Consider the following 72089-nt stretch of genomic DNA (forward strand, 5'->3'; position numbering starts at 1 on the left):
GCGAACTAGGTCTTCATGAAGGTGAAAGTCCTCCTCCCTTGAAGACAGGGTAACAGCATGTTCATATGTTAACTACGAGAATGGCATCCAAAGGCATAAAGCTGGGCAATCAAGAGATTCGGAACCTGGCGAAAGTAGGGAGTTTTTAATCTCAAGCAAGGGTGCGCTTAGTAATCATTAAACTTATTTCCGTTTTATGAACTCAGGTATTCCCATGCACGATGAATACTCAATTTCCATATTACAACCCCGAAGGCTAAACCAAGCTAAAACAGATAACAGGGAACCACAGCCCTAGCATATGAAGCGTCGAGACAAGAAAACAGGACAATATTTTGGCTCCTGCGTTCATAACATGGAACAGAGGCCAAGGAAAAGGGATTGTTTGTTTCTTTTCGTTTTTCGAACGCACCTCCGACGTAGAGCAGAAGCCTTACGGCCCGATGCAAAAGATATGGAGTTCTGGAATTGGGGAACCCTGTACACTCTTGGGATTGCGCCCAAAAAAGCTAATCATAGGGTGGACAGGAAAAGGAAGGGACAATACGCGAAAGCCCTAAAGTCATAATTAGGATATGCCAAAATGTTCCTGCATCCGATTGCGAAAGAAGCCCTAGCACATAAAAATAAGGTGCGCAGATAAGGAGAGACAAAGAACTGCTAATACCTTGCCTCTAGATCACAGAGAGCACCTGCTTTGTTACAAATAAAATATATGATCTAATTTGCCGACAAGTGCAAATGGAATAAAAGATGTGGCTTTGCTAGAAGCCCATATGATTTTCAAACAAAACGAGAGCAAAATCAAAACTTAATCATGCCAAGTCGATCTTGCTATGGCGCTATTAGGGCAACTTAATGATCAAAAGGGCAAAGTAAGTAACCAATGGCCATGCCAATAGACTGACAAACGCTTTATAATGGACTAAAGATTAAAAAGTAGATGATTTTGTGGCTGGAAACAACAAGGATTTTGGCCTATTTAAAAATCGCTTTTCGTTTAAACCATCTCCCATCCCTCGGCTAACATTAAACTTTATAGGCGAGTCATATCGATGGATAGACGAAATCTCTGGAATAGGGACAAGGGCCAAAGCCCTTTTTTTTAGGTCAAACTCCAAGCACAAAGTATACGATGTGCTTAGTGTTTCTTTGTTTTACGGCCAATGGACACTATGAGTGGAAATAGATTAACTTAACTTATGCCGTTGACAAGTCAAAACCAATCAAATAACCTACAGGCGGCAATTGCTATATAGACATCGCCATTTTTGAAAGGAAAAAGAAGAGCCTGCATTTGGTCATTTTTTCCCGGATGCATGGAGCCATACGACGGGAAACCGTCATGAGCGGTTCCGGATTGGCGGTCAGACAGGAAACTGATTGGTCTACCATAACCGAAATAAGACTCTCAAAAAGTTATATAAGTTGCCAAGAAACAGTTCATTTACATGAGTAAAAAACCGACGTATTTTCACTGGTCGCTTTCGCTCCATATACCGGTTATTTCGCATGTTTCGCATAGTTTTCCGTGAATTAGCTTCAAAAGGTTCTTTAATAGGCATAAACAAATCAAGTTGGTAACCACTCAGCTTCCCTAGTCCTCATAGGTCTTACCCAATCATTCGTTACGATTCCAGTTTTTGCGCTATGGTAGCAAGAAACAAGCTTTATATCATTTTGTTTGACAGGTGACCCTTGTTAGGTCACCTTCCTTCATTGGAATTCGCAATATTTTTCATGGAGATTTGACGATTAGAAACATCTATGTTTCTTTTGTTTATAAAGGGCTTCCTTCAGGTTTAGTAAAGATATGTTCTAGAGTCTAGTATTTTTTCCGAATAAACTTTCAATGCGCTAGTGCATATGGCCAGAGAACCTTTAATTCAAAACAAATGGGATCAAAATGGGAACTGGCGTGTTAACATGCATTAACAAACATGCTTTCATCTTTCAAATCAGTCGTTACGGGGTCGATGAGCTCATAGCCACGGAAGAGGTTCCCTAGGAACGAAGTTCTAGAGCACAAAATAAAGCTGCGGGATCCTTGCTAGTTGTACCTTGAACCCTTATGACAAGGGGACAGGTTAGTTTTCGATCCCGGAAGATACTGAAATCGAATCCCTCATGCCAGCCAAAAGCGCTTCTCTTTCCACTGAAAGGGCAGAAAATAAGACTAAAACAAATCCCACGTCCCTCCATCTATTCCATTAGCTGGGGTACTCGATTGTAAAAGAAAAAAAGCCCCGTAGACTTCCCACGGTATGGCCATTCCTCTTTAAAAAAGCTCACTGGTTCCACCGTTATGAGCCAGTTATTAAAGAAGCGTTCGCACGCTTATGAGGCAAAAGGCTTAAAAGGCATACATATGCCTAGTCATAGGCCCTCAACAGAGTTACAGCTCTTTAGTTCACCCCTAGCCACAAATCATCCCCGTATTTTGCCACATACGTGGGTTCGGTCCTCCAAGGCCTCTGTGGAGAGCTCAATTCGACCTGCTCATGGCTAGATCGATCGGTTTCGGGTCCAATAAAAACAACACAGGAACTTTGTCTCCTTGTGCTTGCACCTAATGGCTTAAGCCGCTGTTTCCATTGACTCGCTGACCCATTATGCAAAAGGTACGCCGTTAAAGTCATAATTATGCTAAGCAAAAGCCGACAACGCTAAGCTCTGCTCAAGAGTTCTATCGAATCCTAGTAACTTCACTAAAAAAAGCTATCATACCTTCCTAGCCTCGCGTATGCGTTCTATTGAACACTAGTGGCTTCATTAGAGAAAGCTATCATGCTCTCTCAGCCTCGCTCCTTCGACTGATGGTTTGCATCGAATTTTAAGTTTTCTATTGCACTCCCGGTATATGACGGGGTCTTTTCACCTTTCCCTCACGGTACTTATAGTACGCTATCGGTCATTGAGGAATACTTAGGCCACGGGGGTGGTCCCCCTTTATTGCGTATAAAGCAATCGTCATTTAAATACAGTATCCGCGTTTTATCATAGTAATTAGACTTGCTAATAGAAATCTACGGGGCTATCACCCTCTTTGGCTAGATCTTCAAATCCTTTCGAAATCCTAGCAGGCAGGCGCTTACGCTTCCTTTTCCGCAAGTCTTCCCCTTTTCTTTTAGGGGTTCGAGAAAACAGTTTTTTCCCTTTTCTTTGCCTAATCCATGTTCGCTCGCCGCTACTAACGGAGTCTCGGTTGATTTCCTTTCCTTTAGCTGTAATGATGTTTCAGTTCGCTAAGTTATTTCAATTCAAAACGAAGCCACAGCATACGGCAGGCCCAGTGGGCTCAAATACGGTTTCCCGAACGGAGATCCATGGATTCTAAACAATATCTCCCCATGGCCTTTCGCTGCTGAAAGCGTCCTTCCTTCTCAATGCCCAGGCATCCATTCAATGCATTTTTTTTGATACAGTAGGAATTGAACCTATTGAACACCTTATATTATAGGCTTATCATCTTCGCTTATGTCACACTTAGACTATGATTGCATTTGCATGAGTAAAACAAATACGTATAAAGCCCAAAGGCTTCGGTCGGCGAAGCTTAAAGTCTATTCTTGCCTAAAAGGCAATGCCCTGGTGGCTCTGAAGACTTATCGAAGCGCCACTGTGTGGATTCTACTTAATGTCTTTAAGGCCTTTCACCTGAAGAAAATGAATTATTATACGAGAATGTTTGCAAAAGCTAAGCTCGTCGCAGGAGATTCGATCGATCGCGCACTCGCCGGGATTTGACTATCGATCAGTTAAGCCAAGGCATTTACGACACGACCCGAGTCACTTACTGGTATTTGAGCATAGAAGGGGCATAATTGGCATAGTCTTTAGGATCTAGCCGATGCTGCTCCGTGAAGCAAGAGTTGATGCGAAGACTCAGACAGAAGGCCGGGGACCAATCAAATCAGGTGTTCTCGAATGTCAATACATCGCTTGGTCGAGTACCCGGACTCCGACCCTCGGCCTGCGGAGACGTGCTCTCGGGGGCCATACGTGGAGCGTCGCTCTACTGCAATAGATTTCGCGGAAAACCAGCTATATCCGATCTTGGTTGGCCTTTCCAAGCCGCTCTATCTTTCGATCGAGATTAGACTATACGTTTTCCCATTCCCAATGTAATTTTTAAGTTAGATCACGAATGCCATAAAGATATCCCCATTACGGTTATATTAGAAGCAAAATGTAGTAATAAACTTATTTTTAAAGACGTAATCCATCTGTTAGCCAAAATTAGGTCTGTCTGCTGCAGCCACGTCAATCCTAGCTAGTCATTGTTTGGAATGACTGCAGCCACGTCATTCTAAACATTGTCTAGCTTTTGCTACCGCATTACGGTTATATTAGAAGCAAAATGTAGTAATAAACTTATCGTTCTAAACATTGTCTAGCTTTTGCTGCCGCATGTATTAGAAGCAAAATGTAATAGGTAAGTTAGGCAAGGCGAATCATCTTACATTCCGGATACTGAGTTAACCGGTCAGAAGATAAGGACCGGGACCCCAACAGGCCAAAGCCACTGCTTTTGAAAAGACTTCTTATTGTAGTTATAGTCTTACCGTGATATGTTCTTTTTGGCAGCGCTTGAAGTGCTGGCCAACAATGGAGTTTTTCAGCTTAACGTGAAAATATTTTTGTCATTTTAATTGATGACTCCGCTTGCCGATTGCATGGAATGCAAATTGAAAGGGGATATCAAAGTCAAAAACCTCATCACTTTCATTAAGAGAATTCAGCCTCATAGCGGTGATTTACGGTCATCAATGTGATGTGATCGCAGCGTTATGCGAAAACAATCCGGACTGTCCAACCACGTCTCCCGGTAATTTCCAGTACATATGGCAGAAAAAGGCGCTTTTCACACATCGAGGTCAAAATGGCATCGGGTGTTTCACGTCTTATTAGAGTGCCGGAGATTTCTTAACTTACTTAAAAAACAAAAAAAGGCAACTATACTAAAGCAAAGAGGTACTGGGGCCATGGTGAGTTCAATTGATGGGTTTAGAGCGAATTTTTTTTTTACAACAAAGATTGCTATGGCGCAACCCGTTTGGATTGGCCGAATAGGTTCTTATTAATCGATTGTTATTATACAAGAATTCTTGTATCGCTCATGCAGATCTTCCATCTACCGGAAACCAAAGGATTCATTGCTTTTCCTTTTTTGTCGAACTTGTATAAACACAACCCTATTTGCACCTATCAGTTACGAACTTGCTATTGTTATGAAAGACAACCCCTAGGCTCAGTCACAGCAACGAGTACCGAACCGTCGTTCCCACGGCTACAGTACCAGGAGTTGCTGCTGAGCCAGCCCGTTCAAAACAGTACTTCTGTCTAGCAGAAACTATTAGCGACATCCCTAGAACAGTATTCGTATCGTGAACCAATGGCCACTTTTCCGGTCGAAGGAAATGCCTAATAAATAGTCAAATACTGCACTCTTTAGCTACTGTACTCCGGAAACAAAGTAAGGGAAAGCCCCGTACGTCAAGAGCTGCACTGCTATGAATCAAAGACTGTCTGCTCGCCGTTTCCGGCCAGTATTGCGGGTTCAATGGCTTTATACGAATTAGCTGTTTTTGACCCATCCGATCCCCAGAAATGGAAATTGTTAATACTGGCACTGTACCTTAAGTGGGAGATGGAATAGCCCGCATTCATGGTTCGAACAAAGTAATGGCTGGAGAATTGGTAGAATCTGAAGATGGTACAGTAGGCATCGCTTTGAATTTAGAATCTGATAATGTTGGCTAAGTACTGATGGGCGATGGTTCGACCATACAGGAAGGGGGTTCCGTAAAAGCAACGGGAAAAATTGCGCAAATACCAGTTAGTAATTCTTTCTTAGGCCTTTAAGCCAGTAAATGCTTTGGCCCAACCGATCGATGGAAAGGGTCAAATCCCAGCTTCTGAGTCTAGATCAATTGAGTCTCCCGCACCATATGGGAATTATTTCAAGACGTTCCGGTGGCGGAAAACGACCCGAATCTGCAGGAATTCGGGAAGGTTGAAGCAATGGCCAAACCTCCTTGAGGCTACAGCAATAACGTCATAAGCAATGACACTTAACTAAAGCACTTTATCCTCGCTTTCCACCTTTTATCTAGGGTTAGGAGGATCACGCGCCATAATGCCGGATCTCCATCTTTCTTTGTTGGTTGCTCTCCAGTCGCAGAATTATGAATAGTTTCACTAAAAATAAGTTTATTGGCTTGAAAAAAAAAATGAACCAATCCTTTAGCCTGGCAACCTGTACTATTTTTGCTGCCTCCAGCAACCTGTTGCAACTAACTTCATATTCAGGATGAAACAAGACAATTATGCCAGATAGTAAGGAATTACAAGTTTTCTGCACTAGAAAAAGCTAATAAATGGACTCGACCCATTATATATTTTTCCAGTAGTCATTTTAGGGACGTTTGCATGTACTGTGGGTCTTGCGGTTCCGGAACCATCAATGATTGGTGAACCAGCAAATCCTTTTGCGACTCCATTGGAAATATTACCCGAATGGTACTTTTTCCCTGTCTTTCAAATACTTCGTACAGTTCCCAATAAATTATTGGGGGTCCTCTTAATGGCGTCCGTACCGGCGGGCTCGTTGACCGTTCCTTTCATAGAAAATGTAAATAGGTTCCAAAATCCGTTTCGACGCCCATTGGTGTGGGTGGAAGGATCTCCTTGGCAATGTTTAAAGCGCTAGAACAGAAGGTGCGCCTGAAATTGAGACTTTTGATTCAAAAGGAGATGAACAGAAGGTTCAACACCCTTTTGATTGCACTATTGATGAACAGGTTCAACATAATCCTCCTTTTGCTAAATCAAAAGATGTTGAGGCAGAAGCTGAATCAAAAGCAGGGCCGTTAGGATGCTTAAAAGCAACCTCTCTTTAATGAACGAACGGTTATAAACATCAGAAACAGACCGCAGAGCCTAAGTAAGTCTTTGCTATGCCGTTGTATTTTAAAGAACGATTTGGATTTTAGCAACGACTGCCAAGACATACATTACGGTAAAGTCTTTCGAAAGACTATCAATAGGGCATCTGCATAACACATGCCGGATTGGATTTTTTGGTAAATGGGTCTTATACACAGTGTTATGATTACTGCATATTGATAAGAAATCTAGAGAATAATTTGAGATGAGGATACATAAAGAATTGCCAGTCATCGAAACGGAAGCACATAAATCGCATGAGAAGTTACTTTGGTTGAAACTTCACCATCCACTTGGAATTTAATCGGAAATATCTTTTTCTTATCGAACTGCTCTAGGGCTCTTTGCTATACCCTAGTATAATCAGAAATGAGATATTTATTTGCAAAGGTACAAGATGAAATTTTGTCTGCACAGACAAATCCAAACGCAGCAAAATCAAACATACAGAAAAAACGGTACGTACAAAAAAAGAAAAACGCATTAACAACGCTTAAAACCCAGTCAACGGGAGACAGTCAATTAAAAAGAATCTAGGCCTGTTTACTTTCAAAAAGACAAAATCGCATTGCCTTTTAATTGGCGGCTGTTCGGGATCCGTTTGAGATTGACATAAGTGAGTTCAATAAATCACGTGCCAGCTCCACACAGGCTTGGCCTCAGATTGTATACGGTCATAGCCACATATACAATTATGATTATGCATATATATGAAATCATGGCAGTTGATTGGGCAGATAAGTTGGGAATTGACTAAGAACGTAAGCCCAATTTCACTGCACTAGCCCGGTTATAGATAACATCAACTATATTTTACATTTCATGCTGACAACGTAAAGTGATTGATCTTTGTATCTCTGATTAATGAGGTCAGCTTTAAAGCGTACTCATGGCACTATCTATATTGCGACATTATGGATGCCTTGAGTAAAGGAAAAAGATTAGAGAACTTATGAAAGGTTACTGGAAGGGTAAGGCAGTAAAAAAATTGACCAATAGTGACAAGAGGTCCGCTGGAAGGAATGCGTCAGGGCGTATCACGGTTTTTTACTGGGGAGGTGGATTGAGGTGATTGTAGTGAAGAATTGATTGGAAACGGAGCACTTCATCTTTGGGCATTGCAGAAAGGATCGAATATGACTTAAATTGTTCTTCTTGGATTGCTTCAGTATGGTGGATCGAAGGAATGCTATGTGCCAGTGAGTGCAACTTGCTATCCTAGACCAAGTTGCTGTGCAGGTGGGGGATGCGCAGCTTCCTATGGGTGCAAAGAATTCGGCGCAAAATGCTAAGAAGGGATGAAAAAGAAACTATCAAATCTACGCATAGTCTTAAAAAACAGCCAAAGATAAAAAAAAAGTCAGTTACTGAGGCGTGCAGAGCAGATCGTACATCTTCCGTGTGACCCGTTGGTCTTAAGCAATGTCTTTCGTACAGCGATCTACGTTGTTCGCATAGGCAACGATAACTTCGAACAGATGTGGATATCCAATTCCGCCAAAAGCAAAAATGCGCAATAGATAGATTTTTGGGCCTTGAAAAGGAAATGGCTGCTTTTACAATTATAGAAACAAAAGATCCAAATCATAACGCAATGAATTCATGTGAATGAGCGTAAGCTCCGTAGCCTAAACACGGTCGGTGCTGACCACATTAAAGGCCAGTTATCTTATTGCGATGGCAAAAGAGGCCAAAATGGTGACGACTGAAAGCTTATCACTAAGCAGCCTTCCCAATCGTATGAGAAGAGAGGTCAATTGGCAAAGCCATACGCTCGTAGATTGTCTTGCGGGGTATAGCTCACATTCAAAATCTGATCGAGAAACGGGGCAACGCCCATGAAGCTCCGTAAACGGAAGGCCTGCCGGGCTGCATGCTCGTGAGTGCAATAGGATTCTTTGAGAAGAATAGGCCAACTTAAAGCCCTAAAATCTTAACCACGAAGGCTTATAAATAAAATGAACATACTTTAGGCATATCGATATTGGCGCAATCAACCATTAAAAATGGGTCTTTGGCAAAAGCCAGTGGTTATTTTAGTTCTTAGGAAGAGCCGTATGAGGCCATCAGTTTCATGTACGGTTCGGAAGCCAAGCTTTATCAGTAATAATGCAGCTTAGGCTAACACTCATATATTGGCTAGTTAGTGATTAGAACCGGGCAGGATGATAATAAATTGTAGTGAATCTAATCTTTTTACCTTGCCCGACACAGCTCGTGAAGGCCCAAAATGGTTGCTCCGCCATCTAAATGGTTCTCGGCTGCGCCTTGAAGTAGACTGGGTAAATTCTTATAGTGACAATAAATACGTACTTGACTCATATTTATGAATAATGGGAAATTGCACACTATTAGCTCATATGGCTAAAGGTTCATGGGTACATAGTATTGAACAGAATCCAGGTTAAGGTGCAAAATCGACTTGAGCCGCGGGAATCAAAGCCAAAATAATTGAGAAGGAGAGCACATAATGTATTGTGCGGCCATTTTTAGGTGTTCACAAAGCTACAGATTCTTGGTGTCGAGCCACTCTTGGTATAGTATCCAATTCTAATCACAGTATATGTAAGCTTGCTAAAGCGGGGTAACGCCGGTGGTTAGGCAGACGTCTTATCGTTCGAGGTGTTGCTATGAATCTGGTTGATTATCTATATGGAGGAGGCGAGGGACGTATGAAAGGAGGTAGACCTTCGGTGTCGCCTTGGGGAAAGCCCACTAAATGTAGTTTTAAAACAGTAGTGAGAAAGCGTAGAAATTAGTTTATGGCATGATTTGTATGAAAAAGCCTTTTTATTGATGCCTGCTTATTTGGTCACAAACAAAAAAATAATGTTGAATTTAGGAATTGATCCTTCTTTTAAGAGAGAACCTATATTTGAGGAAAATGGTTTATGGATAGATATCTTACCAAAAAAGATTGTAGACTCAAAAGTCAATGAAACTGATAAGCCAATCAATGGAACCGACAATTCAATTCTTGAATTGCCATTGTCTAATCTATTAGAGCCTTTATTACAATCTGACAAACATTTGTCATTAATTAGTGCCTTAGAGCGGAACCTACATGAGCTTAAAGAAGAACTACGAATAGAACGTTCCAAACGTAAGAAACTTAAAGAAAAACTTAAGGCTTTAGAGCAAAAGAACGAAGAAGACTTAGAACAAAGGGTACAAGAACGCGTAGCACAAACCTTGAAAGATAAAAAATGGCATGAAAAAGAGTTTGCTTCTATATGAAAAACCTCAAAAATAATCAAAATCAAAACGCTAATAATAAAATATGGCACAAAAGGCAAATCCGATTTCGGTCAGACTTAATCCGAACTATCATTCAGATTCAAGTCGGTTTAGTGAGGGCGACTGTAAAGCTATTAAATGACTTGCCTTAGCATGTCAATCAAAACATTACAGATGTCCGCAACGAAACAAACACAATTTCTTTAAAGGCCACCGCAAGCAACGGAAAGCACCCAAAAAGGCCAAAAAAAGGAACCAGAGCATATCATAAAAGACACTGAAGCTAATTGATTCTTAAGAGTGCTTCAACCGACCGTGTCTCCAAAGCGCAATGAAATATAGATATCATGAACGCAAAGTGCTACAGGGCAACCGGACTTAATTTTTCACCAACATTACAGCCTTTTGGTACATGCGTAGATCGTTGGCGGATGTATTTAGACATAAAAGGTCAGAGCCCTTCGTTTGCCCTGCGGCTTTGCGCGTTTGAAAGCTTCGATAAAGAATGAGAGCATTTAATGAAACCAGTGAACCACGCATCTAACCTGCGGGCTAAGACATGAGACCGACGGGTTGTAGTACCCGTTTACCGATTTTAATCTTAGTTACAAGATTAGCGGTGAGAGGAAAGGAACCTAAATTAATGTACCTATTCGACAGGGACATTGTACACTTAAGCAGTATAGAAAGATCGGATCGATCTTTGGATGGAGTTCGAGACATGCTAATTAATTTTGTTTTTTTAGTCCGGTGATTTGTTGAGAGACTTTGATCTGTAAATCAGTCAAGCTGTCCGATCGTGATGCCTTTTTTAAACAGTTAACAGCTCTAATTGTTCTATAGGAAGTTGCCTGTCTTCATTTCGCTTTCATCTAAGTCTCCTTTGCCATTTGGAATCCGTTTGACTAATATAGAAATGTTATAATTATCAGCTAAACCTCAGCTGATTTGTTTGGGAAACGGCAGCGTTTAGTATCTTATTGTGATAGCTGCGGTGTTGGATAATTTTGTTTCATTTAGCAGGCCTGTCTAAGAGACTTTTCTGTTTACCAAATAGCAGGACACATTGCATGCCTTTTGCGAAGCTTACGGTAAATGAGGGGTATGTTCAGAACCAAGAGCCACGGCTCAATTCCTTATCCATCTGCCGCAGCATTGTTATTTGACTTACGATGAAGTATTGAGTGGGTTTTCAAATACGTTTTGCATGCAAATAGCGTGAAATAAGAGTTTACGAGGTGAAGCACTTGATTCGCAGGCCTAATTTCTATGGCTAGGAAGACTTTTAGTAAAGCTATAATCAAAAAGCACGCAATAACGAGTTCAAATGATAACCTAAAACTAAAAGTAATACAAAGGGCAATTAAATGAGATGGAAACGAAATGGGCAAAACATCTCTAAAGGATAAAGAAAAGGCTCTTTCCCACATTGATAAAAATGAAAATTATTAAAATCAAGCCACATTGTCGTTCGATCACTAAAGAGAAGCAGGTGCAAGGAAAGCAAGTGTTTGTGTTTCCTTTCCTTCGACCCATCATGATATAGGCAACTTGAGTGAAAGAGCCGTATGATAGGCGACCATCTCATACGGTTTGGAGAGCACTTCATTCGGCTTACGCCAGTAGATAAAAGTTAAGTTATTTTATGACTTATATTGTAGTGCCGGAAAGTGATGGTCGACTCTATTTATTATTATAGAGAATTGTTATATTAAAATGTTGATCTTAAAAGGTTTTTTTGTGTCATTCTTTCCAGGATTTTCTCTAGGAAAACAACGAATAGAACTAAAGTAGGGTAAGAGAAGACTAGGTTAAAAGGGAATGGGACTAAAGAGAGGAATCGTGGGATTGAATCTCGTCTTGGTAGGTGTATTATTTATTATTTTCCTGAAAGGACATTCATTCATGTATTCTTTTTTCTGGTTTAATGATGTCCATCATTACTTTTTGGTTGATGATACTGTCGATGATGCCAATTGAAAGGGCGACCGGTTTGGTTTTTATATAAACGTATTGTATAAGCTATTGTATAGAGGCTTTGCACTTACCTTTGCTCGGTAACGGAGGCAAGGACCAAGGCATGTGTAATAATAAAAAATGACTTTAAAGGACTTTAGGCGTTGGCAGGACAAAAAAAGACCATTTTCTGGACCAAAGAGTCTACAGGCTTTGAAGGATAAGCCCAAAGCCTGAAGCGAGCCTGCTTTTGACACGGAGATAAGAGCAAGGGCTCACAAATCAAAGTCTTTCTTAGAACCAGCGACGACAGCTAATCATTAGTACGAAGTTCTGGGGCACGAACGCATGCTGCCTTACCCTATGCCTACCTGAGGTTTCGAATGGTTAGGCTAAATGACTTTACCTTAATTTACTCATAGCACAGAAATGGAAGGGAAAAATAGGAGGAACTACCTATATTATTGGGAACAAAAGACTAAATGACATCCCAACGCAGGGCATTTGATTAAGCAATAGACAAGCCATATAGGAAACAACGGTGAGATCTTTGAAAGGGAAAGCCCTGGAGAGAAATCAGAGGGCCCATATCATTTGCTGACCCCCTAAGGACTTAGAAGTAAGAAAGCACTTAGTGAATGTTAAGTAAAAAAAAAGGGGCCTATGTACTTGTTATGCTTTGAAAGCTAAGGGCAGTTGAAAATTGAAAGAAAATAATTTGATGGGGCAGAAATGCCAAAATGCGCCTTATTGCTTACATAATGAACAAGCGCTCTCGCTGAAATGAAGAGATAGCCTTAAGATAAAGCAGTAAAGTGACTTAGTGGTTTTGATTCGCTTTTAAAGGCAAAAAAATGGGGCAAGCCGAAAGCAAGCAAAAGGCCTTTTATTATACAGAATAAAAGCGATTTAGGACTGTCCCCATTCCATTTAACACTAACTAACTATTTTCTCTTCTGATTAAGTGGTTGGGAATTAAGTATGCTTTTGGAGCCTACTAACTTCGTTCGTAACCTCTTTTTTTTCAGGCGGATTTGATTGGAATTTGAGAAGTTTCTCTTATTCAAAATTTCTTGTGTTAAGGGAGGCTTAAATCAGATTATCCTAGCTGAGCCCCTTAAGCCCTCTTCTTACGAAAATAGGTCAATTCTAAAAAGGAACAATGAAAAGAACCTATTTCACGACTCGGAAAAGAAAGGACAATGTAATGTTCGAAAAAGATCTGTCAAGCGCAAGTAAAAAAGCCGTATGATGGGTGACTCGCATGTTCGGCTTGGAGAGCACTTATTTAGCCTGCATCATTCATTTACATAGGTCGGATAGCGTTTAAGAGACATAGATTTGTTTCTCTGAGATCTACATTTTATCATCATTCAGCTAATCATATAAAAATCTTAAGCCCTCTATCGTTAAGCGCAGGTAAACGATTGACTCTATCCTATTGGCCGGGGAACTGTACAGAGAATAAAAAAATTAGCTAGCGGATACGTCGATAAGGCCTCCGGAAACCCTTTGACAACCGCACCTTTCATGCCTTTGGTTGCGCAATATTATCTCCATGCGAAGAACTAAATTCATTTTGATCCTACTATGGTTAACATAATCGACGACAATCTTTTACTTTTCTCTCCTCTCTTCTTCCGTGGCAAAGATGTTACCCGATTTTCCGGTACAGTGGACAAGAAACAGAACTAATCCGAAGGAAGGAAACGATGCCTGTATATAGCTAATGTCTTATGTGAGAAAGCTAAAAATCTCTGCTGTCGATACTATTGTAATAAAGATACCTAATGTGAACGTACGAAACCTGTAGAAAAGGATTTATGCAGTAGTTACTCTTTTTTAAAAGGAGATGTCCGTTGACGCTTGTATGTAGCGAATGCTTGATTTAAGGGGACTAAGAAGATATGCAGTCATCGTTGCCGGAAAAGGATTAGATCTCGGTGGTCCGAAGTGTAATCCTTTTCACTTGATGAAACAAACATCAATACTTCGATTAAGCCGGTAAGAGTTGATTTTCCTTATTAAAGCGCTTTCTTAATTGCTTAGGAAATAGCTTGGGGACTGGAAAGAAGAAAATTATCTGTGTAAATTCGTGCATCCATATTCCAACAGATTGGAAATTGCGGGTATGTAAGAGGAATCCGCATTTGTTGTTCGGGTTGATTAAATGGTGCAGAAATTGCTTAAACTGAATACACCAGATATGGTTCGACCTCCCTACATGTATTTTCCGATTATATCGATTATGTGAGGGCAGAGGCATTTATTTGTTATGGGATCTCAGGCGTAAAGGTGTGGCTTCCACATTCGGTTTCGATATTCCAAAGGCAGTAATTTTATTTGGACGCTATATTCTTTACGTACAAAGTTTCGGAAATGTTGAAAGGGCAGACGTAAAGGTTGCAGAACGAACGGTACATGACTTAGTTATGGAAAATGTGGTATTAAAAGTTGTTTGCTAGGTCGTATTTTATATTAAACCATTGAAGCAGCACGTCGCGTTATAAGCAGACATTTTTAAAGAAATGGTTAAATACGGGTAAGGATTTTTGCAGATATTTTGATTATTCGTAAACTTACAGAAGTGAGAATGGGCAAAGGAAAAGGGAATCCCATAAGTTGGATGGCTCGTGTGGCGACGGGATAGATTTCATTTGAGATAGATGGTGTGCCTTTGTCAAATGCTTGAGAAGCGGCGAGATTAGCGGCGCATAGGCTATGTGTGTCAACTAAGTTTGTTTACTGGTCGTAATTGCAACGGCATTGCCCACTTCGTAAAGTGGGCGCCCCAAAAAAAAATGGTGTTTAATAACAAACAGTTTTTATTAGGTCCGAAAATTACGAATGTGTGCTTACTATTTAGCTATGGCATAAAATATTGTATTTAGTATAGTTTTCGTTTGAAGGTAGGTTTAGGCAAATCAACTGGCTGGTGCACCAATTTTATTATAGTATCGCAGCTTTAGCCGATATCAAATAGTTAATGACGTTAGAAGGTGCAAAATTAATTGGAGCAGGAGCAGCTACCACGGCCTTGGCGGGAGCAGCAGTTGGTATTGGAAACGCATTTGGTTTCTTGATAACTTCTGTGGTGTGAAATCTTTCATTAGCTAAATAACTATTCGGTTATGTGATTCCAGGTTTTGTCTTGACAGAAGCGATTGCCTTGTTTGCTTTGATGATGGCCTTTTTGACATTATTTGTATTTTAAATAAATTCACCGAATAACGAATGGGTTGTACCTGGAGCAGGGATGGGGGCTTGACTAATTCCTTCCTTCTTTTTGGTTTGGCCCTTTTGACCGAAAAGGTTAAGCATGGTAATTGATCATTTTATTTGAAATCAATAGAAACTAAGGTGTCTTTGGATTTTGGGCAATGACAGATTCGAACCACGTAAACGAGGCACTTTATTGACTGGGCTAATTGCCTTCATTATTTGAGCTAATTGAATAGAGGTTTTTATTTTGTTCAACGGTAGTTAGGATGTAAGGATAGATTCATTTCCTCCTCAAAAGACTGCACCATGATACAGGCTATTGTTTCGTCTTTTGGGACTCAACTAATTATCAATGCCCGTGGCATTCATTGGGATCGTTGGAGCTCAACTAACTAAACTATCGATGCCTATGGCTAACAAATTCATTTTATGCCCAAACAAACACGCAGACATGAGGATTTTTATTTATTTCGATCAAATGGATAAGGAATGTTAGCATTATTAATTAAAATAATCTATTGTATTAACCTTGGCTGCTTTCTGTCTGAGAGCCAGAGCAACTATGCAATTATTTGCGTTATCATAGAAATTTCGTATTTGCTTTATTTTCGAGACGCTATCTGTTTTTTTTTGTTTGATTTTTTTTTGGCATAAGGTAGATAATGAATTTATTTAGGAATTCGTATGCAGGAATCGAAAATGTAATCTGGCTGGTTTCCGATGGACAGAGCAATTTTCATGAATGTTGAGCACATACTTTGTGCCGGCAAAGCCGACGCAAGTTCCTTTTTTAAGTGCTAAAGCGTTTTAGCCTTTTGAACCAAAGCCAATAGGATGTAAATCGATCGACCTTTATCACCCCATATTATTATTTATAAGCCATAGCTTACTTCGATCTTATTTATCCTTCATAGAATCTTTGGAACTTTTTTGGCTGCTGCATTGTTAATTGGTATTTTTTTTTTGAAAGTTGGTCATTTTAGCCTTATTTTTGAAAGTTATTATTAATGTGCCTTCTTCGTTGGAAAGCATTTCCATTGGTTTATCTTAGGCCTAGTAAATTTCATTTTTTTAGCTTTGTCTTATTATATGAGTAATGGGGTTTGTCATTTATGGTAAGATTTCGGATTTATTTTAGATCTGTCTTAAGTTTATATTTTTGGAATCGTGATGTTATTAGTTGCGGTTTTTTTGACTTTTTCGAAATTTATTCAATTTTCCATTTTGTAAGCACGGGGAGTAAGCTAACCTCCCCAGGCAAAGATTCTATTTCGACAAACTAAACCTCTTCATCGAAAAATCAAAAAAAATTGAAATTGATCCTGGCTATGATGGTCTATATGTTGATGGACTGTTTCTATATCTTACCAATAAATAAGTTAATGGACTGTTTCATAATGTTCAACGTGTTGATGGACTGTTTCTCTATCTCATAATACTTACTAATAAGCTGTTGATGGATATGTATAACAATGTGAAAAAGGGATAAGAAAGAACCAAAGGACATTTGTTTTTAAAGAAAAAGAAGAAGATCCAATGCATTGGTTATGGTTTCGGTAAATGCATTGTACCATATTTCTTTCTTAATAAAAAAAGATGTTTCTAATTAAACTGTTTATAAGAGTTAAATGGGACAAATACATTGGTTATGGTTTCGGTAAATGCATTGGCTATGTTTTTGATAAATGCATGGGTTCTGGTTTCAGTAAATATATTATCTATGGTAAATGCATAGGTTCTGGCAATGATAAAATCATATCAAATATGTCTTTCATATAGTCAATCTTATTTGAAAGTAAATACATCGTTTTTTAAATGCATTGGTTCCGAGGAAAGCACTAGTTCAGGAGACTATATCAAAAACCAATAAGGAGAAAAGCCACTAAAAAACCAATAAAAACAGTTGTAATGACTATCGTACTTACCTAAAGCGTTAGCTTCTCGTCAATTCCTTCTATTTTCAGCCATACTTTACTCTCCTGCAATGAATCCTTTGGTTTCCGGTAGATGGAAGATCTGCATGAGCGATACAAGAATTCTTGTATAATAACAATCTTTGGTATCCGGAATGTAAGATGATTCGCCTTGCCAGTGGCCGTTCCGCTTACGGTTGTTAGTAAAAGCTAATAACTTACTAAGAAATCATCATCAACCTTTACGAATAGCCAATTTAAAGCTCTGGCTATTGTCAGAATGCACTGCTGTATAGATTCAATAGCTAGCCGAGAATACATAATGGGTGCCGGTTTTTATTCTTCTCATTGAATTTCATGCATATGGAAGATAGGAAAGAAAACTGAAAACCGAGCAAACTTAGGAATCGTTAAAAGGATTATTTAAGCATGATTTCCTTGTCTCTTTCCTGGAAATTTATCTCGTTAACGCAACTATTATTTTGCTTGTGTATGGAACTTTATTCAGTACTTCTAAGCGATATGACTATCCATTGTTAGTACGCAATGTGACTTGGTTAGGTCTACTTAGTGTTATGCGCCTAGGACGGCACGTTTTAAGAGGCAAAGATTGGAAACTGTTGTCTAAATGGACTCTTTGACCCACAGGAATTGAAAACTGTTGTTGGGAACTATAGCATAGGAGCTATTTACTCGCTGCAGGACTAATTGCGCACAGTAAAAGCAAGGTAACTTTTTTTGATGTTTCGGAAGGCACTTGGGTTTGAACGCTACTGTTTATGTGCGGTCATTTCTTTATAGGTTGTTACGATGAGCGGCTTTCGCGTGCGTGGCGCTAAACGGCGAATTAAGTTTCGGATGTGCAATCCAGGGATCACCTAAATAAATCTCTTATATACCATAACAATTAACTTTGATAGTAATAAGGAATAGCTGTCCAATTTTTGACAACTGGAGCTTTGTAAATCAGTAAGGTGAAAGATCCTGCCATAATGTATTCCAGAAATTATATCAGGCAATTGAAATTGGGCATGCAATAATGTCTTTTGGCATGGATAGTTTTGGGGAAAGGGTAGTGGAAAATAACTTAATGTTTTATAAACGGACGTGCTAGAGCATTTTTAGGATGTTGCACTTATTCGATTAGGGAAAAAGAAATCATATAAAATGAGCAAGCCAGTGAAATATCGATAAGAGCTGACAAATCGATAAGTTCATCTAATCAATTTCGGCTGATGAATCAAATCCATTTCTCCGGAGGTTGGCTAAGAGAGTCGCAATGAGACCTTAACAATCGGATATAAATCAAATAAATTGCAATATATATGGGTTTTCAAACATCGAACTTCCTGGCCTATACAGTGATAATAATTAGGTTATTTTAGCAATTGAACTAACAAAGAGAGCAGCCCAGAGACGAGACTTTTTTAGCTTTGTTTTAAGTATAGGCTCTGGATATAAAATAATAAAGATTTTTTATATCCTTTAAGTGAATGGCTACGTTTAAATCGTTAGACAATATGCTTAGCTAGTAAATTTTATTGCGACACACCCATTTATTAGCCTCATTATATATTTGAAATTGGCGGCTTTAGTGTTCATAGGGATGAAACAACATGATATGAAATTTCATTTATGTCAATGAAACCCCCTTAGTTTATTGTATAACTAAACATTTTCTAATACAAAATAAACCTTTTTGTGGAATATGATTGAAGCCCTTGGGAAACGGGTGCAACAACATTTAATAACGTTAAGTGCATTGCCTGAACACGGCAAATGGACGGACAATGAACGAAGGCATAATATAGGCTATATGCATTGAATATAAAAATAGATGTCCAAAAGGTTAGCTTATGCAAAAAGCACATTCCATTATATACAGGTTTGGTCTTTTTTTGTTTCGTCAATTCTTAGAAGTTATCATAAATGAGCCATATGCAAGGAAACTTGCATGTATGGTTCTGACCGGAAGATTAAAATCTATTTCACCGGTTTCTAATAACCTTTATACTGGTCGCTGCCGGCGCACCTATAATGTTTGCTAATTTACTTTATAATACTTGTATAAAAGATGATTTAACCTATTTTTTTGAAATCTTTTTATTGTTAAGTACAGTTAGTATTCCTGCTATGTGCCTTGATTATTTCGGACGGGAAGGATTAAATGCCCCTGAATCTATCGTGCTGATTCCACTTTCCATCCGCAGCATGCCTTTTATGATTTCAGCTTGTGATTCAATTGCCATGTATCTAGCCATCGAGCCCTAAAGCTTATGTTTTTATGTGATCGCAGCCTCGAGAAGAAATTTTGAATTTTCTACAGAAGCTGGCTTAAAATACTTTATTCTAGGTGCATTCTCTTTTGGAATATTATTGTTTGGGTACGACTGGCCAATTACCGATACACATATTTATATGTATTTTTGTCTATATACGTATAGAGGTTCACATACAAACTATTCTATGTATATATAATTTTATTTGTTAGATAAACATCCTTAAGCAATGTCGACAGGCTGATTGACTATGCAGGGAGATTCGATTTCGATCCATATAAACATGGCCTCTATTTCATTTCACGATGGATAAAGTCCTCAGCGCAGAGTTGGAATTAGAAAGAATAGAGCGGAATAGATATCTTTAAGAGTGGAAGTTCCGGAGGTGTGACCGGCGGTAGGGAGGCACACAGAAATTAAATACTTCGACTAAAGGAGCGACCTTGGCTAGTCTACTAAACCCTAAGCTAATGTTATGTGTTTTCTTGGGTCCTTCCAAGGATCCCTTAAGTGCCCTTATCTTTACTTTCTTTTGGAATGAGCGTGACCGGAGACAAGCTGGGAATGGTCGAAGCGAATGGATATCTATTTCATCGGCTGGAGAGGCCCTCTTTAAGACATTCACTGAGATGTCCACTGGGGCTAGGAACACTTAATTACATAAACTTTTGTATATCTATTATGGATTGCTTTGGAGCATACAATAACCTAAACTAAATTGATCGGACAAATTGAGTCTTCGGCCTTGATCATATAAGCCATTGGTCCGATTTAATGTAAAAAGATGAACTATTTATCGGTTAGGATAAGAGCTGGTGATTACATCTAATAAACCTTATTTCTGTTATTTAAGATTAGACATTGCAGCATTGAGTGGTTAGGTTTTTTGAATATATACGTAAAGAAAATTCCACTGATTTGCTTATAAGCAAAATATCCCCAAATAAAATAGAGAGTACGCTATAAACCCTAACCAACACTCCGCTATGATATAAGGTTATATTAAAAGCTATGAAAGTACGCTTAAGAGCCGTCTAAAGACCCATCTTTTGTCATCGGGCAAGCGGAGTCTGGACAAAAATGTTGTACAATAACTTATAACTATGCTTTAATTAAAAAAAATTACTATATGAGCTGGCTGTTGTGAGGGCAAGGGTCCATTTAATTTGCATCGCGATGCATCGCGAATAAAATCAGCTATCTTTCTTTTACGGTTTGGAAAGCCCATGGTGCAGATTGCTTGGAATCTTAGGACCTAAAAATAGCTTTTTTTGGCTGAATGTAATAAACTTTTTTTCGTCTGCTTGCCATACTTGACCGAATGGATAGGGTGAAAAAATGAAAAGGCAATGCAATTCAAACTTGTAACCAAAGAAAATAAACTGTCGTCTATTTCTATGGAAAGCAAAATTTCATTAGACAACATTTCCAAACCACCCGTATACGCATACACGAATAAATAAATGTCTAATCATAAATATATCTATAGACATAAAAAGAAATCTATTCGCATATACAAATATTCTTGTGCGGTTGTTCTTTGAGACCTTTTTGAGGTTGACTTGGTGTCTCTCTATTGAGTTATCTCCATGATACGCGCAATATTATTATGGCTTATATGCGTTGCGAAGAGGAACTGAAAATGGATTAACCTAAGAGATTTAAATAAAGCAGGTTTTCTCTCTTTTGCCTCGGAAACGCTGGCAGACAGAAAGGCAAGCAAGATTAGGATCCATTTTTGCAATAATATCAATATATGTTAGGATAAGAACAGCAAGGAGTGCTTCATGTCAGTTATGATAGATAAGTTGGGAAGGAAGAAAGACAAATCGGCCAATTATATCCTGTATGAAAAAGAGATAGCTTATTTGATGACTAAAGCCGGCAAAATTTCTGTGCATCTGATCTGGCTCCGTATTTTTGGAATGATGTTTTGTGTGCTGATGAAACCTTATTATGTTTGCAAGGTTTCAAATGTGAAGGTGCAAAACCATTTGGCTATGAGATATCTATGGGTTATAAATTATGGGCTCTTGTTTTTACGCAAGTATCATTAGAAACAAATAGTCTTTAGCTTAGCACGCAGTGAGCTTGAAAAAACGGAAATAAGATTAGACACTAGAAAACCACTTTATATTGCCGGAGCAAGTGAGCCAGAGGCTCCAAGGTGCTATCGGCAACTTATTGATTTTGTTGGGTGTCCTGAAAGAAACTCTTTTATTTGTTGCCGCTAAGGGGGGAAGCCCTTAGTAAGCGCTATATGTCAATTTTATGATAAGCCATAAAATGCATAACGTTTTAAAACGCAAGTTCCCGGCCGGAGGTTCCCTCCAGATTTTCTGGTGTTCGTGCAAGCCGTATGCGACAAAAGTCGCACGTACGGTTAAGAGGTGGTTTACTTTTATATCGGCTGGAGGTATGGTTAAAAGTTTACGTTGTCCTATTTGTTCTATGATTTATGGGTTTACCGGAACTACCAATTTTGAAGAATCGGCGAAAATCTTTATTGGATATGAAATCACTTCGTTTGATGTTTAGTCCAGTGGTATTTTTATGGGGATTTTATTTATTGCGATAGGGTTTTTATTTAAAATTACTGCAGTTCCTTTTTGGGCGGCCGTAAGATGGTTTATGGGCAAATATTGTAATCAATTTTGGTACTATTAGGGCACTTCGTTTGTGTCAGGGCATGGAACTTATCATTGCCTCGCAAGAGTATGAAACTATAGCATGTCACAGAAGCGCGGTTGGGGGCTCAGAGTACTTATTGCGCGAGCTTTATTGTGTTATATGAGATAAGCCTGTCTATATGGCAAATCAAAGTTATCTCCTTTATCTTTTAGTTGACTGGCTATCCAATGAACTCATGTTCTAAGCACAATAAAAACATGCGAACAAATGCCGGTGCACTTTTTGCTTGTCGAGGTAAAATGGCGATAAGGTATAAATTAGACAAATTATAAGCAGCTCTATAAAAGCCAACTCCTTGCTTGCTTAAAGACAATTAACGAAACGGGATCTCAAGACACCAGGACCATAAGCTATATCGGCGAAATCCAAGGGTAAACTAAATCCCCAATTGGCGATCATAGGACCTTTAGTACCCAATCAAAGCTTCGTCTCATTTTGGTCTTTGTTTCACAAGCTAACCGAATTGGATAGGTGGCTTGGAAACTATCTGATTTGAATGGCTGGTTAGGAAACTGCAGAGCGCATAAGAAACTATTTTGTTTCATAGCACTCAAAAAAAGGAAGTAACGAATTCTTTTAGTTTATTTTGTGACTGTGAAAAACTGACCTTTTCTCTTCACCCTTTGTTTATGTTTGTTTTTGGTCAGAGTTATATTGAAATAACGAAGCTACCTTATTACAAGTAATGCCGTCGTATGTCAGCGGACTTGTTTTTTTAGTTTTGCTTCGCCGTCGTTTGGCTTTTTTTTTTGGGTGATCAGATATGGGAAGCTTCCTTTAGACAAAAAGGCCCAAAAGAATCGCAAGGGAAGCGTCGCTTTAGCGTTATTGATTCTTTTTTTCGAAATGCTTTGGATGTTGACAAAAAAAAGTAGACTCCTTTGCCTGATTGCCTATTTCTTAATTTTGAAAAGTGGTGTAAGGGTTTGAAAAATAAAAAAATTTACTGTTGCTGATAACTCCAAATAGTCCTGTAAAACAATTCCTTTGCGGTTTACCGAGACCAAATAATTACCTGTTCATAGGATACCTTATCTATTTATTTCACATCATATCAATTTCAAACGCTTAGTAGGTGCTGGCAAGGCACTTAGGATAAATCTTTCCGAAGGCTAGAAAGCATAAAAAAGCTTCTGTAACACTCTCCCATGAGTTGAAGGCTCTGAACCGAACAGAGGCTCTAGCCCTGACCCGGTTCATTGACTGGTTGGGAAGCAGTGTTTTTTTAAGGAAACCAATGATACATTATCGTCATTGGCAGATTTGTGATCTATAAACCAGGTTTCATTTTGGACCTAGAGAAACACTGGAGATAATGGAAGGGAAGAGGTTTATTTATATTAAATGATTTCTATTTATTTGAGTTTAATAAAGTCGTTCTCAGTGACCCGATTGGTTATATTTGACAACGTGTAGAATGGCTAAAAACAGTGAACTTTTGATTTTATCTGATCTAAATGTCGTAGGATTAAAAAGCCGTACGATAGGCAACGATTATGTACGGTTTGAGGAACACTATAGTAAATCATTGCGGAATTTCCCAAGTGTTTAGCTAGGCAAATTAGGACTAGATGGCTACGGCATGGTCTAATTAATGATTTACTTTTGACTCTATATGTATGGGCACCTGATGTATACGAGGGTTCACCTGCTTCAGTCACGGCATTTTTTTCTATTATACCTAAAATATCTATTCTTGCTAATATGTTACGTGTTTTTCTTTATAGTTTTTATGACCCAACATGGTAATAACTCTTCTTTTTTTGCAGCATTGCTTTTATGATTTTAGGAGCACTGGCTGCTATGGCTTAAAAGGGAGTAAAAAGACTTTTGGCCTATAGTTCTATAGGACATGTAGGTTATCTTTTGATCGGTCTTTTACGTGGAACCATAGAAGGGATTTAATCATTACTGATCGCTATATTTATTTATGTATTAATGACTATAAATGCATTTGCTATGGTTTCAGCATTACGTTAAATTCGTATCAAATATATAGCGGATTTAGGCACTTTAGCAAAGACTAATCCCATTTCGGCTGTTGCCTTGTCTATTACCATGTTTTTATATGCAGGAATATTTCCGTTAGCCGGTTTTTGCAGCAAATTTTATTTATTTTTTGCTGCTCTAAGTTGTGGGGCTTACTTATTAGCCCTAATAGGAATCGTGACTAGCGCTATTAGTTGTTGAGCGGCCGAAATGGGTTGTCTAAAGGCAGTATAGAAGACCTCAACACGAGGTCGTGCACCGGACACATAGCTTACTAACACGTTGCAAGACAGATGAGAAGAACGCATCTATGAAAGGACAAGTAAAGGGATACCGTTAAGATCTCATGAACTTACCCAAGATCCTTATACGAGTCCGCTGTGATCATTCTACGAGATGGACCTGAGTTGTCGTGAATTGAAGTACCCTTTGATGTAATAATACTTTCAATTGCAATGTGTGATTACCAAAGTACTCTTTGCCGGCGGTCGAAATAATGCGAGCTGGACAAAGACAAACAGAGCAAATTACCCATATTATTGGGGACAGGAAACAAATCAACATCTTAAAGTGATCATATAGCCTATAGGAAATAACGGCGAAGTCCATGTAAGGGAAGAAACCCGCAAAAAGAAGCACCAAGAAACTAGCGAAGCGCATAAAAGAGGCTTTGCGTCTATAGGGCCTTTTTTGTTTATGGATTAAGCAAATTCAACTGAAAAGAAGCTACGAAGCCAAGCGCGCTCAACAGCGTTTCCTAACAGGTTCCAGGGATGTGCGAAAATCAAGAACCAAATCACAAGTAGATAAAAATATTTATTTGTATCTAAGTTTACACATATGAAAATCTACATAATGATTAATTAATATCTATATCTTTTTAAAACGATTTAAACACAAATAAATATTCACATAAATATACATATATATATTTATTTATATGAATATCGCCATATCTGTGTCTATTTTGATTAACTTATTTATAGATCTATTTTATTTTCCGTCCATCGTATAGAAATTATTTTCCTTTGACTATTCATCACGCCTAGCGCTTTAAAGGGCCCTACAACGGATGACAGAGGACCCATAGTACTTGCCTATCAGCCTTTTGCATTGTTTTTGTTTTTTGAAAAGCAGCATTGGAATCATGATTTAGTCGGCAGAAAGGGGCCTAAGTGGCCATAGGTTTAAATGGATTATACTTTATACATTCACTATGTTTAATTTTTGATTTATTGGAGATGCTTGACCAAATAGGTTTCAGTAAAAAATGTAATTTTTATTAGGCTTTCCGGACAAGACTACAATTGGGCCTTGTCAGTTTCGCTGGGTCATGGCGTGTATGAGGACCTAAGATACCCTAGCTTCTATAACATCGAAACTAGACAGTTAACGGTACATCATTGAAGCGACTGAAAAATCGTCAAGGGTGTCTTTTGGGGGATCTTAGTGGGATAAAGTTTCGGGGAGTGAGGAAAGGGCTTAATAAATAACTCAAAGAAAATTATTTCCCATACGAGCAAAGAAAAAGGAAAAGAACGGGTCAATGAATTCGATTGAAAAGGAATCGAATCCTTGCAAGGCAGGCTCGTTTCTTTCCCTTCTTGCTCTCTCGTCCATAAAGCTAACTAAGCGATTTGAACAAAAACGGTGCAAAACTAACATCTAAAGCAAGTAAAGTAGGCAAGCCGTATGACGGGCAATTTTCTTTTACGGTTCTAGGAGGACTAAGTGCCCTGAAATATGCACGAGAGGTTACTCTATTTTATTATATATGACTGGTGAAAATTATGTATTTTGATACGCCTAGAAAATGGATTTTATATAGACTAATAGATTATGAGAAATCGTTGCTACTAGCTATTAGTTTCTTGTCGATCAGCTTTTTTTTTCTATATCTTTCCCCGATCTTTCTAGTTACCCATGGAATGGCATATTGTTTATGCATTTAAGTAGAACAAGCGGAAAATCAATCTCGGACTAGGCTATGAAAGCTAGAGAAGTGTGCTTTGGTCTAAATCCAAGCAACCCGGGAGAGTGGCTGAGTGGTTAAAAGCGACAGACTGTAAATCTGTTGGAAACCCTTCTTCGCAGGTTCAAATCCTGCCTCTCCTAATAAAGTATTTGAACCTTTTCTTTATTCTTAAATAGCTTTCTTGCATTTAATGGGTGTTGGGACAGACCCAAGCACTAGATAAGATTTGAATGCTTAAATAGCATTTTTCGAAAGGAGTTTAAGCGAGTTCGTCGCAAACCATTTATTCCCAATCAAGGGCGCCTTTCCTCCATTCGATGAGAAAACCAATAGTCAAAATCCAAACAAATAGCATCATAGACCAAAATCCATACTAACCTATCTTTTCTAAAAAAACTGCCCAAGGAAATAAAAAAGTTACTTCTAAATCGAAAATAATAAATAGAAAAAGGACCAAATAAAATCATATATCAAATCGACTTCTAGCATCACTAAAGAGATCGAACCCACGCTCGTAAGCTGACAATTTTTCTGGATCTGCCGTTTTTTTACCTGTAAATGTAAAAGAAACCATGATTAGGATAAAAGAAAGTAGCAAACTGAAGATAAAACAAATTGCAATAGGTGCAAACTCATCCATCGTTAAATACTTAAACAGAAAAGGATAAAAATCCACCACAGACGGCTCTAACGTACTACAAATGCTAGGCCATATATAGATTAGCTGCTGTATGCAAGCATCAGACGTTTGTTGGGTATCTCTTAATAAAGGCAGTAGCTGTTTGACTGTCTGCGGATAATAATTATCCCCCATTTCATGGTATTTACGAATGCATAAATTGGCTTTCCTTACAAATCCAGTAAAAGGTTCACCATAAGGGGAACCCTTGGATAAATAATCTCTTAGATTAGGTAATATTACCTGATGTAATTCATTTAAGGGTCTCGCCAAAGCTTCCCTTCCCGTGCTGTTATCGTTTTCAGTAAGGTATATAATATGATTAAGATGAGCGTCGAAAGAGTTCTTCAATGTCTGATATTCTCTCAAATTTCTAAGCAATGGATCCATATTTTCAATTTTTCTTTAAAATACTTAGGTATAGCAAAGACTTACTTAAGCTCTGCGGTCTGTTTCTGATGTTTATGGATATTCTTTGAATAATTTAAGAAATACAACAAATAATTTATATCAAATAGAAGAAAGAATTGATAATAATTTCTTAAAATTTATTAAGGATATCTGATCGTGTATCAAGAGGTAAATCTATTGAAAATATAGATGTTCCAGAAATGGTTAATAATGTAATCAAGAAAGACCATTTTTATTTGAGTCTATAGAAACAAATACAGTATCTACTCAAACTGAAAATATTCAATTAGATAATATTAATTGAATATATCCTTATTCAAAGCCAGTTCTCGTAACCTTTATTCAAAGCCAGTTCTTGTATCCTTATTTAAAGCCAGTTCTCGTAACCTTTATTCAAAGCCAGTTTTGACCAAAATATTCACCTTATCTTACAAAATTGATGTCAAATGACCTTTTTATTAAAAAAAAGAAATATGGCCAGATGGGTTTAGAGCGAATTTTTTTTTTACAACAAAGATTGCTATGGCGCAACCCGTTTGGATTGGCCGAATAGGTTCTTATTAATCGATTGTTATTATACAAGAATTCTTGTATCGCTCATGCAGATCTTCCATCTACCGGAAACCAAAGGATTCATTGCTTTTCCTTTTTTGTCGAACTTGTATAAACACAACCCTATTTGCACCTATCAGTTACGAACTTGCTATTGTTATGAAAGACAACCCCTAGGCTCAGTCACAGCAACGAGTACCGAACCGTCGTTCCCACGGCTACAGTACCAGGAGTTGCTGCTGAGCCAGCCCGTTCAAAACAGTACTTCTGTCTAGCAGAAACTATTAGCGACATCCCTAGAACAGTATTCGTATCGTGAACCAATGGCCACTTTTCCGGTCGAAGGAAATGCCTAATAAATAGTCAAATACTGCACTCTTTAGCTACTGTACTCCGGAAACAAAGTAAGGGAAAGCCCCGTACGTCAAGAGCTGCACTGCTATGAATCAAAGACTGTCTGCTCGCCGTTTCCGGCCAGTATTGCGGGTTCAATGGCTTTATACGAATTAGCTGTTTTTGACCCATCCGATCCCCAGAAATGGAAATTGTTAATACTGGCACTGTACCTTAAGTGGGAGATGGAATAGCCCGCATTCATGGTTCGAACAAAGTAATGGCTGGAGAATTGGTAGAATCTGAAGATGGTACAGTAGGCATCGCTTTGAATTTAGAATCTGATAATGTTGGCTAAGTACTGATGGGCGATGGTTCGACCATACAGGAAGGGGGTTCCGTAAAAGCAACGGGAAAAATTGCGCAAATACCAGTTAGTAATTCTTTCTTAGGCCTTTAAGCCAGTAAATGCTTTGGCCCAACCGATCGATGGAAAGGGTCAAATCCCAGCTTCTGAGTCTAGATCAATTGAGTCTCCCGCACCATATGGGAATTATTTCAAGACGTTCCGGTGGCGGAAAACGACCCGAATCTGCAGGAATTCGGGAAGGTTGAAGCAATGGCCAAACCTCCTTGAGGCTACAGCAATAACGTCATAAGCAATGACACTTAACTAAAGCACTTTATCCTCGCTTTCCACCTTTTATCTAGGGTTAGGAGGATCACGCGCCATAATGCCGGATCTCCATCTTTCTTTGTTGGTTGCTCTCCAGTCGCAGAATTATGAATAGTTTCACTAAAAATAAGTTTATTGGCTTGAAAAAAAAAATGAACCAATCCTTTAGCCTGGCAACCTGTACTATTTTTGCTGCCTCCAGCAACCTGTTGCAACTAACTTCATATTCAGGATGAAACAAGACAATTATGCCAGATAGTAAGGAATTACAAGTTTTCTGCACTAGAAAAAGCTAATAAATGGACTCGACCCATTATATATTTTTCCAGTAGTCATTTTAGGGACGTTTGCATGTACTGTGGGTCTTGCGGTTCCGGAACCATCAATGATTGGTGAACCAGCAAATCCTTTTGCGACTCCATTGGAAATATTACCCGAATGGTACTTTTTCCCTGTCTTTCAAATACTTCGTACAGTTCCCAATAAATTATTGGGGGTCCTCTTAATGGCGTCCGTACCGGCGGGCTCGTTGACCGTTCCTTTCATAGAAAATGTAAATAGGTTCCAAAATCCGTTTCGACGCCCTAAAATCTTAACCACGAAGGCACCCGCTTGCCCAAAATAAAATGAATTAGCCGGATTGCTGCTTTATGACACTTGCTAGACCTATAAAAAATGTTATGATCTCCAGACCTATAAAAAATATTATGATCGCAGAAAACAAACATAATCAATGCGATATAGCCAGTCTTTGCTATGGCATGCGATAAGCCATATTCGCGATCAGCTGCATTGTCTGGCCTGGCAAAGCAATATGCAGCGATGGCAAGCGATTGGCGCGTAGGCCTTTTAGATAGAAAGTAACGAAAACATGCAGAGACAGGAATCAGCCAAAGAGTGCGGGAGATTGATTGCAATACTTATCAGTCAAATAGTTAGAAAGTTGGCCTGCTATGATTTAACGGTGCTAACCAAGTGGAAGAGCCGTCACTCTTAGGATAAGAGTGACTCTGTGGGATAACAAGCTGATCAAAACATCTTAGGGAAGGTTTAGCACCTCGATGCTGAAAGCCATAATCAATGCGCTAATGCCTTTTAGTTAGCGTGCTATGATAATATATATTTATTAATCTGGTTGTTTTTTTTTACCATTATCTTTGTCCCTGCAATCATGATCATTAACCGGATTATGCGGTTTCTTTTGTTTGCATTTCTTATAGCTATTATTTGAATTAGTATCTTGGAGTGAATTGCAAGTTTGTTGCTTAAATTGGCTTTTATCTAAAGCTTTTATTTTTTCAGCAAATATTCTTTGGTGGTTAAAGTATTTTGTAAAGTTAAGAAAGATCCGTAACCATATTTCTTTTTCAATAATGCAAATGCAAAAACGGGCTCAATAAGAATCTGTTTTTCTGGAGTTCCAAAGGCTAGCATGACATCGTTATGTACGTAAAGACCTAGAGTGTGGAAACCTAGAAATAAGCTAGCCCAACTTAAATGGGATATTATTGCTTCTTTATGCTCCAACATTCTTGACAATACATTGTCTTTGTTTTGTTCCGGATCATAATCCCTAATGAAGAATATGGCCCCTACCATGATAAACCCAGCAATATATTGGTGATGGGTATAAAGTGGGTGGTAAAATCTTGTGCTATAAAAGCATAAGCAGGTAAGGCGAATCCAAACAGCAAACAAAGCACAACTATGATTCGTTTATAGGATTTGAACCCGGTTCGAAGCCATTCCTTTGACACCTTAAACTGGCAAATTCTACCGTTTCCACTGCTTAAGTTTTGTTCAATCCATAAACACGTGCAGTTCCATCCCCGACCGTTATCACTCAACCGGTCTCATCCACTGACAATTTAGTATAATAGTCGGTAATTCTTCTTTCCAGGATGGTTATTTTGTTGTTCTAGCTTTAAACAATCTCATTTTTTCTTTGATTTGCGTTTCTCTCTTCTTCAATGCCATAAACGTTCAAGAGCTAATGCATATTGAGCAATTCTTCCTGCATGTCCACTGACTTGTAGCCGGAACATTTCATCATAAAAGGCCTCTATTCAGGGCGGAAGGGTTAAGGACCTACCCGGTGTAAGGTCCGAGACTTAGGCAATAAAATGAAATGATCACTTTTGGCATCGTTTGCAAATAATATCAAAATAAGATTAATGTTAGGATCAAACAAATAGAGAGCTCTGTAGCTTTAGCTAAGACTCATAAGCTGCGGGTTTAATTGCATTTAGTATATAATTGTCCAGAGATTTCAATCTAATAATTCGCTATGTTTAGAAGTGGATTTGAACCACTGACCCAAGGATTTTCAGTCCTTTGCTCTAACCAACTGAGCTACCTAAACCATAAAAGAAATCATTGCCAATTATTATTACGTTATCTCTAAAGATTGTTAATTCATTTTGCATCTGTTAGCATTGAATCCGATCTCTCTGTCCTGATTCTTGCCAATATGAGACGGAGGTTTCTTGACTTACTTAACAGACAAAAAAAGGCAATCTCTAGTTAGTAAAGCGTTTCGAGGTAGCTCGCTGAGACGAAGCGGTTCAATTGATTCCGCTACTTGCCTACTCTTGGCGCTGCTAAGAGGTGCCCTGTCTGTGAGTTCTACCCCTATGAGTTATTAAATGGTTGTCTCTCTTTCCTAGTTTTCATTGGAGCTGGACGTGGCTATCCAAATAGCCACTTAATGTTAGAAAACGAAACAAACTTCATGATTCTTTGGGCCCGGGTCCGTATTCCACCGAAGCCACAGTTTCTTGTGATAATCGATTCGTTTCAGTTGTTTGGCCCTGAAAACTTGTGACTTGCAAGCAAAAGGACTTTCGGTCTTAGGTTTTAGAAATCCTTCCCAATAGTCAATGCGTGAATACTGAAAAGCATATCTTGGGTCAGTACGGGAACCAGATCGTGTTAGATAAAATAAATTAGGATAACGAGCCGCTTCGATACATGGACAGTCCCCGGATCACAAACCAATGGATGTAAGCGAATGGCGCGTCAGAAAGTTAGCTTGAATACCTAATCTATGTCACTCCATCGATTCTGCCGCCTTATGGGATGACCAGATTGCAAGCGAGAGGTCAGATTACGAATCACTCGGTAATCCACATTGGTGTAACAAAAAAGATGGACCCACGACCCGCAATCCAGATTCCCATAAAATCGCGCAACAAAGACGACTTTTTTGTTTGTAAGGTCTGTTATTGACATAGTTGCCCACGTATGCTATCGATGAGGGCATCCATAGCTTCCTAGACGAGATGACCACGCCCCTAAAATCAGACCAGCACTTCATCCGGCACTTTAGGCGATGAAGCGCGATGTGGAAAGGGGGATAAGAAGCAATCTTATCTACTTTGGAGTTTACGCCTGATGGATTATTCAATCCATATTCATACGATGCAGCCAAGTAAGTGGGGCTAGCGCCCGCAATTACAAAGAGTAATGGGTGATAGGGACTGAAGGAACGATGGCTGGCTAAGTAAGTGGTAACTTTTCTTTTTAGGGATCCAACGTTTGGAATTTTCCAATCGCATAAAGGGTCGAACGCCATTCAAATCGTTGCACTTTGCCTTTCCCTCTTCCCTTCAGTCGAGTGGCTGAAGCCCCTCTTCTTTTAGTCAATACGCTAAAGCTCCTCAAAGCTTTGCTTTGCAAAGCAGAGCAAAACAAAGTAAAGCAAAGCAAGCAAGAAAGTCTATAAAAAATAAATAAAAATAGCATAACGAATGAGGGACATGACAAAAGGATTGGCCCTTCAAAACATTTCAATATTACGTTTTATAAGCACCTTATTGTAAGTAAGTAAGTTTTTGTGTTCCAACATTATGTTTTTGCCAATACCTTGCGTCTTAACATTATATTTCTAATTATTGCATGCTGAAAAGTTTAGTCTTTGCGTTCTCACGTAGGATATAGCGATTTCTAAACACCTTGCCGTTTAGTTATTGCATTTTCGTCACGTCACGGGTTCGCGATTTCTAAGTATGATTTACTTTAAAGCTTACCATTTAAAAAGCGCAAAATACCATTGAAAGCGAAAAGGCTAAGCTTACCTTATTGTATTGAAGACGTTGCTTATCTTTGAAAAAAGTCGATTAACGATAGCCCAAGCAAAAATACCTTTTTGATTTGAATAGACGTTGCCGACAGCTCGTGCCTATAGGTGTTGGGTTGAGTCCCATGTTGCCGTTGCCATTACCATTTTTAGAACCTGGCAACAGACTTTTACAAAGGTGATAAGCCGGAGGAAGATGAGATGACGTCAAATCAGCATGCCCCGTTATCTCTAGGCGACGCATGTGCTACAATATTGCTAGAGATAAAGAGTCGCGAGGGCGTCCCTGGGTCGTACGTCTCCGCTTATATTGGTTTTTTACGTATACACTTAGTCGCAGAAAGCAGTGTAATCAAATGCCTAAAGGTATTCAGGTTGCCGGGATTGGGTTTATGGTGGTCCACATGCTGATGGACCTCCCAAAATGTTCCTTTCACCCGTTTGATTGCCAAGCAGCTTGTTATCGTTACTCGATTGCTCTTGAGTCGTGGTTTCAGGGGATGCAGTGTCGAATGGTGGCAAAGCGATTTGGCTTGGCTCTTAAAAAGCTAGCTTTCCCAATCAAGTTAGAGGGATGAAAAACATACTACATAAAAATGCTAACTTCTAACCATACTTACGGATGAAGAGGGATTCGAACCCCCGGTATTCAAAAGAATACTTCGGTTTTCAAGACCGACTCTTTAAACCGCTCAGACATCCATCCATTTTTTGGCAAGATTATGAGCCATCAATAATCAACCAACACAGGTTTTTGTAAATTACATGCAACACAAAAGAAAAACAAATAGGTCATATTGGCTGGGATGGGGGCCTAATTGATTTCTTTTTTTTCTCATCACATCTATTTTGGATAACACTGGTTAATAGATTCCTTTTTTTTAAGCTCAGTTATCTTTTTTTGCTTGTGTAAAGACAATCACTATGTTACGCTTTATTGAACACAACAACTAACATAAGGGTTTCTGTGGAAACTAAACTATAGGAATCCTTTCTAGCAAGTAACTAAATGGCTTGGCAAACCTCTAGCAAAGCTTTGACAGTTACGGGCTCCGCTTGACCTTTTCCATTGGCCGTATGGTCGACCAAAATTGATTGCGATTACTGAGGGCAAAAATTTCAAATTGCAGCCTTTTTGCTTGCCAGGTTACGATCTTTTGTCTTGACGCAGGCTATAGCCTAAATTACAAAGAGCTACAAAAGCATGCTGACTTAACGTCATCTCCATTTTTTGTTGCTTTCCATAATACATTGAAATTACTGTAATTTTTAAAGTAGCAATAAAAGGAATATCAGCTAAAGCAACGCATTGCATTGCTTAATAGTTTTAAGTTATCATTTAATGTAATCTACTTTAAGTTTGCAATAAAACAAAACATCAATGATAACGTTGCATTGTGGGATAATAAAGGAGATCTCTGTGATCAAGAAGAATGATTCGTAATAGCTTAAGTTTACTAGAATAACTTTACATGAGTTTGCAGGGGAGAGACAGAAATGTAAAGCTCACCTTTGAAATAACGAACTGATAAGCCTCAAAAGCAGATGTGTCACCTTTTTGTGGCTTCTATAGCGAAAAAAGGGATTCGAACCCTCAACCCCAGCCTTGGCAAGGCTATACTTTACCATTAAGCTATTTTCGCTGGCTCTCTTTGCACCTTGGCTGTTGAGTTAATTGGAATCATTGATTTGCAATTGACAGTTGATTTTGGCAAGTTCAGACCACCAATCTTAGGAAAGGCAAAAATTTATATACGAAACCACGTAAAATGTTTCGCCTTTCTTATCCCCTACGAGAATCGAACTCGTGTTTTCGACATGAAAAGACGATGTCCTAACCATTAGACGAAAGGGACTTATAGGCAGGCACCTGGCCTTATATTTTATGATCAAAATCCTGGCTGAGGATTCGTTAGTTGCTAATGTTTAAATAGTTCTAAGATTTGACAGTAAATAAGTGTGCTAAGGCATTTGCTTTATTACTTTTGTATGTTTTTTGGGCATGTGTTTATTTGTTTACTGGCTATTCTCAATATATGTGAAATTGTTGTCGGTTTATTAAACCATCTAAGCATTGAGTAGAGGACACCATTAAGAACCAAATCGGCCTCATTTAGCATATCACGAGCATTCAACACGGAATTGATTATTATATATTATTGTACCTTTAGTAACTATATCCGTATTAGATATTCTATTTTATCATCTGAAACAAGTAAGAAGATCTAATCCATATTCAACTTATTAAAGAATGTTAAAAAATAGTAATTTACTTAAGTCTATGAGAACATTTGTATAAATATTAAAGCAGTGCAATATTGACCTTGTTGAGAGAATTGGATGATAAAACGCACTTTATGCCAAATCAATTCAACAGTTAATAAAATAAATAGCATAATGGATGCGAGCATGATAAAAGCAAGCATAATTAGCTTTTTAAGCACCTTGTCGTTTTTGCGTTCCAGGATATGGTGCTTTCCAAACACCTTGTCGTTCTTGTGTTCTATGGCTAACGTTTTTGCGTTTTATGGCGTTTTTCAAACAATAAGTTCTTCAGTGCTATAAGAATCAACGATTAGACTGGTCCTTAGTTAGTGGGCCTTTGGCCTTGCCGATGATAAAACGTTTTATTGTTAGAAATCGATTTTAGGTTGATATAGAAGACATAATAAATTATTGACTCCTATTCAGTTAAGTGACGTTTTGTCGTTGATACGCTAAAGCTCTTTGGCAAGCGGTTTTCTTATAGTGTCGTTAGCCAACATCCGTTTTCTTGCATAAAGAAACAGTCATTACCAATCGAATAGAAGATAAAAAAAATAAACTAGCATTGCTTTGAAAGGTTTGTATAGATTTGTTTCATATAAGTATTGGTAACGGATGCACTAATCAATCGTTTTGCCATCAAAGTCCTTGAAACAATTACTTCACATGTGCCGGCAAAGTGCTGGCAAGTCATATCCTATTTCTTGCCGGCAAGAACTTAATATTTAAAGCCATAAAACGCAAAAACTAAACGCCATAGAATGCAAGAACTTACCTTTTTTAGAAAACAAGGTATTAGTGAAAATGCCATAAAACACATTAATGGCAAAGTGTTGACATGTCATATCCTATTTGAAACTAAATAACTTTAGCCTAAAGAATAACGTGGTTAAAGTTATAAAACACAAGGTACTGACGAGCCATAGAATGGCCAAGTATTGACGAGCCATATCCTATTTTTTTAGGCAAAAACAACATATTTAAAGCTATAACATGCAATAACTAAACGTTGTCGAAAATGCCATAAAACGCATTACATTGAAATGTTTTTAAGGGAAGCATGTACATTTTTAAAGGAACTGGCTACTCTTAAAGTACTAATATGGGTTTGCAGGGCCAGCGTATATCCAATAAGCTAGTTTCATATTAATTTTCTTCATATATCTTTCTATTTATCCAATACCCGAAAAAATCGTTTTGAAATAAAAAGGTTTTCTTTTCAAAGGGAAAAGGAATTGAAACCGATGCGTTGTGACTTTAAGATCTTTTACCTTTGTTTGCCGTTCATTCCGGCCTCTTTTATCTTTATTCACTTTATGGTTATCCTTACGGGCACGTTTACCAAATAACATAATCTGAAACAAAAGAGATTCGAACCCTCGACAGCATGGTTCGTAGCCACGTGTTTTAATCCCCTGGGGAGAGGAGAGGAAGTGAAATGAATGAGGATAAAAACGTGTCCTTTAGCAGGCCTGACATTGCCGCTAGGTGATCTAAGCGAATCGCCCATCTTGCCTTAACATACCAGGCTAGACAATCTAGCAAGGTGATGAACCAAGGCAAAGCAATTCCGTCAAGAGGTGTGCCAGCTTATATGACTTTAATAGTAAACAGCAAGAATGGCATCATTTTAGCTAGGCCATCAAAATCAACGATTTAACCATCAAATAAAATCTATCACGGATCCAGTTAAGGTGCCATCCAATCTCGCAGAAAAAAGATTATTCCAATAGCGCCTTAAGGTGATTTGCTTAGTATGCGCGAAAGCCAGCGATAGCACGTAAAATTATTATTTAAGTTTGAGTCTTGCATCCGGAGAAAATGGAGTTGAACCCTTCTCGCCCCGATCTTTTTGAATAAAACTACCAGATGGCTAACATCCTGTTTATCATACTATTCATTGTACTGTCTTAATCTTTATTCCATATATCGTGATATCTGGTTTAAAGTTTAAACCAATTCTCATACCATCTAAACTGTCGAATCCTAAACTCATTCTTTTCTTGTTGAAGAAACACTGTCCTCGATGTTTTGACGGTTTCTTTGATTGCGGTTGCAGTTTTTGATATTTATAGCCAGTTTTAATAGGGAGGGTTTATCAAGCCCTCATTTTTACGTGCTGCCGGCCTAGCAAGTCAACATGTAACCATTTTTTTGATGAGATACTTTAAAAATCAATTTACCATAATCACACATACATAATCGGAGTGATAAGGGATAGATTGGTACATAACGTTAGATTATTAGACATTATCGTAGCCTAATAGATGTAATCTATATGGTTTCTTCATTTAATAAAAGAAAATCCAAAGCCTCATATGAGTTGCTTTTGTCATTTCAGTGACAGGTTCAATTTAATTCTTTAAAAGACGACACCTGCGCAAGCAATAGGCGACTGCACGCTTATTGAGCAAATATCCATTTCAGATAATCATCCTTAGAAACCGCTTCCATGACGATAAGCATGAACGCATAATTGGTTCCACAGATCTCGCTGCACTAGCCATAATAAACTCCCTCTCATTATATAAAAATGAAAGTCTAATTCGAACAACCAGATACGACATCACATTTAACACCTGGAAAAGGTACAGCCCAACTATAAAATACATCAGCTAAAGTTATAATCATACATGAATGAGTTTTAGCCGATACAACCACTCAATTGTCCACTTCTGATAAACATAATTAACCCAATTACAAATCATCCTCTGAAAGCATATAACTGTCGAAAGTTAATAACTATTCATCGGAACTGTTATAGTCCGAATACTCATAAGGTTGGGTTGGCAGCCAGCCATTTCTCAGGCTCATTTGCCACCCTCCAAACTGTACTTGCGAGTCTCCCCGCAAACAGCTCTCCACGCCTATTGATACTTGAAAAATAAGCTAGTATTTTATGGGTTCTCATTTCAGCTTGCCAGAGATGAGATGTTACGACTTAACTTAGTATATCAACTTTGCCTACTGGCCAGAAATTTCCGACAATCTGTTTTCCCTCCAATGAAACCATGGCCTTATTTTCGGCAAAAAGAAGCAACCTTTTTTTGCTTAAACGGCCATACAACAATATGTTTTATCGAAAACAATATTTACATGTCCAGCAACCTATGGCCACTTTTTTGCAACCTTTAGCTATGGGATTTTACTGTTTCTTGCTTGCTGTGAGCCTTTGAAACCCTAGTAAAATATAAGCGCTGGTCTCCTTTAGTGAAGTGCTCGTGTTTGCCTAAACCTATTGTGAGACCTCCATTTCCAAGGTAGACAAAGTTATCATAGTTGACCCAACGCTTCCTTTTCGATGCTTTAGTAACAATTAAAATAGTTATTGTCAATATATCGGAAATTTCCTATTTCAGAGATGACAAGGTTGGGCCCATTGGGCTCAAAACTATATGCCATTAGCTGTGGTGTTAATGCATTTATTATTTATATTATAATTTAAGCTACCATATATTGCCTGTATCGGAAACAAGAATATATGCCCTTAATGGCTTTGGGAAAGGAGCCATAGGCTTTTTATTGGCTATAGACTAAAAGAGCATTTTCAATCTTATAAGGCTAAATATAAGAAGGTAACATTTCTTTTTTTTGTTTGTTTCTGGCATGCTCTAGTTCCTTGAGTCTTTCGACGCCAAACGCTTTAAGCATTGCGTCTGTTCCGGTAAGCCAGATGTTTTGTGGACTATTTAATTAGTCTGGCTTAGCCTTTGTTGCACTTCTATCATCTTTGTAAAAAGACGCACTCCGATACCGTTAATAACCAATAGCTTTAATGGTAATGGCTGGATCTATTATTTAGTCCATTGCATACAATAAGGCAAAAAATAGTATGGCGATAAACATCGAAATGAAACTGGAAAGAATGGTCCAAATGATCTCTATAGTAGTTCCATGCATTATTCTCCAGGGAATAGGATTTCTCTTAACATGGAAATACCACAAAGTGCGAACCAACATCCATAATACAAAAATCATAATAATGGTTAAAAAGACTGAAATGTCATGATGTAGGTCAATTATTCCTTACATCATGGGTATGGCTGCGTCTTAAAATCCCAATTACCAAGGTTCCGCGGCATCGCAAAAAGCAATAGAAACGAATAGCTGGGTTCTCGGAATCGTTTGGTAGAGTTTCTTTTCTCAGATCGGCAAGGCCGCATCAAAGATACTCGCGTCAACGGAGCTGACATCATAGCAAAAGTGCTTAAGCGTTCTAGCAACTTGCGACACGAGGTTCACTTGTTTCTGATGTTTATAACCGTTCGTTCATTAAAGAGAGGTTGCTTTTAAGCATCCTAACGGCCCTGCTTTTGATTCAGCTTCTGCCTCAACATCTTTTGATTTAGCAAAAGGAGGATTATGTTGAACCTGTTCATCAATAGTGCAATCAAAAGGGTGTTGAACCTTCTGTTCATCTCCTTTTGAATCAAAAGTCTCAATTTCAGGCGCACCTTCTGTTCTAGCGCTTTAAACATTGCCAAGGAGATCCTTCCACCCACACCAATGGGCGTCGAAACGGATTTTGGAACCTATTTACATTTTCTATGAAAGGAACGGTCAACGAGCCCGCCGGTACGGACGCCATTAAGAGGACCCCCAATAATTTATTGGGAACTGTACGAAGTATTTGAAAGACAGGGAAAAAGTACCATTCGGGTAATATTTCCAATGGAGTCGCAAAAGGATTTGCTGGTTCACCAATCATTGATGGTTCCGGAACCGCAAGACCCACAGTACATGCAAACGTCCCTAAAATGACTACTGGAAAAATATATAATGGGTCGAGTCCATTTATTAGCTTTTTCTAGTGCAGAAAACTTGTAATTCCTTACTATCTGGCATAATTGTCTTGTTTCATCCTGAATATGAAGTTAGTTGCAACAGGTTGCTGGAGGCAGCAAAAATAGTACAGGTTGCCAGGCTAAAGGATTGGTTCATTTTTTTTTTCAAGCCAATAAACTTATTTTTAGTGAAACTATTCATAATTCTGCGACTGGAGAGCAACCAACAAAGAAAGATGGAGATCCGGCATTATGGCGCGTGATCCTCCTAACCCTAGATAAAAGGTGGAAAGCGAGGATAAAGTGCTTTAGTTAAGTGTCATTGCTTATGACGTTATTGCTGTAGCCTCAAGGAGGTTTGGCCATTGCTTCAACCTTCCCGAATTCCTGCAGATTCGGGTCGTTTTCCGCCACCGGAACGTCTTGAAATAATTCCCATATGGTGCGGGAGACTCAATTGATCTAGACTCAGAAGCTGGGATTTGACCCTTTCCATCGATCGGTTGGGCCAAAGCATTTACTGGCTTAAAGGCCTAAGAAAGAATTACTAACTGGTATTTGCGCAATTTTTCCCGTTGCTTTTACGGAACCCCCTTCCTGTATGGTCGAACCATCGCCCATCAGTACTTAGCCAACATTATCAGATTCTAAATTCAAAGCGATGCCTACTGTACCATCTTCAGATTCTACCAATTCTCCAGCCATTACTTTGTTCGAACCATGAATGCGGGCTATTCCATCTCCCACTTAAGGTACAGTGCCAGTATTAACAATTTCCATTTCTGGGGATCGGATGGGTCAAAAACAGCTAATTCGTATAAAGCCATTGAACCCGCAATACTGGCCGGAAACGGCGAGCAGACAGTCTTTGATTCATAGCAGTGCAGCTCTTGACGTACGGGGCTTTCCCTTACTTTGTTTCCGGAGTACAGTAGCTAAAGAGTGCAGTATTTGACTATTTATTAGGCATTTCCTTCGACCGGAAAAGTGGCCATTGGTTCACGATACGAATACTGTTCTAGGGATGTCGCTAATAGTTTCTGCTAGACAGAAGTACTGTTTTGAACGGGCTGGCTCAGCAGCAACTCCTGGTACTGTAGCCGTGGGAACGACGGTTCGGTACTCGTTGCTGTGACTGAGCCTAGGGGTTGTCTTTCATAACAATAGCAAGTTCGTAACTGATAGGTGCAAATAGGGTTGTGTTTATACAAGTTCGACAAAAAAGGAAAAGCAATGAATCCTTTGGTTTCCGGTAGATGGAAGATCTGCATGAGCGATACAAGAATTCTTGTATAATAACAATCTTTGGTATCCGGAATGTAAGATGATTCGCCTTGCCAGTGGCCGTTCCGCTTACGGTTGTTAGTAAAAGCTAATAACTTACTAAGAAATCATCATCAACCTGCCTCATATGGCAGAAATTCACTAAAAAATTGGGCTTGATCCTGGCCCAGAATGAACGCTAGCGATATGCTTAACACATGTAAGTTGGATGTCATTTCTGTTCCAGTTTTATGGAATAATTGAAAAAAAAGTAGCAAACGGGTGCGTAACGCGCAGGAATCTGCCAAACAGTTCGGGCTAGATCCCGAAGCAACGCAAGCAATAAAGCTATGCGAGAAGATAATAAAGCGCTGTTTGATGAGCCTACGTAGTATTAGGTAGTTGGTTGGGTAAAGGCCAACCAAGCCTACGATGCTTAGCTGATCTTTTCGGATGACCAGCCACACTGGGACTGAGATACGGCCCAGACTCCGCCGGGAGGCAGCAGTGGGGAATCTTGGACAATGGGCGAAAGCTTGATCCAGCAATATCGCGTGGGTGAGTGAAGAACGTCGCAAACGCGAGGAATGGCAATACCGCTTGTAAAACCCTTTCGTCAAGTGTGCGATGGTGACAAAACTTAAAGAAGAAGCCCCGGCTAACTCCGTGCCAGCAGCCGCGGTAAGACGGGGGGGGCAAGTGTTATTCGGAATGACTGGGCGTAAAGGGCACGTAGGCGGTAAGTTAGGTCGAAGGTTAAAGACGCCAGCCCAACTGGCGGAATGCTTACGAAACCAATTTACTTGAGTGAGATAGAGAAGAGTGAAATTTCGTGCGTAGGGATAGAATCTGGAGATACACGAAGGAACGCCGAAGTAGCGAAGGCAGCTCTTTGGGTCTCTACTGACGCTAAGGTGCGAAAGCTTGGGGAGCAAACGGGATTAGATACCCCGGTAGTCCATGCCGTAAACGATGAGTGTTCGTTTTTGGTCTGCGGATCGGAAGCTCAGCTAACGCGTTAAACACTCCGCCTGGGGAATACGGTCGCAAGACTGAAACTCAAAGGAATTGACGGGGGCTTGTACAAGCGGTGGAGCATGTGGTTTAATTCGATACAACGCGCAAAACCTTACCAGCTCTTGACATAGAAACACTTGGCGTATGCACATTTGACATATGAACTAGTGTACTTGTTCTTAACGGGATAAGATAAAAATTCGTACAGGTGCTGCATGGCTGTCGTCAGCTCGTGTCGTGAGACGTTTTTGGTTAACTCCTATAACGAGCGAAACCCTTGTTTCATGTTGCTAAGACATGCTGTTTACAAAGGATCCATGCCGTCTTTCATCAGCAGCCGTACAGCTCAATGGTTGCTTGAGATCGACGGTATTCTTTTTATTGGGTGTTGCACTCATGAAAAACTGCCCGTAGTTTTACTATGGAGGAAGATGGGGATAACGTCAAGTCCGCATGGCCCTTATGAGCTGGGCTACACACGTGCTACAATGGCAATTACAATGGGAAGCAAGGCCGTAAGGTGGAGCGAATCCGTAAAGATTGTCTAAGTTCGGATTGTTCTCTGCAACTCGAGGACATGAAGTTGGAATCGCTAGTAATCGCGGATCAGCATGCCGCGGTGAATATGTACCCGAGCCCCGTACACACCGCCCGTCACACCCTGGGAATTGGCTCCGCCTGAAGCATTGAGCAGGGATCACTTATTAGTAAAGTGCATTATGCTTCCGTTAAGTGTAATTCACTTTAGTTTTAAAGGTGTTTCCGCTACATATTATGGTTGGGTCAGTAACTGAGGTGAAGTCGTAACATGGTAGTCGTAGGGGAACCTGTGGCTGGATGGATTCTTCCAGAAAGATGAAGATACAAGCTAAAAATCTCATATATGCGTTAATTAGCCTATTTTTTATCTGTTATTTTAATGATATTTTACTAGTAGCTAAAGGGCATTTTTGATGAAATCATTGTGGCCATTGTTTGTAGCTCAAGGAAGGAACCTTGCCAAGGAGATCCGGATAGTCCTGCTAGAAATAAGTTTTTAAAAAGCCCACATTACGCAAATGGGTTGGCTGAAAGCTAGCCTACGAGCTTTATAGTATGTACATAATGTGGCTATGTCATATGGTTAAACGATCTGCCATCTGCGAAATTAGGATCCTGGCACTGAAAAAAAAAGTATTGGCTAGTTGCTTAATCCATGCATGACTATATAAAATAAGGAATCTCCGATAGTAAGTTTCATATAAGGCTATAATAAAATTGCCCCCATTGTAGTTATCCATGGGTTGCCTCCATGTAACCGTGGGGCAAATTGAGAGGAAACAAAGCAGCTTAAAATTTTCTCTCAAAGAAAACCTCGTAACATTCCCAAAATGTGAAACCTAGACGGTACCTGTTAAGTGGTAGAAATAGGGTCTCTAACTCAAAGGGGAGCCACTATTACGTACTTGAAAAAAAGGGTATTTGCTTTGACGAATTTGTTGTCTCTTATTATTACACATGCTCGGTAAATTAGTTTTCAAATAACTAGGTAAGGGAAACAAAAAAGTATGTCAAAATCACGTATATGGAAGCGATACGAAAAAGGCGTTATGGCCTTAAAAGCACTCCCTAACCCAGATTCAGACCGATAAGTGAAAGAGAGTAAGTTGAAATGATATGAATAAGGGATACTCCTGTGTGTGTAAAAAAAAGAGCGTTACTTTCCGTTACGATCGTTTCGGATATTCCTTAAAGCTGATCTACGCATAAGAGAAACCAATGATTTAGACTATAAAAGATAGATCGGGTGAAAACATGCCGTCCTAACGTAGCCAAAAGTTTTGTCATTTCGCATTACATAGGGTATGCCATTTCGATATTTTATTTCTGTATATAAAAGGATAGCGGTTGATTAGGGCCTTTATTTAGACAGCTGATTAAACAGAGCATTGTTTAGGATGTAACCCCATTATAGCTTCGAGCTGTGTACAAAAGGTTCTTAACCTTATTGTTTGTTAACATTGAAATGAAGTTCCTTAGCGTTGGCCTTTTCGATGTAACTTTATTGACATTTATTAGTTATGAGCTTATAGGCTTAAAAGATATTAAGCTTGGTCACAGCAACGGATACTGGATTATTACTTTTATGGCTATAGTATAGCGGAGTTGTTGTTGAGCTAGCTTATTTGAAACAATACTTTTGTTTCATAAAAGCTATTAGCGACCTTTAAGCAGGCAAGCAAATAGTATTTCTATTAAATCACGTAAGAGACCAATAATCACTTTCCCGGTTGAAACCACTGGCTTGAACATAAAAGCATATGATGACAGAAACAATTAGGCTCTGCTCCATATCTTAACCATTTATTGGTTGCCATATTAGTAACTTAAAGTCGGTATGGTTAAAGATACTGTCTTGTCACTTTGGTTCCATAATTTGAAGTTCTGGTTGTGTCTAGCGTATCATTAGCGTTGAATCTAATTTCAGTGGTCATAGTCGCTTAGGAGCGGACTCGAATCACTTACTTAAAGATTTTCAGTCTTTTGCTCTAACCAACTAAGCTACCTAAACTGCTATAGGAATGGCAGACAAACCATTGATATTATTATCTAAGATTACTCAACAAAGCATGTATTAATGATTAAAGCTAGCCAAATAGGTTATGAAGTTGGTTTATGAAAAGGACTTTAAGTTCGTTCCATTGCTTGTGACAAATTGATCGAATTGATAGTGCGCTATGGGCTTATAGTTTGAATGGTTAAAACGTGCCGCTCATAACGGCAATATTGTAGGTTCGAATCCTGCTAAGCCCATATTTGTGATGGAAGCTCAATTTTTTCGTCTCTGGCCTTGCCTTTTTTTTTGGGTTACCTTTCTATGGAGTATCGCCAAGTGGTAAGGCATTGGTTTTTGATACCAACAAGCAAAGGTTCGAATCCTTTTACTTCAGCTCTGTACGACTATTATTTGTTTCAAAGGGTTATCATTTACCAAAAGTGTAATTTGTCCCTTTCCGCAATTCCTTTAGGCATGAAAGTTAAGAGGTTTCGTTTTGCCATATTATTGGCTTTATTTCTTAGAAATGTAGAAGCTAAAGGGTTAATGCATATTTGTCTATAAGTTAAGGTATTGGTTTTAGTTAGCAAAACCATCCGATTTGCCTGGCCAATAAGGATTTCATACAAAAAAACTACAAACAATAAAGGTAAAATAAAGTCAATTATCCACCCCAAAGGGTTAACTCCGTTATCACATAAAAAAATAAACAAGTTGCAAATATGCCACTACGAACAGCAAACAGACACGACTACAAAAATTAGAAAAAACCTGTCATCCACGATATAGATGAAGTATAATAGAATCCCTTAAATCTCTGAGTGAAGTATTTATATCCGTTAAGTTTTGACGAATTCCTATTCCTAACTCATTATTCTCAAGGAGAATTATATCTATAGGTATTTTCTCTATTTTTGCATATAAATCTGTTGTGTTTTGATAAATAGAATTGTATTCGCGTAGAAGATATTTCGGGACGGGTTGATAACATGACCAACTTGTAAACTCTTTTCAATAGATTCAGAATCCATGAGAACCCGACTAGCTAAACCATTTCAATCAACAAAGATTTTAGCTTTATTTTTATCTTCTGCAGTTACTTCTATAATATTTCCGATTGCCAAATTTCTTAACTATTAGATCATTTGCCAACTGAAGCCATTCTCTAATCCCTTGATAATGTTGGCCAGTAGCCATGATATTCTCATAGTTAAGAAAAAGACAAAAAGCATTATGAATAACATCTGACCATTCTTTATCATATATTTTGATAGAATTATATATTTCTAAAATATTAATTAATTTCTGACAGCAAGAAAGAGAATTCATGTTATTCATTAAATTCTTTGGTTTATATGCATACAGTCCCGCGGGGAGGCAAAGCCTGCCCCTTCAATAGAAGCTTTAACAACAATGCCTTATATTTGCTTGTTTCAGCGTATTTTGTGGATAGTTTCTCAGAAATCTATAGCATTCTGTTGGAACACATCCTGTCTTTTAACCTTCGTAGTTCTATGCATAGTTGATATTATAGCTCCAATCATGGCTACTAACAAAATAAGACTAGACACTGGAAACGGGACCAGATAATTGGTATAAAGTAAATTGCCCAATGCTTGCAAATTTGTCCAGCCTTATATCTTTTCAGCATACACTGTATATCTTGGATAGATTGTATTTGAATGGCTAGATAATACTGGGATGTAATCATTATCTAGAATGACAAAGATTTCTAACCGAGAAATTAATCCAATAGTACCACCTACCGGTAAATAGCGCAATATATTTTCATGAATTTCCGCTATTTTAATGTCTAACATCATCACTACAAATAAAAATAATACGGCAATAGCACCTATATAAACTATTGAAAAGATCATAGCAAAGAACTCAAGACCTGACAAAAGTAGTGAACCAGAAGTGTTGCAAGAAACGAGGATGAGAAGGGAAACGGAATGGACAGAGTTTCTAGCACATATGACCATAATAGTAAAAACTAAACTCAAGCCCGCAAAGACGTCAAAAAGTAGCATGGTTTTTTCGTTTATTTTTATTATCATATATTAATGACGGTTTGTTCTTATGTCAAATTTGACCCTAAAGATTTGGCAATCACGTAGTAGCACCAAGCTTATCATTACTTGGGGAAGACCCGATGCGATAAGGATACACAATCGAACGCCAAATTGATTTGCATAACCGCAAATGGCAAGCCATCCGGGCATGTTCCATTTGGTGATGGCGGTTGTTCAGGACTGGTTTCCTTTATAGCCGAAAGTTCTCCAAAAGTATGAAAAGCCGGAGGACTTTATATCATCCATTCCAGTGTGGTTGAATCTTATTCACCAGCCCGAGGACTCGAAGCACACTTGTCTTCGCTACTCAGAGTTTTAAGAACAACTACAAAAAGACGAAAGATCCCCAATACAAAGACATAAAAGCCAAAACTACTTAAAGCATTCCATTCGCCGTAAGCATCTGGATAATCGGGAATGCGACGGGGCATACCCGAAAGCCCTAAAAAATGCATTGGAAAAAAAGTCATATTTACACCAAAGAAAGTAATCCAAAAATAAATTTAACCCAAAGTCTCTAGATAATGAAACCCAGATATTTTACCTATCCAGTAGTAAAATCCTGCAAATAAAGCAAAAACAGCTCCCATAGAAAATACATAATAAAAATGTGCAACCACATAATAAGTATCGTATAAAGCAATGTCTATCCCAGAATTAGCCAAAACTATACCAGTAAGTCCTCCTACAGTGAACAAAAAAATAAAACCTACTGCAAATAACATGGATGTTTTATATTATATTGAACCTCCCCACATGATAGCAATCCAACTAAAAATTTTAATTCCAATAGGCACAGCAATAATCATAATGGCCGCTATAAAGTAAGCACATGTGTCCACATCTAACCCTACGGTAAACATATGATGAGCCCAAACAATAAATCCAAAAACTCCAATACTAATCATAACATATACCATGCCTAAATAGCCAAAGACAGGTTTTCTAGCAAAAGTAGAAACAACGTAACTAATAATACCAAATCCCGACAATATCAAAATATAAACCTCTAAATGACCAAAAAACCAAAACAAATACTAATATAAAACAGGATCTCCCCCTCCGGCAGGATCAAAAAAGCTGGTATTAAAGTTCCAATCGGTTAATAACATAGTAATCGCACCTGCTAATACAGGTAAAGATAATAAAAGTAGAAATGCTGTCACTAAAACAGACCAAACAAATAAAGGTAATCTATGTATGGTCATTCCAGGTCCGCGCATGTTCAATATAGTAGTTATGAAGTTAATAGAGCCCAAAATAGAGGAAACACCTGATAGGTGAAGACTAAAAATGGCTAAATCGACAGCTCCTCCAGAATGACTTGTTATACTACTTAAAGGGGGATAAACCATCCACCCAGTGCCACTACCTACCTCTATTAAAGCTGAACTTAATAAAAGCAACAGCGAAGACGGCAACAACCAAAACGAAATATTATTTAATCGCGGAAATGCCATATCGGGTGCACCTATAGGAATCGGAACAAACCAATTGCCAAATCCACCTATCATCGCCAGCGTAACCGAAAGGGATATCGTTAAAAAGGCGTGAGCGATTATTAACACATTATAAAGTTAATGATTTCCACCAAGGATTTAATGGCCAGGTTATGCTAATTCCATACGGATTAATACTAGAAGGCATGTACCCATTACTCCAGCCATGGCACCAAAAATGAGATATAAAGTGCCTATATCTTTATGGTTTATGGAAAACAGCCATCTCATAACAAAACGGTTCATTCCTGCAAAAGTGTTTTTCTTACCGCACAAAATATTGATAGGTATTAGAAAATAGAGGCTGCGTAATTAAGTAAAAGCATATTATAATGTTCCGTCTAAAGGAAAAAGCAAAGCCAAAAAATACTTTAGTTTCGTAATTGAATATTTATTATCCATACTACGGCAAAGCAAAAACTTTCATACGCCCAATAACTATGCATGGGCTGCCTAGTTAATTAATTGCAATGCTATGGTTTACATAAGACACAAAAAGATTAATTTCTATACAGAAAAAGCCAATAAAAAGGCACTAGATCATGTGATAAGATCTAAGCAATGCCATAATTTACATTTAAAGGCCAGAAGATAGGTGAAAAGAATAGCTAATTTGTTTCCATCTTGCAATGGGTGATTTATTTTAATGAAAGTAACTAATATTGCTTCTTTTTTTAACCAAACTTATAACCTATATTGGCGTCTTCAATCATTTTTCTAATTAAACTAAAGGTTACTAGGGTTAAACCATACATCACTTTTGGCACTGAAAAGACTTTAACTGCCAGACCGATCGAACAGATAAGAAAAAATCCCGTCAATGGCCCCGATCATTATTTGAAGAGGAGGAAAAAGCAGCTCACTTATGTTTTATAGAAAATACCTATAGATTTATATAACATTAACCATAAGGCCTCTTATATTAGGATATATGGCAATTTCCCTTTGAAATGTCTCGAGTGTATTTTTGATCCTATGAAAGAACATTTCTTTTGTTTTTGAGTTCAAATTGATCAAAGACTTCATTTTAAGACAGAAGATTCATTGTTTCGACAAAAACGTCTACTAAATGACTCTATAGGATTCCACTTTCCGTTTTTTCCTTCATGCACGATACTCTCTTTGTATGATTCCGGTAAAAACGCTGAAAATTAATCTGATCAACTTGCAGTATCTTTTAAACTTTGTCCTTTTTGAGTTTCGCATAAATTTTTTTTTAGATTTTGCCGTTGCATTGTAAGGTGCTTTAAAGTAAGTGCTCTTACAGGCAAGTCAGTGACCATTCTACGGCTATATGTCGTTGCTTTTTTTATTTATAAAATTGTATAAGAATGGATAGAAAGTTAGCTTTGAAAAGAGAGGCAGCTAAAAAAAACCATATCTTTGCAATGTGAAATTTCATTTCCTAACATATTCCTTACCCATTCTATAAATAAGCATTAAATGTTTTAAAGAAGATTCCTCAAATCAGATCAAAACAGTGCCTACAATCAGATCCTAAGGTTACTTCATTTGTATGCACTCTGCTCCGGCAACAGATAACTGTCTTAAGACATTTTATCATGTAACAATTAAACTTTGGTCACAAGTTTGCAGATAGTTAGTGTACGGATTCGTTTTATATACCGTTTCATTAAGGCGGTACATAAGTCTAAACCATCACTATATCATATTATAGTCTCTAAGTCTGGGCAGCCAAACCCTCAGTGCCTATTCTCCTTAACCAATGTTTACATTATGACACCATTCTTGCTGTATAGTCAACAGCCTGTTATAGAAAGTGGTTTCATAACTACATTTATGACGACATAGTCATTACTAAAAAAAATTACATTATAGCCTACTAATATATGGTTCAGTTTTACAGGATGCCGATTTCAATAGATAAGCCCATATTTGTTAACTTTAGGTAATATTAAATTTGCCTCTCGGTTTATGTTTAAGGGTTTAAGCTTTTTTCGTTCCGTCTGTTTCCTTACCAAAGAGGGCTTATGATTAGCTAATGGTAACTGAAGATAGGACCAAAACGATTAACCGAGACGTCGTTAAAACAAAGAACCGTTTCCGTTTTGCAGAAAAGTTCCTTTCGCTTAGTTTTACTTTTCAAGTTTCCAGGATGTTCTAAGGCAATCGAGATAATGGCATATAGTCTAGTCACTGGACTACAATATGCTAAAGCAGTTGTGTTACTAAGAATGCTGGCCGGTGAGCCACTAAAGGCAGAGTTTGAGGGCTTTTAGATTTTCTTATGGAAAACAGCTTTCATTCCCTTATATCCTTTCTTTCCTTTTACCAATGGGTAAGTGAAATTATTTTTGTATCTTTGGTAAGAAGATGGAACATTATAAGAATCTTGAAGGTTGGGTATTCAAAACAAGCCAAAATCTCAAAGTTTATTTTAATGAGCCCAATAAAGTAAAGCAACAAGACAATAATCTAATGACATAAAATAGTTACAAGTAAGTAAACAAAAACTTTTAACTTCTATAGATATGAAGAGGGCAAAAACCATAACCTCGGATGATTTTTCTCGAAGTTCCAGAAAATGCCCTAACCGGATCAATTTACCCATTTCACGCAATTTGGTTGGTTACGTGTCTTTTATAGCACCTTTTATGTTATGCCATATAGAAAGGGATTGTCTAGAATCGGTTGGATCCTTAAACTATGAAAACGACTTTCACATGATGGCGTAGGATAAGGCGAATCCTCTATCTAAGAAGAACGGGATGTGGTTCTTAGAGAATGTTTTCATCTCGGTGTTTTCTTTTTATACTCTAGTGTTTCCAGAGCTTTTTAGTGGTTGCATAGAATGGTCAAAGCCTTACAGACGACGAAATTGCTAAAAAGAAATATTTCTCACACGTGTTCTTTAGGAGAGATGGGTTTCTCACGAGTGCTTAAAGGATAGGCTATTGATATTTTCTTTCCCTTGGAATGGAATTCTTTTTACTTCCATAGCTCTTTCCCTCTAACTCCATCCTGTCACATCGTCGCCGTTGCTGCACCTTTTGTAATGTTACGTGGGTAGGAAAGCATAGAAATAAAATAACCGACGATATGCCTAGATAAACCAGTGGATATAGAGAGCGGATACGAAATAAAAGAAGATACGACGTCTGCAAGTCGGAAACGATCATTTCGTATCAAACAGTATAATCTCAGACTAGGCTATGAAAGCTAGAGAAGCGTGCTTGGTCCAAATCCAAGCACCCGGCCAAGACACTATATAAACAAAAAAGGTTCTCTGCCACATTGCTTAAGGGGTACGAGAGGATTGGTTTTTAAAAAACTACTTTTCTTTTATTTATTAGAACGGCATAAAAAACAAATAGTTGCTTTAACGCCTGCACTGAATATGGGCCTGTCCTATGACGTTCTAAACCCAGTTCACGTACCTTTAAAAGACAAACAGTCGACGTCAAAATACCAAACTTTCCTGTCGATGTGCATTGGGCTAGCTTTGAATTTCCTCATTTCACAAAGGTTTACTTTCTTGTTTCCACATTAAATCAACTACCAAATATCCCTAATGCTTAATGGCACAGGTAAAAAACAAACAAAAAAGCCCCTGGACCTGAAATCGTTGGTTTCGCATCGAATAGACATATAGATTAATAAGTAAGTAAACCAAAGTAATTAAGGCTTTTGAGGGCCAAAACTAAGAATAGACAGCGATGTGTCTTGCGTGTGCATCGAAGAGGACTTGAACCTCTAACCACCTGGTTCGAAGCCAGGCACTCTATCCAATTGAGCCATCAATGCTAAAAAAATGTAACTTGACATGGCTTTTTCCATAGGAACATTCATAAAAAATCCAGTGTATTTAACCATATCTTCTTTTTTAATGACGGTATCATTATTGAACATAATAATTCCTATCTTCTCATTCTCAGAATTTGAAGCCATTCCTTTGGAAAGTAACCTCATAAAGTTCACTATGTGATTGATATAGAGGAAAGGGATGAAATTTTTCTCGCCATGTTAGTTCGTATTTATTTGAAAGAAAGTAAGTTTTAACGGAATAAACTAAGTAAATGGAGCGCTAAAGCCAAATATGTATCCATAGCTATGCAGAGACGGAGAAAAATAGATAGGTATAATTGAAAGATGAAAAACTACGCAAACGAGTTAACATTTATATAGTTTTAAATCATAGAATCAAATTTCAAAATGAGCCCAATGCAACTACTTTTTGCTTCGTTTTATGGGATTTTGTTATTTGATTTAATTGGCAAAAATGGATAAGAAACGAATAGACGAGTAAGGTATTAATTGCAATTCTTTTAATTTGAGTCAACTTAAACCATTTTATTTCCTTGCGCTTTATTGCTTTGTTTGGCAATGTTTATTTCTTTGCTTTGCTTGAGCTAAGTTTTTTATGACCTGCTGGGCGATTTAAACTTTCTGACGTTAATGGATAAAAGCAAATAATTCTACAATGATATTTAGATATGAAATTGAAGGTCAGCCTCCATTATATGACATTAAAATTACATCGTAAATTCTGATAGTAATAGTATTTTTTTCTTCCGAAAATCCCTGACCAATTTTTTGTCTTTTCACTCCCTAAAAGAAACAAAGGAAAAAATGATTTGCCATTATGTTTTTTTTGAATCTTTTGTTTTCTTTATCGCGGTTAAACGAAGGGATGAGCTCATGTTTGCCCTTTTTCACAAAAGGGCGGTCTGGATTGGAGATTATCATGGCATAATAATCTCCATTAGACGGTACCATCTGCCTAAAGCATTTAATGTTTTAATGCTTCTGAGTATAGCAGGACTTGAACCTGCGACCATTAGATTAAAAGTCCAATGCTCTACCAACTGAGCTATATACCCAAATATTATTCTATTATTATTAATATTAATTAGAAGAGAGATTTCTATGTGGTAATTAAACGAAAAAAAACAACTCTGATGCGAGTTTTTCTTTGATTTTTCCTTTCTTTGGGATGTTCGGCAATGAAATTACGATTTTCACAGAAATTACTTAACGAAAGAAAGCTTAAGACAACAATTAGACAACATAACTTATGAATACTGGAAATGTTTAACCCGAAACTCTTAATTCTATTTGTAGCGTTACTAATCCAATTCTTGCCATTGCAAGCCTTACAAGAAATGGGAAATAATGAATGCAAGCTATACAAGAATTGCTTGAAATAAAGGCTACAAGCTGTACGGAAAATACAAAAATTAGGAAATTGCCATTACAAAGTAACGGCACGGAAGAGCTATTGTGGATTTGTAGAAAACATTTTTATCCTTAAGGATTGCTCGTAATGCGCTTGGATCCATTACCTGTAAAGATGGCCATTTATTGTTAATGAATACTGATTCTTTATATAACGACATGATAAAGAGAGTGGCGGGAAAGACTAATTCAAGTTGTATCAATTCCAAATGGATCGGTGGTTTCTCAACCAATTGGACACATATGAGACGTGAAGAACGCCCGCATTCCAGTCCACGTTTCTTAAAGATGTAGAAATGCTTTGAAGGATTGATAACACGCGAAATCCCAGATAGTTTAGTTGTACTGAATGTACGTAAAGATTTTATAGCTATATCCGAAGCCAATCGATCGTGAATCTCTATTGTATCTCTGATAGATTCCATCTCTCCGGAGGAATTGCATAAATTAGTTACTTATCCTATTTCCGTAAATAGTGATTCCGTATGGTTTACAAATCCATTCCGTTAATCGATTACGAAAACAATCATTCATTCGAAAAAAGCCCAAAGACCAGCTAGAAAGGCTCGAAAACCCACCGATAAAGCCATTCAGATTCGCATAAAAGCCAATAGGCCTTAAACAATCAAATATTAATAGCCTGTCCATGTTGTTTTTAATTGAAATCGCTAAAGTTGCTATCAAATTGCATAGTATTACTGCTTTTTAAGAGACAAGGATAATCCAGGCTTCACTAGACCCAAAGGTTTTGATGAAATGCTTTTGCTGCACGAGTACCGCCTGGAATGATATCGGATACGTTATGTCATTTTCTTGAGAGCATTAAGATCAAGAAATTTATGCGATTTGATCGCTAGACTTAATTGCAAAAAAAAAACATTTATTTGACATTATAGGATTAATGGAATCATGACTGATTATTTAACTAAGACCTTATTGGAATTTGCTTTTGTATCAGTTTTATTTTTTCGAATGGAAGTTTCTATGTCATGTGGGAACTCTCCGATTGTATCTTTGCAGCTAATATTTTCTATTGTATGGCTACGTCAATTCAGACGATTGGCCCATGAAACGAAGCCGGGGAAAGGGTTTTTTTGACATAAGTTCTAATAGAAAAGCCGGGAAGGCGTCAATTAACAGATATTGGCTACCTGCTGATGTGGTGAATGGAGAAAGCGTTAATTGGCTTGATCTGACATAACAAACATTTGCATTTTGCTGCCTGCTCTATACCTCTAAGCCAACTGTCTTAGGGGATGTAAAGTGCAGGAATATACGAAATTTCATTAAGGACATAGCTGGGATAATGGCAAATAGAAAGTTTCAAATTAAACGCTAATATGATATAAGTTTGCCTTTTGTTCCTTATTTTAGGCCACTTATCTGCGATAGTTTTGTTTGAGCCAGTTTATGGGCATTTTAATGCTGATTGAGAATTCTGTCGGCAGATAATTTATTTGTAGCCATTGATTACGCGTGGGAAAATAGCTCAGTTGGTTAGAGTGCTGGTTTGTCATATCAGAAGCCGCGGGTTCGATTCCCGTTTTTCTCGAATCAATAGGGCATGGGCGGTCTAGTCTTCCGCATGAAATTTGCTGCAGCAGGTTGCGGGTCCATCGGTAACCAAACGGAACCAAGCCGTACGACTTGTAAGTATCCTTTGCTGGTGTGTGATCTGAATCGCTCCTCCGTTCACCCCCAAGGAAGTGTAATATAGGTAGTACCAATAGATCCACTTTGCACATTCCATTCTATCAGGTTTTTCCACCATAAAGTTTATGATAGTTGCATCCTTATCCCCAAGTCCAGAATACCAGTTGTCCAGGGGTCTAACAACCAGTTCCATCACTGTTCCCCCGGAAACACACCGAACCGCTTAGCATACCTATCGCTATGCTCAGGCTCGGAAGTAATTCTGTTTCAGATGCAGAGCGGATGGGTGGGATCCTTTTATCTTTGATCTAGTATTTTTTCCGCTTTCTTCACCTGCGCCAACATTTTTAGATCTAATCATTAACCATGTACGTTAATAAGTTTCAGTCAATAGAACTATGTTCATACATCCTAATGTGCCAGTTATTTCATTTGCGGGGAACCAGAAAATCCTGGAAACAACGAGAATAGCCATCACGCTTTTGCCATATCATGGTGCGGCTTCGGACGGAAGTAAAGGCAAACAGTCGGGCGCCAATAGTGCTGCAATGGATAGGATGATCTTTGCAACTTTGGGAGGCGATAAAGTAAGGTAAATAAGTGGAAACGAGAGTACGGATAGATTGTAATGCTCCCGGATACACGTTGGAAAAACCAGTAAAGCTGGCCTTATTTGCAAATACACATTGTAAAAACCTGGCCTTATTATTGTTTATTTGCCGGCATTATTCCTGCTTATTTTAGGCCTTATTTTCCGATTGTCGGATACACTAAGGAAAAACCGTTAGTTTTTGCAGAACCGTGAGGATTCAAGTCCCTCTATCCTCAGTGAATAGTATAGGGGCAAAAGTCACAAAATTTCTGGTTTGTAAGAGTTCGTTAGGAAAGAGTATCTGTTCCGGACAAGGAAAAGAAAAGTGGATCTCAATAAGCAACCTTTTTCTATTCAAAAGCTTGCTTATTGAGAAAAAGTCATATGTCGAAGTCATAGATACGGATAGTTGCTATGTTTTTGCTTGGCCGGGATAACAACATAACAAGGAAACTTGATTTTTGGCCACCGTAACCTAAAAGTGATATTGATTAGCTTATGATCCTGTTAGCAGACAATGCTTGATGAATAGCAAAAATAACAAAATATTTTACAAGCACCTTTTTTTTACAAACCATCATAAATATCACAAACATCGCTTGGAATAAAAGACCAAACAAGAATAAGGGAAAGCAAAATGGACTTCGCCTCATTATTCCCCGGTGTGATCCGTTGGTCTTGTAAAATAGCCAGCGCTATTATATTAGTAATGTAAACTCCAATCAAAGGCAAAAAGAAATCGTCAAGACCTCCTGCCAATAGCTGAAATATTCAGCTGACTTTCAAGCCTTAGCAAAGGAATGGCTGCCCTTAGAGCTGTAGAAGCAGAAGGCTTGAAGCGCAAGATGAAAAATGAATGAGTGTAAGCTTCGTGGCCTGACAATTAACAGTGCTGATTATACTTAAGGACTCGTCATCATAGCAGCGGGAGAGAGCAGGGCAACGACAGATTGGGGATCGCCATTGAGCCTTTTTGAACGTCCGAAAAGGGTAAGTTATTGATAGCTTTGTCTAAGATAGGCCATCTACGCTCGCCGCGCTCCCCACGGAGTATGGCTCGCGTCCAGACTTTCGGTTGGGAAACGGAGTAACTTTCAAAAGCTCCCCCAAAGGAGGGCCGGCCAAGCCGTATGTTTTTGAAAATGGGATTTTTCCTTAAGCTTTAAAGCCGACGCGGAAACCCATTAATTTTTAATAATGTAGTAGATAATGATAAATCGTATATAATAAATGTAATGTGTGTTAGAGCATGTATCATTTCGATTACGTATTGAATTGACCTTTCTACATAACTTAAGACAAGCCTAACCTTGTGTCATGATTAAATAGGAAAGGGCTCGATACAATGGGAAGAGCCGTATGAGGCCATCAGTTTCATGTACGGTTCGGAAGCCAGGCTTATGTAATAATGCTGAAGCCTAGGATAACTGCATAGTTTCAGTTCTATTTCGTTGCGCGAAGGCGCCCTATGATATTCGGTGAACCCGTTAAAATACGAAAACATAAGTTATGATGGAAGCAGGAATCTAATTAAACTATTACACTTGCGTAATATGGTTTTGGCGAATGCAGGACTCAAAAGCCCCAAAGTGGAAGAGCCAAAAATTATTTTGTCAAAGCCACATAAACCCAATATTATTTTGCTAAAACCATTAGACAGGAAAATGGTTTGGATTGAATTGACCAAGATTTGGCGTGATCGTGAAAAGGTCAAGGGGTTGATTCTCAATCTGATGAAGGGCGGATATACTGTAGCTATCGCGGGGTTCATAGTTTTTTTTTCTAGGAGTCTTTTTTGCAAAAGTAAAAATAGCAAAGTACAAAGGAATAAAAGATTCCCTAGAAATCTAAAAGTCAAATCCCATATGAATAGGAACAGAAATGCAATATTAAACAAAAAAAATGACACATTTCGCAGGAATAGAACATTCAGAATTCTAAATATGAACCCAATAAAACGTAACATTGTAATAAGAGAGATTCATAACGTATCAATCAATTCCGTTCAAGTGCGTCAGGGCAGTAAAGTTTTTTGAAATCCTGGACTGGGCAGTGCCGGCGAGAAGTGTGCTTTGGTCTAAATCCAAGCAACCCGGGAGAGTGGCTGAGTGGTTAAAAGCGACAGACTGTAAATCTGTTGGAAACCCTTCTTCGCAGGTTCAAATCCTGCCTCTCCTAATAAAGTATTTGAACCTTTTCTTTATTCTTAAATAGCTTTCTTGCATTTAATGGGTGTTGGGACAGACCCAAGCACTAGATAAGATTTGAATGCTTAAATAGCATTTTTCGAAAGGAGTTTAAGCGAGTTCGTCGCAAACCATTTATTCCCAATCAAGGGCGCCTTTCCTCCATTCGATGAGAAAACCAATAGTCAAAATCCAAACAAATAGCATCATAGACCAAAATCCATACTAACCTATCTTTTCTAAAAAAACTGCCCAAGGAAATAAAAAAGTTACTTCTAAATCGAAAATAATAAATAGAAAAAGGACCAAATAAAATCATATATCAAATCGACTTCTAGCATCACTAAAGAGATCGAACCCACGCTCGTAAGCTGACAATTTTTCTGGATCTGCCGTTTTTTTACCTGTAAATGTAAAAGAAACCATGATTAGGATAAAAGAAAGTAGCAAACTGAAGATAAAACAAATTGCAATAGGTGCAAACTCATCCATCGTTAAATACTTAAACAGAAAAGGATAAAAATCCACCACAGACGGCTCTAACGTACTACAAATGCTAGGCCATATATAGATTAGCTGCTGTATGCAAGCATCAGACGTTTGTTGGGTATCTCTTAATAAAGGCAGTAGCTGTTTGACTGTCTGCGGATAATAATTATCCCCCATTTCATGGTATTTACGAATGCATAAATTGGCTTTCCTTACAAATCCAGTAAAAGGTTCACCATAAGGGGAACCCTTGGATAAATAATCTCTTAGATTAGGTAATATTACCTGATGTAATTCATTTAAGGGTCTCGCCAAAGCTTCCCTTCCCGTGCTGTTATCGTTTTCAGTAAGGTATATAATATGATTAAGATGAGCGTCGAAAGAGTTCTTCAATGTCTGATATTCTCTCAAATTTCTAAGCAATGGATCCATATTTTCAATTTTTCTTTAAAATACTTAGGTATAGCAAAGACTTACTTAAGCTCTGCGGTCTGTTTCTGATGTTTATGGATATTCTTTGAATAATTTAAGAAATACAACAAATAATTTATATCAAATAGAAGAAAGAATTGATAATAATTTCTTAAAATTTATTAAGGATATCTGATCGTGTATCAAGAGGTAAATCTATTGAAAATATAGATGTTCCAGAAATGGTTAATAATGTAATCAAGAAAGACCATTTTTATTTGAGTCTATAGAAACAAATACAGTATCTACTCAAACTGAAAATATTCAATTAGATAATATTAATTGAATATATCCTTATTCAAAGCCAGTTCTCGTAACCTTTATTCAAAGCCAGTTCTTGTATCCTTATTTAAAGCCAGTTCTCGTAACCTTTATTCAAAGCCAGTTTTGACCAAAATATTCACCTTATCTTACAAAATTGATGTCAAATGACCTTTTTATTAAAAAAAAGAAATATGGCCAGATGGGTTTAGAGCGAATTTTTTTTTTACAACAAAGATTGCTATGGCGCAACCCGTTTGGATTGGCCGAATAGGTTCTTATTAATCGATTGTTATTATACAAGAATTCTTGTATCGCTCATGCAGATCTTCCATCTACCGGAAACCAAAGGATTCATTGCTTTTCCTTTTTTGTCGAACTTGTATAAACACAACCCTATTTGCACCTATCAGTTACGAACTTGCTATTGTTATGAAAGACAACCCCTAGGCTCAGTCACAGCAACGAGTACCGAACCGTCGTTCCCACGGCTACAGTACCAGGAGTTGCTGCTGAGCCAGCCCGTTCAAAACAGTACTTCTGTCTAGCAGAAACTATTAGCGACATCCCTAGAACAGTATTCGTATCGTGAACCAATGGCCACTTTTCCGGTCGAAGGAAATGCCTAATAAATAGTCAAATACTGCACTCTTTAGCTACTGTACTCCGGAAACAAAGTAAGGGAAAGCCCCGTACGTCAAGAGCTGCACTGCTATGAATCAAAGACTGTCTGCTCGCCGTTTCCGGCCAGTATTGCGGGTTCAATGGCTTTATACGAATTAGCTGTTTTTGACCCATCCGATCCCCAGAAATGGAAATTGTTAATACTGGCACTGTACCTTAAGTGGGAGATGGAATAGCCCGCATTCATGGTTCGAACAAAGTAATGGCTGGAGAATTGGTAGAATCTGAAGATGGTACAGTAGGCATCGCTTTGAATTTAGAATCTGATAATGTTGGCTAAGTACTGATGGGCGATGGTTCGACCATACAGGAAGGGGGTTCCGTAAAAGCAACGGGAAAAATTGCGCAAATACCAGTTAGTAATTCTTTCTTAGGCCTTTAAGCCAGTAAATGCTTTGGCCCAACCGATCGATGGAAAGGGTCAAATCCCAGCTTCTGAGTCTAGATCAATTGAGTCTCCCGCACCATATGGGAATTATTTCAAGACGTTCCGGTGGCGGAAAACGACCCGAATCTGCAGGAATTCGGGAAGGTTGAAGCAATGGCCAAACCTCCTTGAGGCTACAGCAATAACGTCATAAGCAATGACACTTAACTAAAGCACTTTATCCTCGCTTTCCACCTTTTATCTAGGGTTAGGAGGATCACGCGCCATAATGCCGGATCTCCATCTTTCTTTGTTGGTTGCTCTCCAGTCGCAGAATTATGAATAGTTTCACTAAAAATAAGTTTATTGGCTTGAAAAAAAAAATGAACCAATCCTTTAGCCTGGCAACCTGTACTATTTTTGCTGCCTCCAGCAACCTGTTGCAACTAACTTCATATTCAGGATGAAACAAGACAATTATGCCAGATAGTAAGGAATTACAAGTTTTCTGCACTAGAAAAAGCTAATAAATGGACTCGACCCATTATATATTTTTCCAGTAGTCATTTTAGGGACGTTTGCATGTACTGTGGGTCTTGCGGTTCCGGAACCATCAATGATTGGTGAACCAGCAAATCCTTTTGCGACTCCATTGGAAATATTACCCGAATGGTACTTTTTCCCTGTCTTTCAAATACTTCGTACAGTTCCCAATAAATTATTGGGGGTCCTCTTAATGGCGTCCGTACCGGCGGGCTCGTTGACCGTTCCTTTCATAGAAAATGTAAATAGGTTCCAAAATCCGTTTCGACGCCCTAAAATCTTAACCACGAAGGCACCCGCTTGCCCAAAATAAAATGAATTAGCCGGATTGCTGCTTTATGACACTTGCTAGACCTATAAAAAATGTTATGATCTCCAGACCTATAAAAAATATTATGATCGCAGAAAACAAACATAATCAATGCGATATAGCCAGTCTTTGCTATGGCATGCGATAAGCCATATTCGCGATCAGCTGCATTGTCTGGCCTGGCAAAGCAATATGCAGCGATGGCAAGCGATTGGCGCGTAGGCCTTTTAGATAGAAAGTAACGAAAACATGCAGAGACAGGAATCAGCCAAAGAGTGCGGGAGATTGATTGCAATACTTATCAGTCAAATAGTTAGAAAGTTGGCCTGCTATGATTTAACGGTGCTAACCAAGTGGAAGAGCCGTCACTCTTAGGATAAGAGTGACTCTGTGGGATAACAAGCTGATCAAAACATCTTAGGGAAGGTTTAGCACCTCGATGCTGAAAGCCATAATCAATGCGCTAATGCCTTTTAGTTAGCGTGCTATGATAATATATATTTATTAATCTGGTTGTTTTTTTTTACCATTATCTTTGTCCCTGCAATCATGATCATTAACCGGATTATGCGGTTTCTTTTGTTTGCATTTCTTATAGCTATTATTTGAATTAGTATCTTGGAGTGAATTGCAAGTTTGTTGCTTAAATTGGCTTTTATCTAAAGCTTTTATTTTTTCAGCAAATATTCTTTGGTGGTTAAAGTATTTTGTAAAGTTAAGAAAGATCCGTAACCATATTTCTTTTTCAATAATGCAAATGCAAAAACGGGCTCAATAAGAATCTGTTTTTCTGGAGTTCCAAAGGCTAGCATGACATCGTTATGTACGTAAAGACCTAGAGTGTGGAAACCTAGAAATAAGCTAGCCCAACTTAAATGGGATATTATTGCTTCTTTATGCTCCAACATTCTTGACAATACATTGTCTTTGTTTTGTTCCGGATCATAATCCCTAATGAAGAATATGGCCCCTACCATGATAAACCCAGCAATATATTGGTGATGGGTATAAAGTGGGTGGTAAAATCTTGTGCTATAAAAGCATAAGCAGGTAAGGCGAATCCAAACAGCAAACAAAGCACAACTATGATTCGTTTATAGGATTTGAACCCGGTTCGAAGCCATTCCTTTGACACCTTAAACTGGCAAATTCTACCGTGGAATACGCAATCACGAAGGGTAGGATAAAGCTAAACATCCCTTTGATAGCTAGGTCGCGGGTCTGCTGCCTAACGGCCTCTAGTCTTCGCTTATCCACAAAATACCGTACAGGAAAGGTTGTTATGCGGGTAGGGAAGAAAAGCAAGGAACGGACGACTTGGGGGACAAAGTAAAGATAAAGGGATTGGATGATTTTTCTCTGAAATTTTTATTCATACCCACATGCCGGATAGTAACAATTTTAGGGAATTTATCTTATCCTTAAACTTATTAACCGATCTTTTAAATGGGCGTAGGTTTGCTTGCATAGGACTAGCGGGTATGTCTAACTCTGATCAATTTATACTTTCTTTCGAAGATTCTGTTATTAAAATAGCAGTTTCTATGCTTAAAGCTTATTCGAATCCCAGTCTTCCTCCAGCTCTAAACGCTCTTTACATACTCTGTCATAATGAAGAAAAGGAAAAAAAGAAAGAAGGTCTATTAAATAGAATAGTAATGGAGACTATATGGGACTTAAGTCCCGATTCTAATGAAAGTCAATAAATTCTAGGGAACATTCGATGCTTTCTGGGATTAGGAAAAACTTTCATTTATCGGTAAGAGCCCCAGTTTTTTAGATAAATAAAGTAAATTATCTAAAGCTAAAACGACGAAATAACTATCTATGATCAAAAATGAATGCCCAGTCGGGGCTGTATGATTTGAAATAGGTTAAATGCTATTATTACGATTACTATCATGGCTAGATGACTTTTTGTGCTTAAGTAGCCCATGTTTTCTGTACTCGATTAGCATTCGGTAGATCATCCAACTCTAAGCAATATAAGTTATTGGTGGGGATTTGGTTCGTTAGCTGGTTTTTGTTTGGTCATTTAAGTCATTAGTGGTGTTTTTTTAGCTATGCATTATACACCTCATGTTGATTTAGCTTTCAACAGCGTAGAACATATCATGAGAGATGTGAAGGGAGGCTGGTTGCTTTGCTACATATATGCAAATGGGGCTAGTATGTTTTTTATTGTAGTTCATATTTATATTTTTTGTGGTTTGTATTATGGAAGTTACACTAGTCCTAGGGAATTTGTTTGGTGCGTTGGAGTGGTCATTCCTTTATTAATGATCGTTACTGCTTTTATAGGCTATGTATTTTCTTGGGGTTAAATGAGTTTTTGGGGAGCTACCGTAATTACTAGTTTAGCAAGTGCCATATTTGTGATAGGAGATACCATAGTTACTTGGCTATGGGGTGGGTTTTCTGTAGATAATGCTACCTTGAATCGTTTTTTCAGTTCCTATCACCTATTACTTTCTATAATTGCAGGCGCTAGTCTTATTCATTTGGCTGCATTGTATGAATACGGATCTAATAATCTATTGGGTCTAAATTCGTTTGTAGATAGAATTGCTTTTTATCTCTATTTCTACGTCAAAGATTTGGTAGGTTGGGTAGCATTTGCCATCTTTTTCTCCATTTGGCTATTTTATTCCTTTAATGCTTTAGGACATTTTGATAATTATATCCCTGCGAATCCGATGTTCATTCTGGCTCATATTGTACTGGAACGGTATTTTTTACCGATTTATGTCATTTTGTGAAGTATCCCTGACAAATTAGGAGGAGTGGCCGCTACAGGATTAGTTTTTGCGCTATCATTGGTTTTGTTTTTTATTAACATTTCTGCAGTACGGAGTTCGAGTTTCTGATTGATTTATTAGAGAATGTTTTGGTTGTTTCTGGCCGATTGCTTACTTTTGGGCTGGATTGGATGTTAACCTGTAGAGGCATCGTATGTTACTATTGGATAAGTGGTTTTTGCAATGTCTTTTTTCTATTTTGTAAGCACTCCTATTATTAGTCAAATAGAAGCGATATTAACTAGGAATGACGACTCGAAGGAAATAAAATGATAATGTTGTTTACATTATTTTGCTAGCATGGACAGATTATTTACGAATGCCGACTCGAAAAGGAGTCGGCACCCCTTCTATTTCTTAAAGTTCAATAACCAAAAAACATCAAAACAAAGCGGATTTATAGGTATATTAATTATTATGTGCGTTATTTGATAAGAATTCAGAAGATAGTTTCTTTATAAGCAAAAATATAACCTTATAGAAATGGCTTCAGCATTTCACAGATCAACAAGGTTTCGCATCGATCAAATATGCCTGAAAGCCAAAGTAAAATTGTCAATTGCTTTGTACGAGCGAAATTTGCGATTCTTAGAATGGTTATCGATTAATTCTTTTTGATTGCATTACGGCTAATGGCTAAACGATGGCAACTGGAAGCGAAAAAAGGCAATATCATGGTTTCTGCTTTAAGAAAAATAGGGTCGTGAAGGCGACAAAGACTAATGAGAATATCTGAAAAAAAGACATTCTAACCTAACTGTTGAGGCTATGAAATGATTTCGTTAAATTTTGTGGATGTTTTGGAAACCATAGGGAATTTGCATAGCCTATAGCTTTTAAACGATGCATAAACAAATATTTTAGGATACCATCCAAACTGGTAAGACTATCGTTAGCGAATTGTGTGGCTTACGCAGCTCTTTAGGTGGAGCCTTTCTATTATCGGGAAACGGCAAGTCGGTTCGAGTCCGGTCGTAGGCTGGTGGAAAAAAGGCAGAAAGGAAATCAATATGGCATTGAGTAGACAAATCAAGAATTTCACTTCGAATCTTGGACCTTAACACCTTGCTGCTCATGGTGTCCTATGATCAGTATCGGAAATGGATGGGGAAGTAGTAGAACGTGCGGAACCGCATATTGGATTATTTCAGTGCGACACAAAGCTGCTGCTGCCGAGTCGACATATTTTATGTTGCCAGCGATGCCCTGCTTGTCCCCTGGCACGGATGACACATAAAGGCAACTTTTGTGGCATAAGCATTAAGTCTGAAAAGGCCAAGCGATTCAAGTGAGGCCCCTGGGGAACGGAATTAAAAGGTCATGAAGGTGGCCTCGTCACCTATATTAAGGATCTAGTCAGAAAGAAACTTTGCTCTCTTCGATTGTTATGCAAGTTAATCATCGGGGTTTCTTGAAAACAAAGACACGTCGGCGGGTGTTGGAGTGCCCGCTAAAGACGCACGCGCGTGCCCCGCGGGGTGATATCGTAACCAGTACCCTCTGCATCTCAGCGCAGTAGAACGTGTGACTGGCCCTGGATCCTATTTTCACTCATATCGGAAGAAATAGGTTAACTGCAAAGAACAAACCGAATCCCCAGGGCAGTTAGGATGGCACCATTGGCAAAGACTTTGCTAGAAATGCTTAGGCACTGGATGTGGCAGGCCCATTGGCTAAACTAAAAGCATAGCGAAAAAGGAACCCAAAACAAAAACCAACCAGACCAGTCAAAAAAGCATGACCAGGCAGTCAAGCCAGGAAGGCCAAGTCATTTGACGGAAATGGTAAGGCCCCTTTTCGAACTGAATGCTAATGAGATTTCTTTCATTGGAAAAGAAAAACTGGGCCACCTTGCCTGTAGCAAAGTGGCGTGAGCCGTATGCGAGAAAACTTGCATGTACGGTTCTATTGGGGGGATTTAGCTGATAGAAAAGAAGCGCCTATCCAACTAGAGGAACAGAAAAATTAATCGAGTATAAAACGTATCTTTAAGCTTTACCTCATTTTGATCGTTCAGAGGGCGACCGTGGAGCCATCAAATGAAGCCAAGCGTTGCAAGGAAGCGCAGCAAAGCGAGTATTTTTTATTGAAATATAAGATATGGCAGAGACTCTAATATGTCATAAAAAAAGATAACCAGACACAGCCAACATTTGCCATATTTTTCACTATATCTTTAAGTGGCAGTTGAATGGAGAGTCTTGTGAATGCGAAACGCTAGTGAAATGATCAACTGGATAAGCCTTGGACATAAGGTTTTTTTCTTTCGCATTTTTCCTTGTGTGTATCGGAGATCTGAAGCGAATGCACCAAAAAAGAGGGAAACTAAGATTTGACATGGATATCGTAAACATTTGAAGCATAACTGTACGCTCACATGACCTTTGCTAAAGGATAAGAGCATTTAATGGAACCGGTGAATTATGCATTTGCTTACTAGATGTGTAAGACAGAAAGTTCGCAGTACCAAGACACTATATAAACAAAAAAGGCTGCTAGTGTCATAGAAGGGAAGGAGTTTAGATTAATGGCTTTAAGATTAATGCTTTCCATTTGAGCTGTTAAGAGCAAAGTTCATGTCAGTTAGAACATCTGGATGAGGGATTAGTCAGTTAATTTAACCGCTTTGTGAGATGTTATTGGAATGTATGAGTTTCGAGGCCAGAGCACAACAACGCGTTTTATTTGCCTTAACTAGTCTTTTCATAGCGTGCATGGAATGGGGTAAAAAAGCGGTTTCGTACTTTTTTTAGCTTTTAGGACAAAGCAAAGCCTTTAACTTACGTTTACTGCTTCGTTAGCGTTACAGATGAAGGTAAAGATTTGGATGTTCTCTTAATGTGAAATCGTTTCTGTTCGGTAGCAACTAAACTCTGTTCTTTTACGGTCACTCAAATCAAAGAGCCGTATGATAGGCAACTATCTAGTACGGTTTAGAGAGCACTTGATTATATGATGCAAGTGACACAGCTTTGGCTGGCATCAAGTAACTTTTCACTCTATTTATGTTTCTATGATGGCTTAAGAACACGCTTATCCTTTAGCCGTAGAAAGACTTTGTAATTGCGAGGTACCGTTATGAGCCTAATATATATGGGTGTTATTTTGTGAAATAACTTGAATTTCGAATCACTTACTTGCTTTAACTACTTATGCGATGGACGTGGGAGCATTAATTCTCTTTCCGTGGGCTTTTGAGGAATGAGAGAAACTTCTCGAATTCCATGAAAGAGTTTCGGGAGCCAGGATGTATACTAGTTACATATGACCAGGTGGAGTGGCACAAGATTTGCCTTTGGGCTTGGGTGAAGATATTTTTTTATTCACATAACAATTTGCTTCTCGTATTGACGAATCAGAAGAGATGTCAACCAATAACCGTGTCTGGAAACAATGATTAATAGACATTGGCACTGTCACTACACAGCAAGCCTTGGATTGGGGATTTAGTGGTGTAATGTTAAGAGGTTGTGCGACACGAAGACATCGATTGCGATACGGAAAAAGTTTCTATTGGGTAACGGTTTTGTCTGACCCTATTCAAGCACGCTTCGACTGTAAAGGCTTAGTGTGACGCCTTGATAATAACGTCTATTTAGATGAAGGCTAGGGCGAGCCGAAGGAAGGACAGCGCAGGCAAATGTGTATAAGCTCAGTAAAGCATGACCAGAACTAGGCTATGGCTATCTTAGAGAAGTCGGTCTAATGGACTGTGAACGGATTCGCCTTTAGCCTCTGGGCACGTCGAAACCGCATAGGTTCACCGGGGTGGAGCACGGTCCGCCGAAATCGGAATAGAGTAGATGCTATTGACGAAACGTGACAAGCCTATATCCATATAGATGTCCTATGTATAAGGTTAAATACATTACGAGATATGGGTAGAGGAAGGCTCAAAGACTAAAGGCTGGGCCCCATTGCGTGATTTTCTTTTTCGGCATCAAATTAGATAGGAAGATAGTCTATCTGACTAAAGAAAATTAGGCTTTCATTACGGATCGATTCAAGCGGAAAGAAAGGCATAAAAGGTTTAGCCACAGAGTGTAATTGAGTGAAATAATGCTAAATAATTTGTCAACCTCTGATCGCAGAATATGTAAACTTAAGAAAAAGACTTAGCGGATCACTGAGAGATCCCGTCCATTGTCAAATTGCGTATCGCAACGTAATGGCTGTTGCCGCAAGTATAGCATGTGTTTTGGTTTTGGGGTCGATTCCTTATGGCTATAAACCATATAGCCAGTAATATGAGGTCAGTAAATAGATCTTTGCTGCTTATGTTGGCAAAAAATGACTCAAATGAGCTAAAGACAGGCATTGCGGGAAATGGTTTGGATTTTTGACTAGAATTTGCTGGCTGCTATAAGCAGGCGTTCATATATAGACTAAGAATGTTTTTGGTTTCTAAGCGCCTGCCCGTAAACATGTCATAGGATTGAGAATGCATATGAGCCGTATGAAGGGTAATTTTCATGTATGGTTCTTAGGAAGGGAAAGCCAAATAAAAGGGCCCATCTACTTCAACCGGGAGTATGTCGGGATCCGTGAAAAGCAGCACCTTATGATGTTTATGACTAATCGGATTTTGACATATCAGTAGGTACTAGGGGAGATTGTTATGATTGTTATTGCATTTGTATTGAAGAAATGTGACAAAGTATTCGAATTATTGTGTAATGCTTTAACTAGATGCTCAATGGCATGATTAGAGTTGGTAATCGTAAGTTATGTCCTCCGTCACGGCCTTAAATGAAGTAATTCATGGAATCTTCGATCCATCACCTTAAACTTTATACAGAAGGGTTTTCTGTACCAGCTTCTTTCACCCATACCGCAGTTGAAGCATTTAAAGGGGAATTTGGCATGTTTTCGGTCAGTAACGGAACCAATCGTTCCTATTGCCGTAAAATAAGAGCGCCTGGCTTTGCTCATTTACAAGGACTTGATTTTATGTCCAAATATTACATGCTAGCTGATGTAGTCACCATTATAGGTACTTAAGATATTGTATTTGGAGAAGTAGATAGATAGAGGTACAAACTTTGAAACTAAGAATATATCTAGCATTTAGCGGCTTAGCCTTTGAGGCCTTTGCCATGGTTTAAGTTTTTTTTTATCCAGCACCATGTTATAATATAATATGATAAGTGCCGACAACGTGTCGGCACCTTTACCGAGGGGCCTACTCGATTAAAAAAAACACTAGAATCTAGTTGCCGCAACAGATAAGCAAATAATTCTATACTTTCTTCATCTATCGGCCTCCCTTCACAGTCCTTTAGACCACTTAGCTAATATATGGCATAAGAAAGACAACGCAAACTTTGAAGTTTGCTGACAACCATACAAAGCTTGCTTAAAAAAAACAAAACTAAAAGGGTCTGGAAGAGTCATCGGCATAAAGATTTATGGTTTTGGCCTCACCCAAAAGAAAACGATCCTTTACAAATAAGCAATGCCATCTATGCCGCTGCGGGCTCAAATGAAATACCCAATGATGGGCACTTTTTAGTATTTTGTTTTTTATTTATTTAGCAGAGATCTCCTTCAAGCAAAAAACAAGTCTTTGCAAATTCCTTACAGAAGGTAAAGTTAAATAGTCTAGGCCCGATTTGCCCATAAGATACCATTAGCTCTATTTGGCCTGCAATCGTTTCAAACACATGAGCGCATGCTTCGCTGTCATTTCAGTAACTTATAGTGTTTTGTGGCCTTTTTATAAATGTGAACTATTGCCAGTGAATCTTTTTTTCTGGAACCAAAATGATTATCCCTGTCCAATGGGTTTACATTCATCCCTAGACGTCAGGTACTGTCTCTTTTCCTGCCGTTTTCGTAGCCGTCAACTGTAATCCGTGCAAGTGTATCCGCACCCGGAAACGATAAGAGATTCATTACGGTAACCTTTTCGGGGTTCGAGCTTAAGAGCACACTTATCCATATGGGCATTCAATAGTATAGATTTGGAAAAGAATATAAGGTTAATTACTTGGGATATCTCTTCAATCCTAGATAGCTCATTAAACGGGTTCGCGCTTCATGGCTGTGCTTACACACTAGGCTATTTCCTTTTGAAAGCTTTGCGGAATCTATTTGTGTTCAAACCGTCGCCCAAAAGGGTTTACTGCATAAGGCCCTTGCTTGAGAAGACGCTGGCTTTTGCGAAAAGCGAAAGCCTAACGAATGTCAGATGCGAAGCTCCGCACCTCATTAAAATCATATTAGCATATTCTCCTAAAGAAAATAAAACAAACCCCATTAAAGAATATTCCACGTTGTAGCCAGCTACTGGTTCAGCCTCTGCTTCTGGTGAATCAAATGGGGCTCGATTGATTTCTACTAGACAGGAAATAAAAAACATAATCGATACAGGAAACAAGAGAATACGAAACCATATCTGCTCTTACGCCATAACAATCTCACTTAAATTACAAAAACCTACACAAATTAGTACAGTAATGATAATAGGACCAATAGATACTTCATAAGAAACCATTTAAGCAGCAGATCATAATGCTCCTAGAGAAGCATATTTGGGATAAAGAGTTAAACTATTCCACCAATCCGTCGGTGTACATTGAGTTCTCTCCGAACCATACAAGCACGTCACCGCGCATACGGCTCTTTACCCCAACAACTTGCTTTAGATTGGTAACAGGGTTTCTTGAAAGGATGGACTAAGCTTTATAGATGCAAGTGCCGCTATCTAGCCTTAGCTTTCGCGAAGCAGATCAATCGCTAAAATCGCGGCTATGTGTTTTTTGTGGAAATCTTGTGATATGTCCTGCCTCAAATAATAAATTCACTAGACGATAATCCACTCCATTTCGCATCAAATGAAATGTGAGAGACCTATAGGCTCAGAACCTGCGCATCGCATTGGGTATAATTCGCTGAAATTAAGCAAACATCTGGACTCTTTTTCTGCTGCTATAAAAAAACAAAATAGGCTTTTGTTGGTTGTTACATTTTTTTTTTGAAAATATTGTTAAATATAGCAGATACCATGAGTCTTTCGATCATCCGCAAGAAAAACGTCTAACTAGATTTATCCGGTATCACCTATGGTTCTCATTCCAGAGGATCTGGAATGCTGCCGACTGGTATGTCGTTTAGTCTTTTATCTTCGAAGGAATAGGCAATATTTTTTATACGATGGGTGCTTTGATTCAGCAAACAAGCAATCTCAGCTGACGGAAAACAAAATAGCATACAGTTATTTGTTCTATCAACGAACACAGGAATGTAAAGATAACTGTAGGTTGTCGGCTGCCTAAGGAGACTTTGATTCGTAAAAAAGTTGCCTCATCTCAATCAACAGAGATAACTTTCATATAATATGCTTAGTGACTCCTTAACTGAACAGAATTAACCATGTTTCTGTAGCATGCCCTTTTCTAGCTTTTTTGCATGTATTCTTATTTCCAAACTACTTTAGCCCTTGGTATAAAAATCCTTTATCTTTGCCGAGTTCAACCAAGAAATAGTCTCGTAAAAGAGTCCCATACAAAATGTAAAGCAAATCATTTCGCGCTACATAGAATTTGACCGCATAAACCTTAATACCATAGGCAACTGAACGGCCGCCCTACTAGACCGACCCGCTATGATAATCCCATAGACCCCTAAAGAAGATATAGCAAATGAATACAATATACCTACATTTAAATCTGACAATACCATACCATAATCAAAAAGTATAACCGCCCAAGCTACCAGACTCAAATAGGGGTCAATATATCAAATGCTGCCCTCCAAACTGTACGTGACAATATTTTGTCATACAGCTTTACCTCAGAACACCTCGGTGGCTGGAGATATTGTCGTTTCTTTCTTTGCGAAAGTGCAATTACCTTAGTGCATATATATTAGCTGCCTAGCCAATTAAGCCATATCAATACAGTCTAAAAGATGGATTTAATGTTGAATGGGCACCGGTTCGACAACAAAAATGTCTTATACAACGATAACAAATATCTTCTGACTAAACTAATTTATTTTCCCAGACAAATAACTAAAGTACCTATTAGTTTAGTCCGGCGAAGATCCCTTGATAACTTGATTAGAATAGAAACAAGGTCTGTGCCATTGAACACGCACGTCGGTTTTTACGTAAAGCCACGTAACGTTTACCTTTGACCGAAATTTATTCCGACTAGTT

At 38.4% G+C, this 72089-nt stretch overlaps 5 non-coding genes and 1 pseudogene across 5 annotated transcripts; 2 read left to right on the forward strand and 4 right to left on the reverse strand.

Moving 5' to 3' along the window:
- Positions 1-31149: 31149 nt before the first annotated feature.
- Positions 31150-31223, reverse strand: TRNAF-GAA (transfer RNA phenylalanine (anticodon GAA)). Its single transcript has one exon. It is a non-coding gene; the product is annotated as a tRNA-Phe (tRNA).
- A 2335-nt stretch (positions 31224-33558) lies between these two features.
- TRNAS-UGA (transfer RNA serine (anticodon UGA)) lies at positions 33559-33645 on the reverse strand. Its single transcript has one exon. It is a non-coding gene; the product is annotated as a tRNA-Ser (tRNA).
- Positions 33646-41420: 7775 nt separating this feature from the next.
- LOC148009033 (18S ribosomal RNA) lies at positions 41421-43112 on the forward strand (annotated as a pseudogene).
- Positions 43113-44987: 1875 nt separating this feature from the next.
- Positions 44988-45061, forward strand: TRNAM-CAU (transfer RNA methionine (anticodon CAU)). Its single transcript has one exon. It is a non-coding gene; the product is annotated as a tRNA-Met (tRNA).
- A 7008-nt stretch (positions 45062-52069) lies between these two features.
- Positions 52070-52143, reverse strand: TRNAR-UCG (transfer RNA arginine (anticodon UCG)). The gene has a single exon. It is a non-coding gene; the product is annotated as a tRNA-Arg (tRNA).
- A 1003-nt stretch (positions 52144-53146) lies between these two features.
- On the reverse strand, positions 53147-53219 carry TRNAK-UUU (transfer RNA lysine (anticodon UUU)). The gene has a single exon. It is a non-coding gene; the product is annotated as a tRNA-Lys (tRNA).
- Between the last annotated feature and the right edge of the window lie 18870 nt (positions 53220-72089).

The sequence above is a fragment of the Lygodium microphyllum genome, unplaced genomic scaffold (assembly GCF_053477565.2).
Source record: "Lygodium microphyllum isolate KBCC unplaced genomic scaffold, Lygodium_microphyllum_v1.1.10 scaffold_42, whole genome shotgun sequence".
NCBI lineage: Eukaryota > Viridiplantae > Streptophyta > Polypodiopsida > Schizaeales > Lygodiaceae > Lygodium > Lygodium microphyllum.